Source organism: Ixodes scapularis, unplaced genomic scaffold (assembly GCF_016920785.2).
Source record: "Ixodes scapularis isolate PalLabHiFi unplaced genomic scaffold, ASM1692078v2 PGA_scaffold3__209_contigs__length_174095766, whole genome shotgun sequence".
In the NCBI taxonomy this organism is placed as follows: domain Eukaryota; kingdom Metazoa; phylum Arthropoda; class Arachnida; order Ixodida; family Ixodidae; genus Ixodes; species Ixodes scapularis.
The window spans coordinates 131,602,789-131,674,877 of NW_024609868.1; the positions used below are offsets into that span (position 1 = coordinate 131,602,789).

The window sequence follows — 72,089 nt, forward strand, 5'->3', positions numbered from 1 at the left end:
AACAAGGTCACCCGTGTGGATCCTTATCCATTGCCGAACATACAGGAGACCCTGTCCCAACTTGGATCTGCGCGACGTTTCACGGTAGTTGACATGACCTTGGGCTACTGGCAAATCTAGATGGACCCTCGTGACCGTGAGAAAACGGCCTTCAACACGCCGTCGGGACATTACCATTGGACCAGGATGCCGATGGGGCTGGTGAACAGCGCGGCTGTGTGGCAACGCACAGCCGATGTCGTGCTCGCAGGCCTGCTAGGTAAGATATGCTATGTATATCTAGATGATATTATCATCTACAGCAACAGCCTAGAGGAGCATCTGGAGGACTTAAAGACTGTTTTCCAGAGGGTAAGGGCCGCTGGTCTCAAGCTCAAGCCGTCGATGTGCCAGTTCCTGAAACCCGAGGTCAAATACCTGGGTCACATTGTGTCAGCAGAAGGCGTACGGCCGGACCCAGCTAAAATCGCGTGCGTTCGTGATTTTCCTGCTTCCAAAACAAGACGGAGGTGCGTCGGTTCCTAGGCCTCATGACCTACTACCGCCGACACGTGCCGCACTTCGCCGAGGTGGCACGGCCCTTAACGCAGCTCACCGGCAAGAAGCCGTTCGCATGGGGAACAGATGCCGGAGCGGCCTTCGAGGTCATGAAGCAGAAATTGACGGGGGCGCCTATCCTTCGATTCCCGGACTTCTCGCAACCGTTCACACTGGCCACGGACGCCTCCAAGTTCGCCGTGGGAGTGGTGCTATCCCAAGAATTCGACGGCCAAGAACACCCCGTAGCATACGCGAGTCGGCAGTTGAACAGAGCGGAGCAAGCCTACGGGGCTACGGAATAGGAGTGTCTCGCTGTCGTGTGGGCCGTGAGGCACTTTCGCTGTTGTTTGTATGGACGCCATTTCCATATTTTGACCGACTGCCAGCTACTGAAGTGGCTTATGAGCACGAAAGACCAGAACTCACGGCTTGCGCGTTGGAACCTGCGTCTACAGGAGTACGACTTCGAAATCGTGCACCGTTCGGGGAAGACAAACCAGAACGCTGACGCGTTGAGGCGGGCAGTGGTGAGAGAGGTGAACGTGTTCCTCCCGTCAACCGATGGGTGGAGAGTGAGGGAAGAGCAGCGGAAAGACGCCTGCCTCCGCGCTGCGATTGCCGCCTGCGAGGCCTCGGATGAGAACTGCAACGGGCAGTTATACCTCGACCAGGGTGGGCTGCTCAGACTGCGAACAGACAGACCAGGAGAGACTGGGAGGATGGTGATCCCCAAATCGATGGTTGGCGAACTGCTGAGAGTGCACCACGATGCCCCTTGTGCCGGTCACCCGGGCGCCAGGAAAACGAGACAAAGAGTTGCAAAGCAGTACTTTTGGCGCGGCATGAGGCGAGACATCGTGGAGTACTGCAAAGCATGCAAGTCGTGCAGTCTACGGAAGACACCCAAGGGTCGAAGGCCGGCACCTTTTCAAGAATTCGGGCAGCTCAGCAGCCCGTTCGAGCGCACTGCTATGGACATTGTCGGGCCGTTGCCCGCCACCACTGCCGGGAGCAAATACATCCTGGTCTTTGTGAACCACTTAACTCGATTCGCAGAAGCATTCCCCATGCCTGATCAAAAGGCCGAAACTGTGGCTAGAATGTTCGTCGAGGGCGTAGTGTTACGACACGGAGTGCCGGACCAACTCTTAACCGATCAGGGTGCAAATTTCACCTAGCGCCTAATGAAAGAGGTGTATGAGTCAATTGGAATCTCCAAGCTGCAGACGACCGCCTACCATCCTGAGTGCAACGGCGCCGTCGAAAGACTGAATCAAACCGTTATCAAGATGCTGGGACACTGGGGTGCATGACCAGCGTGATTGGGACCTGTGGCTCCCCTTCGCGCTGTTCGCTTACAACTCTGCCTCCCACGATAAGCAGGGAATCTCCTTTTTTCTTGCTCTACGGTAGAGATGCGGTTGTGCCCAGCCTGGCTCGCACGGCACCCGCAGCGAACTACGGGACCTTGGAGAACTACAGATCCGAGCTCGTACAGCGACTGGCGATATCACACCGGCTGGCATCGGACGCGCTTGTTCAGGCGGCGCAAACAAGAAAAACTCGGCATGACAAAACGAGCAGGGACCCTCAGTACAAATTAGGAGATGCAGTCTACCTACAGGTGGCAGCGCATAGGCGGGGAACCGCGCGGAAGCTCGCCCCCAGTTGGTGTGGGCCTTTCCGCATTGTGGAGGTGCTTTCCGACATCACCTGTAGAATCCGGAGAATCGGGGAACGAGAGGGAAAGATCGTTCATGTAAATAGGCTCAAACCCACGCACCTTTTCTTTCCCAGCGAAAGTGCGAGCACTCGTCCGGTAGACGAACCCCCTTCCGCAGCAGAGAGACAGCGGGCGCCGAACCCTGCAGACGTCACTCTCCGTGAATCGCAGGCTGATGCGACACTGGGGGCCGGCGTCGACCCGTTCTCTGCGGCATTTGGCATGCCGATGCCCATTGCGACGCATGGGTACTCACTCAGGAGCCGTGATTAGGTGGGAGTCTCCGGGCATCGCCGGCAGCGAGCAATCGTAGAGGGTATAGATATAATTTAATTGATGTCATTTTTGCAAAATTTTCGTCCTTTTTTTTTTTGAGTCACCTGTGTCTTAGTGCGCCATTTTAACGCTTTAACGCCTCGCTCTTTTGGTCTTATCGGTGCTGGCGTGGCTTACGTTGCTGTTCGTCACTCATCGTTATTTTGGCTGTGTGTGCTCTTCTTTTCGGCCAATGCACTTGACTGCTGAACTCCAGAAGTTTTCCTAAGCGGAAGAAAATTTTTTTGAAGTTGGAGCGGTTGTGACGTCGTCCAGGGTGGTGGTTGGAGACGCCGGCGCGGCGCGGGCAAGTTCGGACGCGCGCGGTTGGGGGTGACACATGGGAGCGGGGAGGGCACGGACAGGAAATGGAGAGAGGGGGTCAGGGAAAACTGGAAACCGATGAGGGACAAGGAGAGAGGGAGGCCAGCCGGGCCGAACGTGGGAAAACAGGACTCTCTTGGAGGGAAGCGAGTCGAAGGCGGAGGACGGGTTTTTGGGATGTGGGCAGCGAAGAACAAGGGAAAGTGATCGCGACGTGCGCGGTGAAACGTGAGAGCCAGCGCAAGAGCACAAGAGGAAGGCGTGCATCGACGGACATCCGAGCAAGCCCGATTCGCCGCATCCTGAGCCTCCTCGGTACAACCTGCCCGTCGAACCAGAGGCACGTTGATGACCGGTCCTTCCAAGTTCCTTCTCCCAAGAAACCCCTGCGACGGGACACCCAGAACACTCCGGGCGAGAGGTGAGCAACAGGCGGCCCCAGCACCGATATTAACATTCAGATTATTCTGTTGCGACTAAATATCGTCTTCTCGCTTCTCTTCTCCTCAGCGTGGACCCACCACAAAGTATTTGTGCTACCCCTACTGGGGTCGTCACACTGTTGCCGCGATGTGACAGGTTTGTCGGACAACACGGGGAGCGAGCAACAAGTTGCCCGACGGATGAATAACGTGTTTTGTTGAGGTTTGCGTCGTGTTGCCTCAGTGTGTCAGGGCCTTTAGGGGTACATTGCGGTAGGTGCGGCTGCGTGTCTTTCTTTGTTCAATGACTTGACGATCCTGGAGCGTAACAAAAAGAAGACCGCCAGATATATTCGAATGCCCTTTCTTCTTTTTTGTCAAGGGGGAAAGGGAAATGTGTTTGCACAACGTCGATGCACTTGAGGGCTGACGAAGTCCTTTTTACCAAGCACTGTGGCAAGCACGCGGGAAAGACATATGAGTAGTAGAAGTATTGTTATCGGGTTGTATTTCTGTGTTTTGTTTTATTCTTTCCTCTCTGCTTCCGGGGTTTGTTTTTTGGTTTCTCCTGAAAATTAAACTTTCAGTCGGCGCCGTGTCCGTGCACTACTTTCACACGTCCTTTGTTATCCTTTTTGTGCTGTTTCCACTTGTGTACCTTTGAATGTTGGTTTTGACACACCTTTCCTTAACAGATTTCACAAAAAAATAATATTTGAATTGTGCGAAACTAAATAGCACATCGGTCACTCGAAAATATAGGTGGTCGGGGTAGCGAAAAATTCGCCGGTGTACGGTTAAACATTTAAAGTAAGGAGGCAAACAATAAAAAGAAATGCGTCGGCCGGGAATCGAACCCGGGCCACCCGCGTTGCAGGCGAGTATTCTAACACTGAACCACCGACGTTTTTTTTTTTTTTTACGTAGTGTCTAGCGTTACGTCCGACGGAACCCGATATAAAAATTAAAGTTACGTCCGACGTAACTTTACGTCAATGGTTTGAGGTACGTCCGGCGTAACTCAATATGAAGATTAAAGTTACGTCCGACGTAACCCATTATGAAGATTAAAGTTACGTCCGACGGAACTCGAAATAAAAAGCAACCTTACGTCCGACAGGACCCAAAAAGATACGTCCGTCGTAACTTTACCCTAAGGTTTCGAGTTAAGTCCGACGGAAACAAGTTACGGCCTTTGTAACCTACGGAACCTTACTGAATGTTACGCTTTGTGGCAGAAACACGACGTAAACATAAAATATTATTAATTACTTTCGCATTACGTCCGATGCAGCGTTGGTTAATTGGTCAAAATCGCGCCTATTCGTACCTCCGGGTTTGTTGAGGGGGTTGGAGTGTGTTCCTCGTGTGTAGAGGCTGCGTAGGACGGCCGTGTTCCTCGCCTTTTTTCCTCACCTTTCAGCAATCTTTTTCTGCTTTAAGCGGATTTTTTTTAATCTGTTTTTCGATATGAAACCACTTCTTCCTAGACGCGACACACACACACAAAAAAAGAAAACATTAACAAAATGGAAACCGCAGCACGCGTGCTGCGAGCCTGAGACCCTGAGATATCAGTGTTGGGGCGTTGGTTCGTACGACAGATTGAGGGCCCATCGTCTCGCTTAAGTGTCTAAAGCCGTGATCTAGAAAATGAGCCGTGATCTATAAAAACCGTGTTCCTCGTATGACTAGACAGTTTTGATGCTAGTACGCCTCCACGGGTAACTTGTCTAGCTGTAGATGAGAAAGTTAGCCGTACAACCGCTAGCCTGGGGTCTTTACGTGCACAACGCAGTTGTGATCACTCGAACGCGTACCGGTACTACGACCTACGCCGGTACGAAGCTCATTCAGGTCGAAACGGGCAGCGGGTGGGGGTCAATTTATTTTTTATTTCGAGTTCCGTCGGACATAACTTTAATTTTCACATTGGGTTCCGTCGGACGTAACTCGAAACCTTGGGGGTAAAGTTCCGTCAGACGTAACTTTAATTTTTATTTGGAGTTCCGTCGGACGTAACTTTAATTTACATATTGGGTTACGTCGGGACGTAACTCGAATCTTTACGTAAAGTTACGTCGGACATAACATTAATTTTTATTTCGGGTTCCGTCGGACGTAACGCTAGACATTGCGTTTTTTTTATTTATTGCCGGTTTGGCACATAAACGTAGTTAAACAATCGCACAAAATTGGAAGGTTAAAAGCATCCGGCACGACCTAGCCGGCGCACATGGTTTAAAAAACTCTCAGGGCGACAAGACTGTCTAACACTGGCATCCAGTCAGGCTGCTCACTCTGTACTTTATACAATTCTCGTAAGTTAACAATATGCTCAATAAAGTAATCCCGTACGGGGCGAGCATCGACGTCAGCATGTCGCACAGTCATCCTCCATTTCCACATGTTGTGCAGAGCCAAGGCAATCAACATGTCATAGGGAACACACCCTTCACTTTGTGCAGGAAGAAATCGGATGCCATAGGATGACACTGGTAGACTCTTTTTTAAAGTACGCTGCATAATGTCTCAGTGAAATACCGCATCCCAGCAATCCAAGAAAATATGATCGATAGTCTCAGGTTTCCGGCACAAGAGGCAGTTAATCGACCAACGAACAAAAATGCCTTTTTTCTTCAAGCCAGGGCTTAACGGGAAGCGTGCTGGTGTGCAGCTGAAAAAATAACGATTTCACGGCTGGCCTTACTGGCATCCGTTTAACCCTTTTGAGGACATCCTGACCCGGGCCCTCACAGGAAAGAGACCGATACAAGGGCACGGGGAAGACCACCTCAACTAAGTCTTTGTACAGGCGCTTTCGTGTAACTTCGCTTAAGTACTCCAACGAAAATCGGACCTTGAGAAAATGGAAAGCCAAAATCACTTCGCGCAGAAAACCTCGAACTCGCGTACATCTGACATCACTCGAGGACACAACAAACTCAGACAATGCATTACGGAGCCTAACTTGTAATACAGTCCACAGAAAAGGATTCCCCTGATCCCGCAGGAACATAAATCTTGACACCACTTGCCTCAGAAACAGATGAGCCAGTCCTAGCCCGCCACTTTTCACAGAGCGGACCAAATTTGTACGACCGGTGCGCTCCCACACCGACCCCCACACAAAAATCGCGAACACTCGGTGGAACTTTTGAACGCTGACTCTAGACATACACAAAGCCTGGAGCACATATCAGACTTTGGCCGCAGTAAACAAATTACAAACTGTGGAGCGGGAAAACATTGAAAGATTTAGACCCCCCGACTTTGGCGTTTTATCCCGAGCCTTCTCGACTTCTTCCCTCCAGAACTCAGTAGAATCGCGATAGTGCTCAAGCGGCACTCCGAGGTACTTGCCCGGCAAACAAGACCAAGTAACTCTTTCAAAAACAGCTGGTGTACTTTCCCAGCTACCATGCCAGTAGCCCACGCATTTATCCCAATTGATAACACTGCCCGAAAATTTACAAAAATTAAGTGCTTCTTTGACTACCTCGCAAACACTTTCTTTGTCGTCGCAGAAGACAGCAATGTCGTCTGCGTACGAAAGTACGTTGACTTCGCTCGACAACAGCCTAAAACTGCGTATTCTTTCATATAAAAGAAGTTTTAAACAAAAAGCCTCTAAATAGAGAGCAAACAACAATGGCGATAATGGGCACCCTTGCCGTACCGAGTAGAGGACTTGAAAACTTTCAGTCACTTTCTTATTAACAATCACACTCGCAAAACACTCCGCGTAGGACATTTTAACCCATTCCAGCAATAAAGACCCAACGTTCACGTGCTCTAAAATACAAAAAAGGACGTCGTGTGCTACTCTATCGAACGCCTTTTCCAAATCAAGCTGCAACATGGCTACGTGACCTTCGAAAGCATCACAACATTCCAAGATACTTCTTGCTACGTGTATGTTAGTTGCAATCGTTCGCCCCTTGATGCCACATGTTTGGTGGGGCCCGACGATAGATTGTATTACAACTTGCAGCCTTCGCGCTAAGACCTTCATGACGATGTTATAGTCAACGTTTGTTAGGCTAATGGGACGGTAGGACTTAACAGACAACAGTTTCGCGGGATCATCACTTTTGGGGATTAATACTATATGCGTTTTCCGGAAGGATGGAGGCACTGCTTTTCTATCGTACGCCTCCGCTATCGTGCGGTGCAGGACCTCGGCCACATCAGCTTTGAAAACCTTGCAGAAGGCGGCACCTAAGCCGTCGGGACCGGGTGATTTCCCTGGGTTCAGTTCGTCGATAGCCTTCTCTATTTCTCTCACGTTAATCGGTGCCTCAAGGCCGGCTTTAATTTCGTCATCTAATTTTGGCATCAGTGGCAAAAGGACGCTGGCAAATCCTTCTTGCACGTGTCTGCGGCGACCCGAAAGGTCTTGGTAATATTCCACGAAGGCGCGTTCGATGGCCTTTTTATCGCACGTCACCAGGGCCCCATGCTCTATTTCTTTTATTTCATTTTGCGTCGCATATCTTTTCTCATCCCCAAGTGAACGCTTTGTCGGCGTTTCACCCAACCACAGACGTTCGGCGCGGGCTCTTATCACGGCTCCTCTATATTTTTCGACATCGATAAGCTCCAGTTTACTCTTTACTTCTTTTATTTCTCTTGTAAGCTTTCCGGGTTGTGCACATTCAACGCTTAAAAGGAAATCTAACTGCCACTGTAGCTCTTTTTCTTTTTGGTTTTCTTGGCGGCGTAAAATACACGATCTTTCAATCGCGCTAATTTTGACTTCGTCTTTAAAGTGCTCCCACAGTTCAAAACAGGTTCCCGACTCAGCCTCCAGCAATTTCCCAATGCTTTGTTTTACCCCGTCCATAAAAATCTCATCTCTCAGTAGCTTATCATTAAATTTCCACAATTCCCAGTTGAAATGCAATTTTGTTTCCTTCGTTCCGATTGAAAACATTATCAGGCTATGATCACTGAAAGAAACGCGTTTCACTTCGTAATTCTCGCACAGGGGAACCAGGGCTGCGGAGATATACGCTCTGTCTAGCCTCGCGTGACTCTCGCGTTGGAAGTGTGTAAACTGGGGAAAATCTGCCTTCAACAAAACAAACCTGACGTCCTCTAAATTGCACTCCTGCACTAACGAGTTCAAAAATAAGCACTCTGGTCCCGAAGCGGCAACTGTTGCGCCCTGTCTTCTATTGCGCAGACGCAGTTGAAATCACCCAGAGAAATAACAAATCTTTCACAGTGTAGGTAAAGTTCAACGCGTTCAAAAAACAGTCTCCTATCACTCTCCCGGTTTGGCGCATAAACGCAGATAGCTCGCCACTGCAACTCCGAAAAAGAAAAATCACAAACAATCAAGCGACCTGATTCACAAACAATCACTGTTTCTTCCACAATTCCCAAAGAATTACGCAAAAAAAGAGCACAACCCCCTGATGTACCAACGGAGTGGCACACACATACATTGTATCGCGATCTGAAAGGTTGCACCATGCGGTCCGTTTGCTCTTCGCCTTCCACCTTTGTCTCTTGGACAGCGACTACGTCAAGGTCGTTTTCCAGGAAAAGGCGGCTCAGCTGGTACTGCCGCCGCCTTGCTCCCAGGCCTCGCACGTTCAGCGTGGTGACACGAAGCGCAGTCTCAAGGCTTACTGCCATCAAAAACTGGATCAAACGGGCCGCATGGTGCTCACCTCAAGTCGCTGAAAAACGACGACAGACTCACAGTCCCGGTGTGCCGCCCGGTGGGTCCGACGAGAGGGTTCGCCGAAAGTTCGGTCTACAAAGCGGCGGCACGAGGACATCGTCCCCTCGGAGTCCTGTCGGTTTCCAGTCCGAGAAGAGGTGCCCGACAAAAAACGAGCCTTCGCATCTACGGGGGCGGTGTCGCCGGTGGTCGCCTCTCCGGAGGGATGTTCGGCTTAGGCTTGAGGCTTGCCCGACGCACAGGAGCCGCTTTTCGGGGCGGTTCCTTGGGAGGGGCCGCACTTACGGTTAGACCTTCGTCGACGTCTTCGCGAGCCCGTTTGGGGACTGCGCCACTGGAGCCTGCCTCCTCGACGCTGATGGCTTCCGACTCCTCGCTGGGCGTCGCCGCCACAGTCGAACCTGCGGTCTTTGTCACACCTTCCGAAGCCGGGGTATCGCCCACAGACTGCGCCTCAGGCTGAGGGCGTCGCTCACCGTCGCTCCCGCTGTCGGCTCTGCCCCCGGCGGAAAGCTCGGTGAGCGTCGCCTCTGTGGGAGGCTCGCCACCTTCGCCGCCGGCTGCTTCTTGGGACTCGACCACATCCATGAGTAACTCGGACGTGTCCTCATTCCCCACGGGCCCCGTGACGCTTGCGTACGTCCTTACGCACTGGCTGTCTTCGTGGCCGAAGCGCCGACAGAGAGCACAATGCGGCACCCGACACTCTCGACGAATGTGGCCTTTCCCTCGGCATCGGAGGCACAGCGGCGCCCTGCCCGGTACAACCACGAGCGCGAGGTCCCCAGCGACGCGCAGCTGATGAGGGAGGGAGTCCACGGGGACTCCGGCCTTGAGCCTAATGGACACCGAGCGCGTCGTGGACCACATGTGGGCGCACCCCTGGGCCCGCCACATGTCTCTGGCGACTTCCGTCACCTTTCCGTAGGGCGCCAAGGCCACTCGCACTTTGTCGTCCGGGACGTGGTGCAGCAGTCAGTGGAGCTTCAGACGCGTGTCTTGGTTGCTTGGGTCAACAACGACGCACCGTCCCTCCTTGACTGTGAAGTCCCCGGCGGCGAGCAGTTTTTTCTTGCCCTCAACACTCTTGAAAGTGACGGCCCAAACGTGGTCGTACTGGTACGCCCCCAAGTCGACCACCTCGGGGAGCAGCGCCAGGCCAACCAGGGCGTCACGAAAATGTTCCAGACGGTATGGCCTCGTGGTCACATCGGCGTGCAAAAGAGCAGTATTCAAAATTGTTGTACCTGTTGGAAGCGTTGGCAGGATAACTTGGTAGTCCAGTTCGGCAGAAGCCATGAACCCGCTCCGACGGAGCTTATCATCACACGTCCTTTCGCTTCGGCGGCCAGAAGTGGAATCCCACTGAACCACCGACGCTCCGGAGGGCGAAACTATGGAGCCCCGCTAGCGAGCACCTCGGAAAGCGGTCTCAATAACACAATTCCTTGTACGATACACTTGATTGCAATACAGCCTTCACCAAAGGGTTGAATGTTTCGTGTTCTGAGACTCCCTCGGAGTTTATGTTTATCCTTTAATCACTTCAAGTTTCCTCTCCCCTTATACCACGAGAAGTGAAGAATGTGTATAAGGACGGTATCCTTCATACGCAAACAATGTGTTTGTGGTTATAGGGCAACAATGGTGTAGAACAGACGGTGCAAGGAGGCATAGACAAACCGGAAGTCGTGACGGGGCAACGTTGGGCCTCCTTACGGTGTTCAGCCGAGCGGCCATGTGAAACCAGCGAAGCTCACAGAGGGATGTGGGCTGGGCGTACCACCCCCTAAAGTATGTGTCGTAGCGTAAATATCGCGCTAGCTATTTTTTTAACTGTATTTTTGGGCATGCGTTTTTTGAAATAGTAACTTTGAAAAGCTGTAACTCGGAGATCCTCGCAACATTAAGATTGTAAAGTCCGCTAAAAAAAAAAAAGTGCCTTGTTTTTATTTCTTCAATTTTATTTTCCGAGTAATATGGAATGGGCTATGTACGGGTGAATGCGCATTTTTTAGTAGGATGACATTCGATTTAAATGTAACACGGATGATTACAAGATTACATATACGGCATACACCAAATAGTATTTGGTATATATATATATATATATGCCAAATACGGCATAAATATCTTAAATAAATGTCTAAGTTTTCGCAAATGAATGAAGCTCCTACAAATAAAAATGCAATTAAATGCAAAGGTCCCACTCTCCTTCTCCAGGGATTATTTTCGCTCCTAATCATTATCGTAAGATATCTTTATCGACCCAATGAATTATCACGAGAAATCGCAAGAATGTGTTTCTTCCGATTTCTCGCAACACACACAAAAAAAAACAAAAAAACACTGCGTCGGCCGGGAATCGAACCCGGGCCACCCGCGTGGCAGGCGAGTATTCTACCACTGAACCACCGACGCTACGAACGGAAGCGTTAGATTGTTACACCGTCCAACCACTGGAGCGGTTGCTTCAATTGGAGCGCTGCTAGCCAGGCATCAGAGGAAAGTCCCGTCTTCATTGGAGCTTTTGTCTGGTCCTAGTTCTGAGCCGATGCCGCAGGTTTTCTTCTTTGTTCGAAGAAGTGAATGCTATTTCACGAAACGCCAACACCCAGAAAATCGTCCTCAATTCCATCCTTACCCCCACCACCCGGGTGTTTCCCGCTTAATTTAGCGGTTGAATTGAACTGGTCTATATCAACATTAAAATAATCCACCAAATCAAGTGCGTCATAAATTATTGGTGACGCGGGGAGGTCCTTCCGTCATATTTAGCGCGACTGTATTTTATTGAAAGTACAAACATTGACTTCAATCACACAACGACTTGACACCGTGATGTCACGTCACGTGATTACTTTTTATAACGTCCGATCACGTGGTAGTGTCACGACTCGGTGTTTCGCGACTTCGTGAAGTCACATGACTCGACGTCACGTAGCGTCCTGTGTTTAATGTCAGGGGACATTTGGAAGTGACGCATTGATGTGACGTGATATCTTGACCGGACACAGTGATGTCACGTAATGCCATAAGATCCCGGTGCTTCACGACTTCACACCTTTTCGTCGCGCCATGTGGTTAAATCACATGACGACAGCTCACTTTATGGTAATTGATAAAAAATACGTTCTTCCTTACCTGCACGGAATGTCTAATATACTCTAATGAAAATTTAACAATCGCTAATTAAGTACTTCGTCAACAGGTTACTGAACTTTTCAGATAAAGGTCGCTGTGAATTCTTTATGCATCTACTCGAACTTATGTTTCTCCAGATTTAGAGCTATGAAGAGACACAGGTTACGTATGCAAGTTATACACTGTTGTTTTCCTCTTTTGAATATATATTGCAAGCACCCACTTCGATGCTTCATATATTTACCGCGTGCGGAATCCGGCGAAGCGTTAACGTACGATGCACTAAGATGTATATTTTACACGGGATATGTTTTCTTTACTCTAAATGTTGAAAGCAAGACTTCAAATTAAAACATGATTGGAAACCATTCTTCGTTTGAGATAACTTGGAAGCGACCTGGATCTCTTCCATCTTAAGCATCGAGATTTACCGCAATATTGGGCAAATGTCGAAAGCCATCCTTGACACAAACCTGTGCGTAATTGACACCGATTCAGTAACGGAAACCACGGTTCAGATGATATAAGAGGAAGATTTTTATTTTTATGTTTATATCTACTGCCGATAGTGTAGCCATCTCAGGCACATATAATATGGGTGAGCAAAGTTGAATCCCAGACATCGAAACCTTTATTTTCATATCCTTCGCTGCAATGACGGATCTTTTCACCTAAATCTAGGAACATATATATTGTACTGGTCTAGAATGATGCAGAACCGTAATTACATATAAAATGAGCCATAGCCATTTAGCCTTCTCTCAGCCTTGCGCGAGCGCTTAATTCGGTTGCCAAGCTAGGACCGGAGCCTGGAACGCCATTTCTTTAAATTCGTTTTCAGACGCAAATTTTCCAATGAACGTACACATTTTTTTTAATTATTTGACGACTCGTAATTTTGTACTTCACTGCGCACTAAAAAAACAAGAAAACAAACAAACAAAAACAGTGGTTGGAATGCTTGACCATCACCCTATATTCATATAACAAATTTTCCTGAAGCTTAAAAAAAAAAAAAAAAACACGAGGAAAAAAATCACACATGCAGGCGTCCTATCTGTGACAATTCTGTAACGAAGGTTATATTTTATCATGTTATGTATAGGGTTCCGCGTTTCCGGTTTCTATTTTTTTAAAAAATTCGACGGACTTTTTTTGGTGTTTATTTTAAAATTTAATTTTTGATTTTTTTTTTGCGTATATTTATGCCCACAAAAGTTTATCGGCTTTTTGCGGTGAATATAAAATAAACACCAACGGACACCGGATCAGATGATCGTTGTAGCTCTGATATTTGTGATGATTCACAGATACATTAAAAAAGAAATGGGCACTTTGTTTGGAAAATGTAGGCAACTGTACAAGAAACGATAAAAATATACAGAAGTACCAATAAGTCAGATATGAAGCCGATGCCTCAAAAAACATGGAACGTAACCTTCTGTACATCAGGATTACGTGATCTTATAGTACACACACATGTACTTTCCCAGGTTCTCCTCGTTGATCCGCACTCTTTCTTTTCCGTTAATATGAACCTGAGCTTCGAGGATGCCCTCTCAGTGCTAACACTGGACACTGGCCGGCTGAAAAGATGAAGTGCTGCCTGAGCCAAAATCGGCCAATCAACCAAATGCGAGTGCCAAAAGGGACACGGTGCGACTTTTTGAAGCACCAGACTACATGCAGAGCTTCCGTCAAGTGAGTCTTCCTTACAGCGAGTTTGAAAACACGCTCGTACATGGCGAAGCCATGGGGCATTTAGGATTTTAGGTTCCGATTGATAATGCCCACATTAAACCAAAACGTCGTGATGGCATCCGTGTATCCCATACATTCGAACGCGTTTCAATAGACGCTGCCGTTCCACTTTTTCGCCACGGCTCTGCGGAACGACTGGAAGGTCAAAGTGACCTTTTCCGGTTAAAACTAAATTTTAGAAAATGTATTCGACGTACTTTTATCGGTTTCATAGGTTTAAATCGAAGATATGGAACCTAAAAACTGACCTTTTTCGGTTAAAACAGATTTTCCGAAAATGAATTCGGCGCACTTTCATCAGTTTTTGTCGGTTTAAACCGCAAACTCCGAACCCTAGTTAAGTAATAAGTTTTCTTAAATATAAAAGATGTTTCACCAACACGTGACACTATTAAAGTCAAAACAAAAACTCACACACCAACATGATTCCTTGTCGAATCATTCATATATTTGCTGTTGAGTTTCCTTTATCTGACTATTGACCGGGGTGTAAAAATATTAAGAACGTAAATACAGTTTTTGGTACAAAAACTTGACGCACCACGCAGTCCTTCGCGTTATCAATTTAAATATAACCTGATAATAACTTGTGCTCAAACAGAAAAAAGAACTGCGTAGGAGAATGCAGCAGCGTTGCGCCGGGTTAAAATGTCAACATTTAACCAACTTGCTTGCAAATCTTGATTTAACGTGCTATTTCAAAGGAAAACTTTAAAAAAATATAAGGTGAAGAAAATACAACCTATGCCTTGCATGATTCATCTTGCGCCATAAATACAACCTAGATTTGGCGGGAAGTCAATAATTTGAATAATTACATTTTGAGCCTTTTAGATGGTTCATTTTAAAGTGAAAACACTTGATTGACTTTTTAATGGTCTTTCAAGGAGTGACAACGAATAACAAATTCTTTTACGTCGCATATACTCAGAGGTTATATATTACTTTTCTCACCAAAATCTTGAAAATAAAAGGTACGTAACATTGTTTTGTCACTCACAAAAGGCAAATCAGGTAGGATCATTTCCGCCCACCAGCATACAGTTCTTAGGATTTCGTGTAAAATGAAATACATTCCCGGAAAGTAAAGGAGAATCGCCACCAATCTTTCGTGGATTAAGTTGTTATCTCACCATAAGTTGTGAATTCTTGCACATCGCGTCCCTCGAGAGAGTGTAGAACCGCGATTGATGTTCATCAGGACTCCGATTGCCAGCCGCCTCCAGGAATCCCGCTCTCGGGGTCTTTCCGGTGCCCTTGGGGGTAGCCGGCCGCCGCAACACTCCTCGACCAGCCCCCGTATAAAAAGCGGGATACTCGGTGTTGCCTCATTATCAATCAAAAAGCAGCGAAGCAGCCAACACAGACGGTAAGCGGCACATTTATTCTGGGGAACACAGCACTTGTTTGAGTCCTTCGTCCCAACGCAAAGTTAAAAAAAAAGAAAGGGTCAGTGTTAGGAGGTCAAGATTGCGCTTGGGGCTCGATATTTTCTATTTATTTCAAAATGAATGAAAATAGAAAAAATACCGCACCGTTCTCAATTCGTGTTAAAGCCGACTCCTGTGATCTATGACAAAATCCAAATAATAGGCCAATTCCAAATTGCGTGAGGTAGCAATTCAATCTCTGCTGGAGTGATAGATGTTACCCTTTGTCTTCTACCTGCTATGGGCATAAGTTAGGTTTAGTTCAAAATGTTTTATGGGTTTTGTGTGCGCTTTTGCATCGTGTTTTCTGGGGAGAATCGGTGCGGGCATCTACTTGAATCTATCAAATTTTAACATCTCCAGAGAATAAAAAAAAATATAAACTGCGACTTTAATCTATTTTGATTACATAAAGTTAAGTGTTCATTCTCCATCAATTGGAAACACCCATTTGATGGGACAGTTTTAAGGGCTGTTTAGAACTTGCTTAGGCTGATCTAACATTGTATGGGGTAAAAGTAAAGTAACATTTCTTCTATCATATCTCTGAAAACAATGGCTCTAGCTTAGAAATGCTTTCCACCACCCCATAAAATGCTTAAGCGACTGGATGTTTTATATTGCGGAAGGCCGTATGTTCATCCTAAAACTTTAGTGCAGTTCTGTCACTCAAAGCATTTTCAAGACGAATAACAATATCAAGCAATTGTTTGTCCCCAGCCCAGGGGTTTCGCCAGGAATTGAAATTAGGGGGGGGGGGGGGGTATATATTTTTAGGAGGGGGGGGAGGGTTAGGTGTGTCATTGAGAATAGGAGTCGATGCGAATCAAGAGAAAGCCTTCAGAAAAGCAAGGGGGTATGTAGGGAAATCACTGCCCCAGCCATCTCAAAATCTACTTCGGTATTACTATGACTTAACAACTGAATAGAATCGCCTCAATTTGGGTCAGGGTTATCACAGCTCTATCAATTTATTTATGTCCATAATATGAAATGTTTCACAATACCTTATAATATTAAAGGATAAATCAAAGGGACAAGAAAAAAAGATTTTTAACAGCCTGGTTGCAAAAAGAAAATCCTAAAACGGGTGTACAGCGAAGAATAAACTTTTTTAAGTGTTATATTTATGGCACGATGCGAGTTTGTAGTTGGCGCCAGCGGGCAACGTGAAAGAGTGGCCGCTATTTATTACGTGACTGGCCGCCGTCTGTCACGTGGTGCTTGCGCGCATTCGGAAGCTTCCTATGGTCTCAAAAAAAGTTATTTATTTATCTTCGTTTGAAGTGCAACAAAAAACGAAGATTATAAGTAAGTAACTTTTACAGCCCAAAGAAAGCTCCTGAAAAAGCGCAAGCAGACGTGATAGACCTGTGCGCCGGTTAGATGACAGCGGCGGTGCCCCGGAGCAGACGAACTTGTGCGGCGACGGCGGCGTGGAGAAATGCGTTGAACCGGCGACGCACCTCGCTCAGCGTGCGGTGAAGGCGTGACTTTGAGGCGGCTGCGGCACACCGCGACTGCATACACGTCTACCACTTGCCCCGCGGCGGCTCTCGCGGCCGCCAACTACAAATTCGTTTTCCGCCGTAAATATAGCTCTAATTCTGTTTTCTTCGTTGTGAATTCGTTTTATTATTCCTTTTCCAGCTAGGCAGTTTAAAAACAAAATGTTTTTTTCCCGTTGCATGTGTCTTTTAAAGTCTCTGCTCATTCTTTCTCGTGTTTCTGTGCAGAAACTTCCATCAACATGATGTCCAGCAAGACCATCCTCGTGGCCTTAGTGGTCCTCGCAGCTCTGTGCAGCCTGGCAGTTGCTCAGTATGGCCGAGGGTTCGGAGGGGGCCGTGGCTACGGAGGCGGACGTGGCTTCGGTGGAGGCTACGGAGGAGGACGTGGATTCGGAGGTGGCTACGGAGGAGGCCGTGGATTCGGAGGTGGCTATGGAGGAGGTCGTGGCTTCTACGGCTGATGCGAACTCCCAATGTTAGATAGCATGTGAATATGTAAAATCTGCATTGTAAATGACATGACAGAATCGCCAGTACACTCATGTGCTTAGTCGAGTAATAAAATATCTTCCAAAAAATATTGATTGTGGTGCATACATTTCGAAGGTTTGTTTCTCTGTAGTGTTACACTGATTCGCATAAGAATTTTGAAACCTTTTATGGGGTAATGAAGAAAAAGCGTCTGCACACACTATAAAAAAATATATTTTAGCGGAAATTAATTTCCACTAAAAAGTTATTTTACTGGAATATGGAACTCTTTTCACTTTCGGTAAAGCCGGAATTTACTGGAATGTCGGCGGATATTTTACCAGAATTTTATTTCCAGTAAAAAACTATTTTACTAGATTATGGAACTTTTTTCACTTCCAGTAAAGCCGGAATTTACCGGAAGTCACCGTATTTAATGCAATTCACAGAAACGTACCGTTTGTTTTTTTCTTTTTTATTGGACGTCAACGGAAGGGATTTAGGAAGAAGCCTGTGAACTGTGGTTATCTATGTTTACCAGATTCTGGACGATTCGGTAACAATTAAAACGCGGTTAGTTCATATACGCATGAAAGTTCCATGTCTTTATTTCCCCGGGTCGATACCAGTGAAACCATTTGCACAGCTCCAGACAAAAGCAATCAGACGAAATCAGAACAACCGAGTTCTTTGTCGCAAAAAAATCTTTCAAGGTACTCAGAATGCCTCCGGGTAAATTCCTAGATGTACGGTAGTTTAACTAATAAAACAGAGCAGGTGCACCACGCGCACACACAAACACACGTAAACTGTCAGTAGCACGTTTAGTGAAAACTACGAATGTGCTTCAACATCCGCTGCCGTTGAGAATAAGTCATGGGCACAGTCGATCTCTCGTCACTGATGCCGTCGCCATGGGTGCAGCACGCGGACACATACACACTGTCAGTAGCACGCTTAGCGAAAACCACGAACGCCCGGAACGAACATCCGCCGCCGTTGAGAAGTTACGGGCACAGTCACGGCGTCTCCGGCGTCTTTTTCGCTCACTGGATGCTTCTGAAGCCGGACTGACAAACAGGCGTTAGAAACAGGTCATTGAAAGATGTTTTCTTTTTATCCGCAAACCCAGCTGCTCTGGAAGGCACAGGTCGCACGTATGGAACGGGATGCCTACAACGAGCATCCGTTCGAGACCGCTTGTCGTTGACGGACAAAGAAACCGGTTTTCTTTAAAAGATCGAAAATACCTCCTCTCATTTCGCCATGAACCCAATGCGAGGAAGAGAAAGTGCTTGGCGATTCGTCCTTGGTGCACTGTAGGCACCAAAATTACACACCCAGTCCCTGTTCGTCTCCGTTCCCCCTCCCCTTGCGTCAACTTCCAGTGAAGTTCGGTAAACGGGGAAACGAGTCAGTAGATTTTGGTAACATTTCTAGCAAAACCGGGGAACGAGTCCCTTGTTTCCGGTAACATTTACAGCAAAACCGGGTAGTCTGGTAAACGAAAGTGGCTGCCGGTGACACTCCAGCGAAATCGGGAAACCCGCTACCGTTGAAATTCCAGCGAAATCTGTTTGCCGGCAAATATTCCAGCAAAGACTGGTAAACTACACTGGTTCTGGATGAAAATGGGTGATACTTGACCAGTTTTCACCGGATGTCACTGGAAGTTTTTGTGGATTTTTCAATAGGGACCTACACGAATTGTGAGAGGAATATTATTGATATTAAATGTTTGCTAAATCCTCACTTGCGTGAAACCGATCTTTCTTCCTTTAAGCGGGGGGCTGCATTACAATTATGTACAGTATATATACATATCTATCTGTCCATCTTTATATATATATATATATAAATATATATATATATCTATATATATGTATATATACAACGGGCATGGTGGCGGGAGGCCGAAGGCGTGGGTATATAACCGAGAAGAAAAAACCTTTAGTGAAAACAGCAACAACGGACGATTTATTCTTCGACGTTTCGGCCGGAGTCCGGCCTTCGTCAGAAAGAACTTTTATATATATTGTGACGGCTGTAAGAGAGGAAGAAGGCGTCACGGTCGGGGACAAGCAGGGAACAGATTGGGGCAAAGGACACGCTCAAATAAAAGCGTTACACTGGTGTCAGATTGGGATCTTTAGTCAAGACGCCTTCTTCCGGCACGCATGGACCTTCCTCGACAGCCTGAGGATGAGATCCCGCGAACTGGAGAAGCCATCGCGCCCCGGCCGGTTGTCGACTCCATTGACCCCAACATTCGAACTGACACTTCATCGGCCATTGAAGCCCTGCTGGATGCCCACCACCAACGGACTGCCCAGGAGCTCAGGCGCAGAGACGCGGCCCTTTTGGAGGTTCTGTCAAATTTATTCGAACGAATATCGGTCGCACTTCTTGATGGTCTGCAAGCGCTGGTCCAGCCAGGACTTTCACAGGCAAGTCCAAGTTACCTTCCGCCAACATCAGTGACGACAAATGTCGTGTCGACTATACCTCTATCTGCTCCACGTCTTAAGCTGCGGCCATCGCAGTTTGACGGCACAGGCACATGGTCTGCCTACGTAACACAGTTCGAGATTCTTGCTAAAGCCAATCGTTGGACCGAAGAGCAGCAGGCACAAGTACTTGCAGTCAACCTCAGCGGTCCAGCGTTGCAAGTGCTTTACCACATGCCGCCAGAATCCCGTGGTTCGTACACCTTGCTGGTCCAGGCGTTAGAAGAACGTTTCGGCGATGGGCCTCAACGTCCCCTTCACCATGCTGAGCTACGTCATCGACGACAAGCATCGGGTGAGACGTTGTCCCAGCTCGCTGACGACATCGAGCGTCTTGCGCACTTGTCGTTTCTCGGGTCTTCCGAAGACACCGTGGATACTGTCAGCAATGCGGCGTTCATTAATTCTATTGCATCGAAAGATATCCAAGAGACTGTGCGTCTTTTCCACTCCCGCACATTTCAGGCCGCTCACACGTATGCATTAGAAGTGGAGGCCGCTCGCAAGGCCTCACGGTGGACAACCATGCACCAGTCGGCAACCACCCTTCCGACAATGACTTGCTCGAGTTACCACAAAGAAGGCCACAGCAAAACAGACGGTCTTGTTGCAAGTGAAGATGCTCAACCAACAGTTGCTTTTTGCAAGAAAACTACACCTGCTACCTGGCTAGGCTCGTGTTCAGTTGACCTCGGCGCTCATCTTATTCCGCTATACGAGACTAATGCTTCTAGACTTCAACAAGATGACGCTGTCCTTCTAAGAAGCTTTCTATCTCGTTTTTCGACGGCATTCAGCAGTAGCAACACCGATTTGGGAAAAACAAATCTGACAGCACACCGCATCATAACCGGTGATGCTGCGCCCATTCGACAGCCACCTCGCAGGGTGCCGCTGGCTAAGCGCTCGCACGTTAATGACCTCGTTCAAGAAATGCTCACACCAGGTGTCATTGAGCCAGCCTACGGACCCTGGTCCTCGCCGATCACCCTGGTAAAAAAAAGGGTGGATCGACTAGATTTTGCGTGGATTATGGAAAGCTGAATGACGTCACAAAGAAGGATGCCTTTCCACTACGACGGACAGATGACATCTTAGACACACTCGCGGGTTCCACTTGGTTCCCGACTCTCGACCTGAAGAACGGCTACTAGCAGGTTCCAGTACATTCGCCTGACCGCGAAAAAACTGTCTTCAGCACAGGCTGTGCACTCTACCAATTTACAATCATGCCATTCGGGTTGTGTAATGCGCCCGCAACGTTCCAACGTCTGATGGAGAAGGTTCTTCAGGGACTGACCTGGTCTGCGTGCCTTGTATATTTAGACGATATCGTGGTCCTTGGGAAAACTTTCGCCGAACACTTGAAAAATCTTGAGCTGGTTATTCAGCGACTTCAGGACGCAGACCTAAAACTAACCCCTAAAAAATGCACCCTATTTGCTAGGGAAACTCGGTACCTAGGCCACGTTATTTCAGCCAATGGAGTTTCTCCTGACCCAACGAAGTTGTGTGCCATAACTGATTGGCCGACCCCGACGTCAGGTGCGGACGTTCTAAGTTTCCTTGGCTTGGCGACTTACTACCGGCGATTTGTTCCTGGTTTCTCACGAGTCGCTAAACCGCTTTATGCTCTAACTGAGAAGTTAAAGGTGTTCAACTGGTCCACCGAGTGTCAAGACCCCTTTGAGGCACTTAAGCAGGCATTGACATCGCCCCCTGCACTGGCTTACCCAAGAGATTACGCCTTATTTATTCTTGATACAGATGCAAGCAACACTGCAGCCGGTGGCATTCTATCCCAACAACAAGAGGGCCACGAGCGAATCATCGGGTATTACAACAAAGCATTCACAAAACCAGAGCCTAACTATTGCACCTCAAGACGCGAACTTCTTGCTATAGACAAGCGGCTCTCTCACTTCAATCACTACATGTGCTGCAGGAAATTCATTATTCGTACAGACCACGCGGCATTGACATGGGTGCTTGGTTTCAAGGCGCCAGGAGGACAAGTGGCTCGCTGGCTAGAACAACTCCAGAAGTACAACTTTGAGATCAAACATCGGGCCGGATCACATCACAGCAACGCTCACGCCCTCTCCAGACGACCATGCAGTGAGGGCTCCTGTCAACAGTGCTTGAGCATGATCCGCCGTAATTCGAACCGGACAGACATGTTCTGCCAGGTAGCCCTCTCTAACAAAATGTGGTCACCTGAAGAGATCCAAGAGGCCCAGTTGCGCGACCCTGCTGTCGGCCTATGTGTCCAATGGAAGCGAAGCGGTCGCCGACCGCCACGTACCGAGATATCTTTCTCCAGACGTCTTAAGCTATTGGGCCCAGTGGGACACGCTGGAATTGCGCAACGGACTCCTTTATCGTCGTTGGGAATCACCTACTGGTGACCGAGTCATGTGGCAGCTAGTGGCACCACCCGAGTTCCGCGCCCAGATTTTCAGACAGCTTCACAGCAGTCCTGAAGGAGGCCGTTTTGGCGTCAATCGCACTCTTCAGAAGGTACGCGAGCTTTTTTTTCTACTGGTTGCAGTGCCATAATGACGTTAGATTATGGTGCCCGAAATGCGAAATGTGCGCCTCGCGTAAGGGTCCACACAAGAAAACGCACGCGCCTTTGCAAGAATGCATCAGTGGAGCGCCATTTGAACGTATCGCCATCGAAGTTCTAGGTCCATTACCACGATCAAAAACGGGAAACAGGTATCTTCTCGTCATCATGGACTACTTTTCGAAATGGCCAGAAGCCATTGCCATCCTTGATCAGACTGCCCCTGTTATGGCGGATGCTCTGGTGACTCACTGGATATCCCGATACGGCGCACCCTTGTCACTGCATTCCGACCAAGGGCGGAAATTTGAGTCCCAAGTATTTCAAGAGGTTTGTCACCAATTTAACATAACCAAGACAAGAACGACGCCACTGCATCCTCAGTCCAATGGACTCGTGGAGCGCTTTAATCGCACCATACTGCAGCATTTGGCTATGTCTGTTACTAGCCACTAAGACGATTGGGAAGACTGTGCTCCTTTATTTCTGTACTTTTACCGAACAGCGGTCCACGAAGTCACCGGGTAAACACCTGCTATGATTCACTTTGGGCGGAAAATTCGTATGCCCTGCGATCTCACCTTCTCAAGACCGCCAGACCACCCGTCTCAACCAGAGTCGTACATTAATGACCTGATGACACGTCTTGAACAGACCCCCGACTTCGTCAAAAGCCGCTTGTCTATCGGCTTCCAGTGCATGAAGCCGCTATGACGAGCACAGCACGCAAGAGGTTTTTGAACCGGGTGACAAAGTATGGCTGTATAACCCACTACGAAAACACGGACTTTCACCGAAACTCCAAAGAAACTGGCAAGGGCCATTCACTGTTGTCGCGCGTCTTAACGACGTGGTGTACCGTGTGAGACACAAGACCTGTTTTCGCATTTTTGTGGTACACAGGAACCGCCTTGCTCGCTACAAGGGCAGCTCTACCTAAAATGAGAAGGAGAAGTACTTATTTTCTTTTTGGAGGGGGAATAGTGTGACGGTTGTAAGAGAGGAAGACGTCATGTCAGGGATAAGCAGGGAACAGATTGGGGCAAAGGACACGCTTAAATAAAAGCGTTAAATTATATATATATATATATATATATATATACATATATGGGTGATTTCATCTCAAATCGGGCAGGCTAAAAGGGTCTAATTTTTCATTTTCACGAAAAAAATATATGTCATTTGGGTATTTCTCAAATAAAGGAGGGCGCAAACCGCATGTTCTCCTGATTTTTCGTTCTCGAGTTACGAGCCGTAGAAGCCGCAGTGGCAGAAACCAGTGTTTTTGCCTGCCGTCGCAGGTCGCGTGTTTGACACCCTCTGCTGATGTTATTGTATTCTCTGCACCCTTCTAACTTTTCCCCATCATTTAATAGGTATTATAAAAATACCTTGATGTATTCAAATATTTTTAGGAATTCGACTGTTTTCTAAAACACAGGTCAAACTCGTCACTCCGGTCGCTTTTCGGTTAAATTTAACAGGTGATTACTTTGTCTGTACTTAAAGTAAATTTTCTTTCTTTGGCTCTACAGAAACCCCAAAGCAAGCCCATTATAGATATAATAATATCATTATGATCTGTCGACTAGCCGCTCCGCTACCTTCACGTAAACGTTGTAAGAAATAACAAATGTTGAAAGTTTGAGGTCAATTTTCTCAAAAACCACATTTTTGTAAATTTTTATTTTTTAAGTTATTTTAGACATATTCGTCGACTACAAGAAAAAATAGTCTAGAAATGTAATATTTTGGTTGTATGTCCTCTGTTTGAGCCGCAATCGCGTGAATTGTGTGAACATTTGTTATTTTTCACAACGTTTACGTAAAAGTAGCGGAGCGGCTACTTGGCAGATAATAATGATATTATTATATCTATAATGGGCTTGCTTTGGGCTTTCTGTAGAGCCAAATAAAGAAAATTTACCTTAAGTACAGACAAAGTAATGACCTGTCAAATTCGACCGAAAAGCGACCGGAGTGACGAGTTTGACATGTTTTTTAGAAAACAATCAAATTCCTAAAACTATTTGAATACATTAAGGTATCTTTATAATACCTTTTATATGAGGGGGGAAAGTTAAAAAGGTCTAGAGAAAACAATGGCGCCAGCAGAAGGTGTCAAACACGCGACCTCCGACGGCAGGCAATAACTCTAGTTTCTGCCACTGCGGCTTCTACGCTTCGTAACTGAAGAACAAAAACTCTAGAGAACATGCGGTTTGCGCCCTCATTTATTTGATAAATGCCCCCAAAACATATATTTTTTTTGTGAAAATTAAAATTTATACTTTTTTATTCTGCCCGATTTGAGATGAAATTTCCCATATCGGGCAGCCTGAAAAGGTCTAGCTTTTAATTTTCACAAAAAAATATATGTTTTAGGGGCATTTCTCAAATGAATGAGAGCGCAAACCGCAAGTTCCCCAAATATTTTCTTCTCGAGTTACGATGCGTAGAAGCCGCAGTGGCAGAAACTAGTGTTATTGCCTGCCGTCGCAGGTCGCGTGTTTGACACCCTCTGCTGGCGCTATTGTTTTTCTCTACACCCTTTTAACTTTTCCCACTCATTTAATAGGTATTATAAAGATTCCTTGATGTATTCAAATAGTTTTAGGAATTTGATTGTTTTCTAAAAAACATGTCAAACTCGTCACTCCGGTCGCTTTTCGGTCAATTTTGACAGGTCATTACTTTGTCTGTACTTAAGGTAAATTTTCTTTATTTGGCTCTACAGAAAGCCCAAAGCAAGCCCATTATAGATATAATAATATCATTATTATCTGCCAAGTAGCCGCTCCGATACTTTTACGTAAACGTTGTGAAAAATAACAAACGTTCACACATTTCACGCGATTGCGGCTCAAACAGAGGGCATACAACCGAAATATTACATTTCTAGACTGTTTTTTTTCTTGTAGTCGACTAGTATGTCTAAAATAATTTAAAAAACAAAAATTTACAAAAATGGGGTTTTTGAGAAAATCGACCTCAAACTTTCAACATTTGTTATCTCTTACAACGTTTACGTGAAGGTAGCGGAGCGGCTAGACGACAGATCATAATGATATTATTATATCTATAATGGGCTTGCTTTTGGGCTTTCTGTAGAGCCAAAGAAAGAAAATTTAAATTAAGTACAGACAAAGTAAGGACCTGTCAAATTTGACCGAAAAGCGACCGGAGTGACGAGTTTGACATGTGTTTTAGAAAACAATCAAATTTCTAAAAATATTTTAATACATCAAGGTATCTTTATAATACCTATTAAATAAGGGGGAAAATTTAAAAGGGTGTAGAGAAAACAATAGCGTCAGCAGAGGGTGTCAAACACGCGACCTGCGACGGCAGGCAAAAACACTAGTTTCTGCCACTGCGGCTTCTACGGCTCCTAACTCGAGAACGAAAAATCGGGAGAACATGCGGTTTGCGCCCTCCCTCATTTGAGAAATACCCCCAAAACATATATTTTTTTCGTGAAAATTAAAAATTAAACACTTTTAGCCTGCCCGATTTGAGATGAAAACACCCATATATATATATGTGAAAAACACAAACTATTTTTGCCAGCTAAGCACAGGATTTTGGACCTTCTTGGTTGGAGAGATGAATAAAGTGTGAAATGGTTCGTTGTAAAATTGTTTGTCTGTGCGGTAATAGTCTCTTGATCGACAATATTGTTAAGCTTTAGAAGCAAACAATCTTGATAGGGAGTTTATTGTTTTCCAAAATATCAAGAAATTGCATTTTCCGTTTTGATTTCAAACGATAACTAACATGGCTGCAGGCGTTCGCGGAATGATCAACGATCGTAGCTCGTTGAGGTCGTCCACGTCTATGAGTCTGTCTTTTTGTGTTAACCTGGGTGTTTTGAGTAAGATTTGCTCAACTGACCTAGTTTGCAGCGAAAAACTTCTTCAACTACGTGACTTTGGAAGGTGTTTGCTGAAGCTTGTTTTCTCAGCGGGACTGAACTAAGCCTAACGAAATTGGTGTATGGGTCCTTGTGTTAATGTTAAGTTTCAACATGACTTTTAATGCATATCAAGACTTGGGGTCAAATTTTTTATAAGCGGATATCCTTGGTCTGCAAGCAGAACTGCCGCCTCCCCGCTAGGACACCGCGACTTAACAACATTGCCGCCGCGGGAACAACGCCACCAAGCGCCCGCGATAGCCGTGGCGGCGCTGCCAGTCAGGCTCAAGAGATCTGACTGGTAGGTCAAGAGATCCAACGAGTCAAAAGATCCAACGAGTCAAAAGGTTCAATAATGGATCTTTTGACTCGTTGGATCTTTTGACTCTCCAGACACGAGTCAAAAGATCCAATGTGGGTCAGAGGTCCAACGAGCCAAGATATCCAACGAGTCAGAAGATCCACGGCGAGTCAAGAGGTCCAATGAGTCAAAAGGTCCAACGAGTCAGAAGGTCTAATGATGGATCGTTTGACGCGTTGCATCTCTTGATTCGGCATACACAAGTGAAGAGATCCATTTTAGGTCAAGAGCTCCAATCACTCAAGAAGTGCCTCTTCATATTGCAAAGAAGTCACGGAAAGCCCCTCACCTTTCCTCCCCTAGTCGCGGGGAGGCGTTGTACAATAGAAATCAGTAAACGATATTTGATAAGTGCCAATTAGTTTTTGTTTAAGAAAAAAAAAGGTGAAACAGATTTTAGTTTGATGCGCCGCTCAACTACGCACCGCTTTCCGGTTTACGGCCGGAAAACCGGCACGATGGAGCACCCGGAGACAATCAGTTTCGTGTCGCTGGCTATGAGTAAGGGGAAGTGGGGAGGGAGCGCTTTTCTTCGCCTCGGGTAGATGGCGCCATTAAAAGCTTGCGTAGTAAATGTCATGAATATCAGGCTTTTGACGGGTCTGTTCACGTTTTCACGACAACATTCAAAAAACTGTCCTCAAATCGAGCAGACACTTACTGAGCTTGCTAACTCAATACACTTTCATCCAGTTCACGTCACGTGCGTAGTTTTCTGGACCGATACAAGAGGCTGCAGGACGGAAAATAGTCCCTTGCCGCTTCGCGATTTCTCCGGACACTCTCGAAGTTTTAAGAGCTCAAAACAGATTTTTTAAATTTGTGCTAAGGTGAGTTAAGCGAAAGTGACACGCACCTGATTCTTTGAACATTAAAATAATTTCACGGCCCCTTTAAAGGGGTCATTACACGTTATCGGGTTGGAACTTGGAACGTTCATGACCTAGCCGGTTCGTACTGTTCCCAGCCTGGAACAAGTATACTCGCACAGACCGCTACTGATTCAGAAACTTCTTTGGTGGCGTGATTGCGGAATCGAAATCACCCGACTGACGACAGTTGAGCGCGGCTAATGCATGAATTGGATACGAGAAAAATGTAAGGACTCGACTTCAGCTCTTAAAAATCAATGCCTCGGCGGACACTTGGGTAGTGGCTCATGTCCAACCCCTGCGGTGATAAGAATAGCCCAACTCTAACAATGTCTGAGCTCAGCACACGTTCTCTACTTTGTCAACCTTAGCTCGTGGGTAACATTAACGTTAAAGTTATTAGCGCCGAGATGTTTCAGTGGCGCCCTCTTATGGGTTCCGTTCGTCACGTCAGAACCAGGATTTGCCTCGCGGTGATTTGCAGGATTCACCTCACCGTGAACCGGCGATTGGGCCGGCATTATCAATATAGGAGAAACTGTGGTTTGGCCAATCGCGAATGCCGACTCCAACGACGCTTTTGGTCGTGCACGTCGCTAATAGGATAAACACCAGGCCACGTGGCCGCTTGTTCTGGCTGCGAAATGAGGGGATGAACGATGCTCATATTTCTCGAATTTTATTGGCGACTGCTATTGCCTAGAAAGAACAACTAAGGCAAGTTTATTTAGTTATTAACGTAAGGGACTGATTCTAAATAGCATTTAGCAAAAGTATAAAAATCGTTTTAAGGCTCCTTTAGGATGCGCCTTAGATGGCCACTTCCAGGAGAGGAACCCCTGATTATTCACCGTTTTTTTTTTTTTTTCGTGCAGGTAAGGTATCGAACTTGGCCAATCGGAAAGCAATATGACGAAAAACGATTCTAAATAATAACTTAAAACATTTTTTTAAAGGCGGGTTTATATTATGGTAAACTTTTTTTTTAAACTTTGAGGTTCGATATAAGATATATTGAAATTTAAATTAGCATGTGATAAGCGGTTACTGTAATAAAACAGTACAGGTTTCAAATATGTTCCAAATATGTCGCGAAAACGTGGAAGGTACCCAACGTGCTTTTTTTTTTTCTCACGGCTTTGATACGTGCTTATAAATTAATTCTGTTTGCAGGGATAAAATTGACGTGTTGCCATACATTAAAAGAAGTAATATTAAATTTCCGTAATTATGCAAACCAAAAAAAGAAAAAAAAAGAAGAAATATATATACGTACTAAGATATTGAGGTGGGCTAGTTGGATATGCATGATGTAAAAATTAAATAGCGCAAAGGTTAGACAAAGGACAGAACATGTAGACAGGACAAGCGTTCTGTCTACATGTTCTGTCCTGAAACTAAACATTTGAGAGAAATCTCTCTGGTTGGGGAATACAATAATTAAAATATGGCAACCAACCAATTCCTAAACATGTAGGGGCCCTACGTTTCGAACCGACTCGGTTCTTCGTCAGGGGCGACTGTGGCCGTTGAGGAGCGACGTTGAGGAGCGTCGCTCCTCAACGGCCACAGTCGCCCCTGACGAAGAACCGAGTCGGTTCGAAACGTAGGGCCCCTACATGTTTAGGAATTGGTTGGTTGCCATATTTTAATTAATGTTCTGTCCTTTGTCGAACCTTTGCGCTATTTAATTATTACATTTTATATATACGTACTATCGCGATACATATAAAGACGAATAAAAGTGTGCGCGGCTTTTGATGAATGCTGCTCAACACGAGCCAGTGAGGTGTGTGCATGCACAGCAAAACTAGGGGTACTAGGGTCAATCTCCAACTCTAAAATGCCTCGAACACAAGGGTGTTCGAAGCATCACGCGGGTTGAGATGGCCCGTGACGCTCTCGGCTTCTAGCGTAGTCTGCGGTCCATCCTTAGGTGAAACAGATCATAGCCTGGGGTTTTCGGGTAAACCAGGCAGTAGTAATTACGCGAACGCACGCCAATGCTGGTTTTTCGTTCAGCTGGTGCCAGTCATAGGCTGCACTGGCCGGCAACATAGCGCGGCATGTTGACCCTCCGGATGACTGCAAAACATTACGCTGCCCAAATGATCCACACAACGCTTCCTCCCAGTTGAGCTCATGGTGCGCATAAGACCAACGCGCTGTTTCCATACAAGCTCTCACGAGGTGTGGGAAAAGGCGCAGTTTCCGCACGAGGTGTGGCCACCGTATGCGCGCAGAAAGCGCGTCAAGTGGACCGTCTGCGCATGCGCAATGCCGAAAGTAGCACCACCGCAGGGGCAGGACGTCAGCACAAGTGTTGGTCTATACGTGTCGTAATTCAGTCACCGATTGACTGCTCGTTGATTTCTAAATTCGAGAAACAACCTTCTGCCCCGCGACCGTGCAGCGTGCACAACTCTCGGAAAATGCCTGCGTTAGTCAAGCACACCGCACGAAGAGATGGCGTTGGTCACCAGCGGATTGAAATGGAAAACGCACAACGCCGTTACGCAGCCAGCCCTTCAGGATCCGGAAACCTCTCGTCCCCGAGGTCACTGCATCCTTTTCTCTCATCTCCTTTTCTGTTGCTTTGTTATCAGACGCGTAATCCCACCCTGCTGCACTGGAGTGACCGTCACGCCGCTCCTTGCTACGCGAAAGCCGTCATTCATCGTAGTTTTGCTTTTCTTTCTTTTCGTGCTCTTTTTCAAAGCACTCCTCAACCCCCCCCCCCCCCCTTTTTCCCGGTGACCATGGAAGGAGTCAAAAGGTACATCCAGTCAAAAAGCTCAATAATGAATCTTATGACTCGTTCGGTCTCTTGTCTCGCCAAACATGAGTCAAGAGATCCAATGTGGGTCATTAGGTCCAACGAGTCAAGAGATCTACGGCGAGACAAGAGGTCTAACAAGTCAAAATTTCATCGAGTAAGAAGGTCATTTAATGGATCTTTTGACGCGTTAGACTTTTTGACTTGTTGGCCCTTTTGACTCGTTGGACCTCTTGACTCAGGACCCCCCACTCTAAAATAACGCTTCTGGTCAAGAGATGCAACGAATCAAAAGGTCTAATAATGGATCTTTGACTCGTTGGAACTTTTGACTCGCCAGACACGCGCTTATGGCCTGAATGTCCAACGAGACTGAATGTCCAATCGGTCACGTGACAGGTGAGGCGGAATGTACAACGAAACGAAAGATCCAATCGAGACGGAATGTCCATCGAGCCTGAATGTCCAACGAGACGAAAGATCCAATCGAGACGGAATGTTCAACGTGCCTGAATGTCCGAGACGAAAGATCCAACCGAGACGGAATGTCCAACGAGCCTGAATGTCCAACGAGACGAAAGGTCCAATCGAGACGGAATGTCCAACGAGCCTGAATGTCCAACGAGACCAAAGGTCCAATCGAGACCGAATGTCCAACGTGCCTGAATGTCCAACGAGACGAAAGGTCCAATCGAGACGGAATGTCCAACGAGCCTGAATGTCCAACGAGACGAAAGGTCCAATCAAGACGGAATGTCCAACGAGCCTGAATGTCCAACGAGACGAAAGGTCCAATCGAGACGGAATGTCCAACGCGCCTGAATGTCCAACAAGACGAAAGGTCCAATCGAGACGGAATGTCCAACGAGCCTGAATGTCCAACGAGACGAAAGTTCCAATCGAGACGGAATGTCCAACGAGCCTGAATGTCCAACGAGACGAAAGGTCCAATCGAGACGGAATGTCCAACGTGCCTGAATGTCCAACGAGACGAAAGATCCAACCGAGACGGAATGCCCATCGAGTCTGAATGTCCAACGAGATGAAAGGTCCAATCGACCAATCGAGACGTTATGTCCAACGAGCCTGAATGTCCAACAAGACGAAAGGTCCAATCGAGACGTAATGTCCAACGTGCCTGAATGTCCAACGAAACGAAAGATCCAACCGAGACGGAATGCCCAACGAGTCTGAATATCGAAAGGATATAGAATAGTTGGATTACTGATTTACGGTGGTGAAAAACGCGTTCGATGAAATGGGCAACTGGACATTTTGGTGTAGAGATATTCGTACGCGCTCGTTTCGGCGCGTGGCCGTTTCGGTACCTCACTTTTTAGTACCCGGCTTTTCGATGTACGGCTGTTGTAATGCACCGATGAGCTTATCCCGCTGTCGTTGCCTGTGTGAAGTCCCCCGAATACAATTAAAATTATGCTCGTGTATTTCGTAGACTTCATAACACCCAAAAAATACATTTATTGTTCGTTTTATATATCTAAATATAGAACTAATTTCTATATTTAAAGAAATGAAGTGGAAAAGGTCACACATGCTTCAAGATCAAAGACCGAACTCGTTGACCATTGACAATCGGTCACGCGTTTGCCTTTCAGAACGTCGTCACTCTGACGCGAAAACAAATGTGGAGTCCACGAGAGTTCTTAGAATCGTTAATCGTGCTCATCCCCAACCACAGTCTTCTTTCCGTATTGTACGCGTTGCTGTATTTTCCTTAGTGGTGTCCCTGGTCGCGCAAAGACGATGTCCCCCGCATGGGAGAGAAACGCCCGGTCAAATTGTTAGTGTTTTTGTTAGGCCAAGTTGGTGTAGTTTCTGTAATTACACTAAATTGTAGTTCTTTTTTTTTTTTTTAAGCGAGGGTGAAAGTATCAGACAATTGATTAGACTTTTCGGTCCCCAGAAACAAAACAAAGTTCGTTCCCCACACCAAAATCGGTGATAAAATACTATGTTCAAAAAGTTAGAGAGCAAACAAGCTGGTGAAGGTTTACCATTTTGGACAAAACCCCGATACTGGGGGAGGGGGGGGGGGGGGGAAAGGACAGCACAGCACAAAGTCTCACACACAGCTGAGCTGTGTTTGAGCTGTGTTTGAGACTTTGTGTTGTGTTGTGTTGTCCTTCCGCCCCCCCCCCCCCTAGTCTCGGGGTTTTGTCCAAAAAGTTACACTATGTTCCTTCCATTGAGCCTTTGTGCAGGTGAAGTCCGAAAGGGGGTGAGCATTTGTCCAGTGATTGTCCGGAGGAGTCGTCACATTGACGCTTATCGCGACGATTAGTTTCGCATGCTTCGGCCACCAAAGCGATTGCTGTCGCAGTGAACCATGTGTTAAGCAAGAAGAAGGTAATTTTAATAATTAATACAATACGCCTTAGGATTCGCTTCCGTCGTTTCCGCTCTGCCTTTTCCGGTCACGTGGCACGCAAAAATCGCACCGATACTCGCCAAGGCAGCATCCCGATGCTGCGATCGGATTTCAACAGGTTGTAACTCTGTCGCAGAACCGCTGCGACATTAAGACCGCGATTTATTAATATGCGCACATTACAAGTACACATATGACCACAGGATCAGGAGTTCAGCCCTCTCGCTCCGTCTTCCTGAATTCCATTATGCTAGAGCTGCGAGTGAACATATTCACGTAGAACCCGACTTTTATAATTTTGAGCGACCCGGTTACGATTCACTATTCGCAACTTTCAGCGATGGTGGTACCGCGGTGTGAGAATCGCGTTCTCTAGCTCCTGGATGATTGGCCTCATAATAAATGGGGTTGCCTACACCTCCCTGGCGTGAAACAATAACGTGGGGCTCTAATAGAGCTCGTATATAGCAAAGCTACAATTACTTACGCGTCACAGACCCAGACTCGTACCGCTGTTCTACGACGATCATCGAGATGACAGCCATTTTGAAAGGCACCATTGCGCCCCCTATATATCGTGAAAGTTGCGAATTGAATCCTTGTAAATTCTGAGAGCTTCATTAGGCATCCTCTCTTTTTTGGAAAGTGGGTATCATTGTTGACTCCCACTGTCTCCGGCTATCTATAGACACCTTAATCAGCTGTTTTCGACAGTTCGACGAATGGGCACTTTCGCCCTATTCTCCGTTTTGCGAATTGGCGCTAGGACCAAGTACGGCAAACATGGTAGAGGGCTGGCACATCGGGCTGCACAGTCGTCTCGGCAGCCGCCATCCAGATCTTGCGGAGTCTATTCAGTTTCTACAAGCGTCGCAGCACGCAGCGCAAAACCGCTTGCAGACTTTGTTGTTGGATCCCCTGGCTGTAGCCAAACAGACCACCAGCTCCGTTGTCAACAGGAACCTTCTGCTGCACGCCGAGATGGATGCGTTCGCGTCCTGTATCAGCAGTCAAGCTCCCGCGTATCAAGACGTCATCAACTACCTCGACAGAATCGGACGCTTCGAAGTGCTTCCAGAAGCCAGTTCAATTACATGGGCTTCTGAGAACCACTATGCATGTACCATGCAAAACAATTACATACTGCGTGATACCACTTTTCTCGCTCTAGTCTGCGCCATACAAACCTACTGGCAGGGAATGCATGTGTATACGTAAACTACTGGCAACTGCGGTGTACTGTGAGTAGTTGTCTGTTCCAAAGATAAGAGAACAAAACTAAAAATATGTTAAATGCACAACATTGTTCTGCATTTACTCATGGGCTGTTGGGTTCCACCCTCGTGCATGTATAAACACGTTAGAGGTAAATTTTATTTAAAAGAAAATATGCATTTTTTTAGTGGGAAATTACGTTTGTGCAGACTGTTGAAAGTAGAACAATCAGACACCGCATCCCTATTTTACTGTCTATTTGAAATTGGCTGATGTATGTCATTGAAACATTTGAAACATTTCCAATGTCAATATCAAAGGAGCGTTGGCGCCGTACAATCGTCACCTTTAATTGATGGGTGCATTGCTGCGCATCGGCACTCAGCTAACTAACCATCATACCTTCTTATAGATCAAATTAGAACATTTGTGTCTGCTCTGTGTTTCTCTGTCGGCTTGTCAACGTCAGCTTCAGTGGCACGACATTTTAGTATGACGAAAATGCAGCAATGACTGGAGGAACGCGGATCAAATATACATACAAGTCCGTATATTTAACAAGACAAATTATTCTATAACGTGACAGGCAAGACGGAATGTTCAACGTGCCTCAATATCCAACGAGACGAAAGATCCAATCGAGACGGAATATACAACGAGCCCGTATGCCCATCGAGATGTAAGATCCAACCGAGCCTAAATGTTAAACGAGCCTGAATGTCCAACGAGACGGAAGGTCCAACTGAGACGGAATGTCCAACGCGCCTGAATGTCCAATGTGCCTGAATATCCATTATTGGATCTTCCTCCTCGTTGGACATTCAGTCTCGTTGGACATTTTGTCTCGTAATCCCAGACACGTGTCAAAAGATCCAATGTGGGCCAAGAGGTCCAACGAGCCGAGAGATCCAACGAGTCAAAAAATCCACGGCGAATCAAGAGGTCCAACGACTCAAAAGGTCCAACGAGTCAGAAGGTCCAATAAGGGATCTTTCGATGCGTTGGAGCCCCTCACCACTCTCCACTACTGGCGGGGAGGCGTTGTACAATAAATAAACGATTTTTCACAAAGTGCCTTAGTTTTTGTTTAAAAAAAAAAGGTTGATCATACTTAAGTTTGATGCGCCACTCAGCTACGCGTGAAAAGACGTCCCTTTCTTTGTCTGTTCCTTCTACTAAAAAGTTTCCAATTTCTTCCACCAGTCTCGGGTGTTATGTGACATGACCCAATTCCGCACCTATTTTCGGTTTGCGGCCGGAAAACCAACTCTAAGGGGGCACCCGGATACATTCAGTTTCGTGTCACTGGCTATGGGAAGTGGGGAGGGAGCGCTTTTCTTTGCTTCGGGTAGATGGCGCCTCTAAAACTTTGCGTAATAAAAGTCAAGAATATCAGGCTTTTACGTGTCTGTTCACCTTTTCACGACAACATTTTTTTAAAAGATTAACCTCAAATCGAACGTACATTTACTGAGCTTGCTAACTCAATACACTTTCAACAAGTTGACGTCACGCGCGTAGTTTTCTCGACCGATACAAAGAGGCTGCAGGGCAGAAATTAGTCCCCTTGCCTCTTCGCGATTTCTCCGGACACTAGCGACACTTTAAAAGCTCAAGGCGTGTTGTTGTTTTTTGTTGTTTTTTTACTTGCGCTAAGACAAGCCAAACGAAGGTGACACGCACCAGATTCTTTGAACGTTAAAATCATTTCACGGCCCTTTTAAAGGGGTCATGAAACGTTATCGGGTTGGAACGTTCATGACCTTGCACAGACCGTCATTCATTCAGAAAAGTCTTTTCCGTGGTGAAATTATGAAATCGAGAAGATAAAAGGCTTTCAGTCTTGCTTTTACAAAGCTTGATGACGTGATTGCGGAATCGAAATCACCCGACTGACGACAGTCGAGCGCGGCTCATGCATGGATTGAACACGGGAACTACGTGAGCACTCGACCTCAGCTCGTAACAGTCAATGCCTCGGCGGACACTCGGGTAGTGGCTAGTGTCCAACCACTGCGGTGATGGGAATAGCCGAACTCTAAGAATGCCTCGAGCTCAGAACGCTTTCTCTACTTCGTCTACCCCAGCACGTGAGTAGGATTAACGTTAAAGGTATAGGATAGGCACCAGACCACGTGGCCGTTTGCTCTGCTCCAAGTTGAGGGGAGGAACGATGCTCATATTTCTCAAATTTTATTGGCGACTGCCATTTCTAAGAAAGACAACTAAGGCAAGTTTATTCAGTTATTAACGTTAAGGAGTGATTTTAAGTAGTATGTAGCAAAAGCAGAAAAATCGTATCAAGGCTCCTTTAGGATGCACCTTAGATGGCTACTTCGAAGGGAGGAACTCCCGATAATTCACCGCTTTTTTCTTTTTCGTGCAGGTAAGATATCGAATTTGGGCAATCGGAAGGCAATATCACGAAAAAATAATTCAAAATAGCAACTTAAAACATATATATATATATTTGTTTAAAGGCGGGTTGATATTATGGTAAACTTTTCCTTTCTAATAAACTTTCGGGTTCGATATAAGATATATTGAAATTTAAATTAGCTCTTGATAAACGGTTGCTGTAATGGAACATCAGATGCAAGGTTACAAATATGTCGCCAAAATGCAGAAGGTACAATGTGTTAGTTTTTTCTCGGCTTCGTTACGTGCGAACAAAATTGACTAGGTGCCGTACATTAAAAAAGTACTACATAGGTAATTTCCGTGTTTATGAAAAAAAAATATATATGGTGTTTTTCTTTATTCTTCCACATTTGTTTAAGAAAAAACCTTCAAAGCTACATTGCAGCGGTTTGTGCAGTTGGGTTATACGGCCAGGCGGAGATTATGTGGGTGGCTAACCTTTGCGATAAGTTGGCTAATTAAATAAAATTCGTTAATAAACGTTTTAATTCCTGGAAATAGACATATGGTTTCAATTAGAAACTTTTAGAGCATAATCGAAAACCACTAAATCAACCAATTTTTGGAGGATATAACGCCGGGGGAGCATTTTACAGCATTCTGTAAAAGCGCTCTATTTGGACGCGTTTCTAGATTTCGGTTTCTTATCGGAGCGCATCACCGCGCCCACGGTCCTGCTCCCCAGTGGCTGTGACGCGCAACACACGTGCGCCGTACTTCCCTCCATTCTACGAGGGAGGCGAGGAGGTGGCTTCGCGCCGCGACCACCGTGGACCAGGATTGCGGGCGCGTAGATGCGCTCCGATCAGAAACCGAAATCTAGAAACGCGTCCAAATAGAGCGTTTTTAGAGAACGCCGTAATATGCTGCCCCGGCGTTATATCCTGCTAAAAATAGTTGATTTAAGGGTTTTAGTTGATGCTCAGCAAATTTCCAATTCAAACCATATGTTTATTTTCAGTAATTAAAAAAGTTAATTAACGAATTTGAATTAATTAGCCGACTTATCGCAAAGATCAGCCACCCTTATAATGTCTGCCTGGCCGTATAACCCACCTGCAGAAACCGCATTAGTGTAGCTTTCACGGTTATTTTTTTAAACAAATGTGGAAGAATAATAAAAAAAAAACACCCGGTATATATATATACACAGGGTGTCACAAAATAAAATTTACGCGGCCTTTTTTACCGAAAAAATAAACTAGGCATCGCCGAATGCTCATTCTCTACCCAAAGGTAGAGCTAGAGGTCACAAACAGAAGCCAAAGTTTCAGCCCGATCCGATAACTTAATCAAAAGTTATAAGTGATTTTCTGAAAATTTCAATGAGCAAATGAAGCCCATTTTTGCCCGTTTTCGGTTTCTGGTGCCATAGAGCCTTATGTGTTTGAAAACTCCGTCGGCCGCCACTTTCCCATTGAAATTTTCGGATACTCACTTATAACTTCTGATTAAGTCATCGGATCGGGCTGAAACTTTGGCATCTGGTTGTGACCTCTAGCGCTACCTTTGGGCGGAGAAAGAGCGTTCGGCGATGCCTACTTTATTTTTGCGGTAAAAAAGACCGTGTAAATTTTCTTTTGTGACAAACTGTACATATATATATATATATACAGGGTGTGTTTTTTTAAGATTAACAGAATTTTTTTTTTCAAAAACCATGAAAGCTAGATTAATGCGGTCTGCGCAGGTGAGTTAGACGGCCAGGGGGACACAACATAGGAGGCTAATCGTAACGATCAGTCGGCTAATTAGTTAAAATTCGTTAACGAACTTTTTAATTAATGAAAATAGACATATCATTTCAATTAGAAACTTGCTGGGCGTCATCGAAAACCCCTAAATCAGTAATTTTCAGAAAGACTTAGAGCGCGTGAGAAGCGTAGTAGTTCACTAAATTTAGCACTTCTGGAGCACGTACAAAGCTAGGGGTTGCGATAAGGCGGCCGCGCAATTTTTCCGTCTCTTATCTAGCCCCAGCCTTGTACCTGCTGCACGAGCGGTAGCTTTAGTGCACAACTACGCTTCTCAGGCACTCAGTCTTTTTTGAAAATTACTGATTTAGTGGTTTTCGATGGCGCTGAGCAAGTTTCTAATTAGAACTATATGTCTATTTTCATTAATTAAAAAGTTAATTAACGAGTTTTATCTAATTAGCCGACTGATCGTTACAATTAGCCCCTCATACTATGTCCCCCTGGCCGTATAACTCACGTGCGCAGACCGCATTAACCTAGCTTTCATGGTTTCTTTTTAAAAATTCTGTTAAGCTTAAAAAAAAAACACCCTGTATATATATATACGTACTATTCCGATACATCGAAAGACGAAGAAAGTGTGCATGGCTTTGATCAATGCTGCTCAACCTGAACACGAGCCATTGAAGCGTGTGCATGCGCAACAAGACTATGGTCCTTCTCCAACTCTAAAATGCCTCGAACACAAAGGTATTCAAAGCGTCGGGCAGGTCGAGATGACACTTGACGTTTTCGGCTGCCAGCATAGGCTGAGGTTCGTCCTTAGGTGAAACGGATTATAGTCTGGGGTCTTTGGGTGCACCACGCAGTAGTAATTACACGAACGCGCGCCGATGCTGGTTCTCCGTACAACGTGGTGCCAGCCAGCAGTCATGCTGCACTGGCCGGCAAGATACTGCGAATGTTGACCCTCTGGATGACTGCCAAACATTACGCTGTCCAAATGATCCACACAACCCTTCCTCCCAATTGAGTTCATGCTGCGCTGTTTCCACACAAGCCCTCATGAGGTGTGGGAAAAGGCGCCGTTTCCGCACGAGGAGTGGGCACTGCAGGTGCGGTGGGAGCGCGTCAAGCGGACCGTCTGCGCGTGCGCAATGCCAATAGCAGCACCACCCCAGGGGCAGGACGTCAGCACCGCGTATTAGTCTGTACGTGCCTCGTCATTCAGTCACTGACTGACTGTTCATTGATTTCTAAATTCGAGAAACAACCTACGTCCCCGCAACCGTGCAGCGTGCACAACTCACGGGAAATTCCTGCGTTACCGCTCATTCACACTGGAAGCGGATCCGCGTTCGCAAAGCGGTTGCGGACGTGGTTGTATAAAGATCCAGTACAATTGCACGCGCACTCGATGACATCAAGTGCGGGTGCAATTGTACTGGATCTTTATACAACCGCGTTCGCAACCGCTTTGCGAACGCGGATACGCTTCCAGTATGAATGAGCGGCTAGTTAAGCGTACCGCACGAAGAGATGGCGTTGGTCACCAGCCGATTGAAATGGAAAACGCACAACGCCGTGACACAGCCAGTCATTCAGGATCCTACAACCTCTCGTCCCCGCGAGGCCACTGTATCCTCTTCTCTCATCTTCCTCTTTTTTGTTGCTTTGTTATAACACGCGGGATCTCACTTCGCTGCAGTGCAGTGACCGTCACGCCCCTCCTTGCCCGCTGATGGTCAAGATATCCAACGAATCAAAAGATCCAACGAGTCAAAAGGTTCAATAATGAATCCTTTGACTCGTTGGATCTTTTGACTAGCCAGACACGAGTCAAAAGGTCCAATGTGGGTCAAGAGGTCCAACGGGTCAAGAGATCCGTCGAGTCAAAAGATCCACGCCGAGTCAAAAAGAGGTCCAACGAGTCAAAAGGTTCAACGAGTCAAAAGATCCACGGCGAGTCGAGATCCAACGAGTCAAAAGGTCCATCGAGTCAGAAGGTCCAATAATGAATCTTTCGACGCATTGTATCTCTTGACTCGGCAGACGCGAGTCAAAATATCCAATGCGGGTCAAGAGGGCCAATTACTCGAGAACTGCCGCGTCATATTGCAAGGGGGTCGCGAAAAGCTCCTCGCCAGTCCTCCCCTAGTTCAAGGGGAGACGTTGAACATTAAAGATCAGAAAACCTTTTTTTACTAAGTGCCGTAGTTTTTATCGAAAAAGGAAAAAAAAAAGTGAGACAGATTTAAGTTTGACGCGCCGCTCAACTCCGCACTTGTTTTCCGGTTTGCCGCCGGAAAACGGGCCTGAAGGGGTTACCCGGAAACCGGTTTTGTGTCGCTGGCTTTTGTAAGTGGGGAGGGAGCGCTTTTCTTTGCTTCGGGTAGATGCGCCACTAAAACTTTGCATGACAAAAGTCAAGAAAATAAGTCTTTTGACGTGTCTGTTCACGTTTTCACGACAACATTAAAAAAAATGTATCCTCAAATAGGTGACCGGCGTTTGAGCCGGAAGTTTCGTCATCCGAAGCGAGGCACCACGTGACTTCACGCTTCCGGTTCGTCCGGTGCCGGTCGCGGTTCGTCCAGCTGCATCAAGAGCCCTTCTAGGCGTGGTGGCCGTGCTGTATTCGCGGTGAAAATGGCTTACATTTCCGCGGTACGTTGTTCTAACGCAAGCCATAGAGGGCATAAGATGTTCCAGTTCCCGTGTAACAAAGCATGGAAGCAACGATGGGCCGTCGCTGTTAAGCGAGTGAAAGAGCGAGAAGACCTGTGACAGACAAACGTCGGTGACCGTTTATGCGCGGCCAATATTGTTACAGGCCAGTACAACGTGTTCTCTCTTTCTTCGGGTAGGGCCAGCGGAAAATAACGATCTCTAACACCCTTTTGGCACCCACCAAAAGCGTCTCGATTATTCCACGAAGAGGTGAGCACCGCTTGTCGTACAAGGCATCTGCGAGAACGCGGGATGCGATCTCGCAGGCAATCAGTTCATGGCACGACGTTTCGTCAACATACAGTGCCATTGCCAGGCCGTTTAATCGTTACATCGACAGCTCGGATTAACATTTTCTGTGATGAGCCGCCGCAGACTGTTCCCGGGAAGCGGCGTGGATGGGTGGCTTGCTATAACATAAATAAACAAAAGGACAGGTCAGCTTTTTGTAATATAAAGAAACAAAAGCAAATGGGCAGCACCTTCATATTGATGGATAATAAAGCAGTAGCACGACCCTGCGTAGCTCATATCAAAATCGGTGCTCGTTTGTGTATGCTTTCTTACTCGACATCATTAAAAAAAAAAACGTGCGGGAAGGGGGAAGGGGGGGGGGGGGCGGAGGGTTATTGTAGTTCACGGGGGACAACTTGGTTGAAGTACCAAAAACGCGTGAGTGTTAAAAAGCAAGGATTGTCACGTAGTCAGATGTCGACGAAACTAACTTTCGCACGGAAGTGGCGTTTTAATCGCGCGAGAAAAGATACTAACTGAGTTTGAAACGCCGACTGACCGACTTCTTTCCCCGTCTTAAACTTTTGATTGCCTGAAGATTTTCTTACCCAGGCTTAGGTGTTCTAACAAAGTGAGAAAAGTATGCCAGACCTCCGACTGGGCATTTCAGCTGGCCGTGTCTTAGGGCTTACATTCGCGCCTATTTCAGTCGGTGATGTGATCTAACGTAACCATCAAAAATAAACAGAACCCAGATGAAAAACGGTGGCTCAAAAGGAAAACGAAACAACCAACCTTAGTTTTCATGCGAAGATCCGGAAAGCGCGGTGCGAGTGCAGCTTGCCGCCGGCCGCACTCGCTCTGCGCTTTCGTGGCCGTTCTCGATGCTTCTGCGTACCGATTAGTACTTAACATATCCGTAGAAGTAACTTGAGACTTTCAGAAGTGTGTAAGTCACCCAGCAGCAGAGGAAGGTGGCCCGGATTGATCTGGTTTCAACACCCGCACACGCTTCCGTATAGCCGTCATGGGGCTGCGTCGGCTGCTAGCTACGAACCGGAAGTGAATATTACCCAGAGTTCTTTGAGGCTGCTGCCAAACGCCGGTCACCCATTGAGCAGGTACTTATTGAAATTGCTAACCCTCACTCAGTTCACGTCACGCGCGTATTTTCTTGGCCGGCACAAGCGGCTGCAGGAAGAAAGGGAAATAGTTCCCTTTCTTCTTCGCGATTTCTCCGCGACTAGGGGAGGGCTTGAGGGGATTCTTCTCATTTTGTTGCGGTGTCGCTGAACCTGAATTTTTTTCCGTAAAGCAATATTGTCCGCGAAGACGAAGCAGAACGAGCATACAACCGCAGCGAGAGGACCTGCTTCCAAAACACGTCACCTTTGTCTTTAGGTGACTTCGATTTTCCTGGAGTCACGAATAATTAGCGGGCCAGCAAGCAGACAATATACAAATTGCCGACATCCAAACGAAAAAGGCAGGCGAAAAAGCGATCTGAGTGGCGATATGTGTAAGCAAAGTTATCCAGGATCTAAAAATCGCTGAGCTTATGTCCGGTACGGCGAGCTTTTTACAGCAAAGCTTTTTATGGCTAGGGTACTGTGGATTTTTCGTGTGCTTAACCAAAAACTTTACGCTCGCACCGCCGCACGCGCACGCCTTCCCCGTATAAAAGAGTAAATAACCAAAATAAAGCGTTGACGAACGCGCGTGCAAGATGCCATTTGTTTTATGTTTTTGCTTTAGAACAGGTTCTGCTGCAGACGACGGCACGTGCGGCGCCTGGAACACCATTTCGCGCATTCTCCTTGATGCTTGGGTAATTTAGCAATGGGCCTCCTGCGTTGCCCAGGGGGTTTAGCGTCTCAAACTGTCACGCATGCAGAAGCGTGCCTGCTCTGGTGCGGAGCGCGAGATCACGACGAAAATACAAAGAAACAACAAAAGTTCTAACGCCGTCAAAGCTAAGACGCTAAGAGCGTGAGCCAAGAGAGCCATTTCACGCGTTTCAAAGTACACATGACAAAGAAAAAGAAAAATGAGTGTCGCGACACAGGTGTTTTGACGTCACCACCCATAGATAAAAGACGCGTACCCTAGCAGTGGTCTCATGAATTTCGCACTTTTGATTGTCATGCGCCGTTGAGTCTGGCCAATTTCTGGCGTCCAAAGGTGTTTTTTTTTGTTCTTCAGCACCAGACAGAATTTAAAAAAAGCTCTACTAACGTGCCATAAGCAGTGCGAGGTTCAATCAGGTGAGCTTGTACTACCCAAAATCAGGGCGCTACAGTATGTTTAAAGCTTAAGCGCATGAGGCCTATACACCAACTCAACTCTCCTACGTCACGCCGCGGTGGTGGCGCGCCGGACGCACTTCCGGTCTGGGGCGGTGGGCAGAAGTCGCCGTGCCAGACATGCATTCCCGTGTTCCTTTGGAAGAAACGAGACAAAATACCTGCCATCTCGTCAAAATGCTGCGATGGGGGCTTTACCAATAGAGTCTGTAAATGTTTGAATATCAGTTTTCATGTGTTTTTGCACCCTCCGTTCGTCCGAGAACGTGGATAGTAGCCGTGAAAAGGGCAAACCAGACGCTGTCGAACTACGATTGCGTGTGCGGGCCACAATTTGTGGTCGCCAGATGTATTTGCTTTGTTCCAACATGAACGAGAGAAAACACCCGAGTGTTCCGGACCACCCACGGGTTCAGTGCGTCTTCAAATTCACACGGCCGCCTGATCGTTCGAACTTTCGTCTGCTCTTTCAAAGTTGTCTGCTTTTTGTCGTCTGCTCGTTCAAACAAAAGCGGCCCGTAGACCAAACTTTGACCCGGTGATTGCAATAAGAAGTAATTGCAGGCCTCAAAAGGCTTAAGTAGGCTCGGTGTAAACAGTAGATACAAGATGTTAATTATTGGTACCGGTGGCCATCACCTACTTGTTGCGCTTGGTCTGTTCCCGCTTTCGAGTTTCAGTATCGACGTCGATCATCGCCGCTACCTTTTACATTTTTGCAGCACGAGCGACGTCGCGACCGAAAATAGATACAAGAATCTCATCATGGTTTTGGCGTCCATTCTGCGGTGTTCATGCGAATGAATCTCCGCACGTCAAATTATTTACGGAAAGTTTAACGGCGTAACGAGCCTTGATGATTTCGCTCAGGCGATTAAAGTGGTAAGACGCTGCGATGAGGACGTAGAATCGACAACGCCAACGCGACAAGAGTATGCAGACTCACACAGGACGCCGACGACGTGACATTCGAATGGTTTGTTGACGCGGGACGCGGTGCTTCTTGCCCGTACTCCATTGCGCGTGGGTTCGAACTGTCGTCTGCTCTTTCAAACTTGGCTGCTTTTTGTCGTCAGCTCGTTCAAACGACAGCGGCCCGTAAACCAAACGTTGACCCGGTAATTGCGATAAGAACTAAGTGCAGGCCTCAAAACACTTTTGAAGGTTGGTTGGGGTAAGTCGGCTAAGGTGTAAACAGATACAAGAAGTTGTTGATCATTGTTACCAGTGGCCATCACCGACTTGTAATGCCCGATTCTACTTGCGGTTTTCAGTATCGATGTCCACCATCTCGGCTACGGTCCACGCTTTTGCAGTCCGAGCGACGTCGCGACTGAAAATAGCGAGCAGAATCTCATCGTGGGAGTCAGGCTTTAGCGCCCATTCTGCGGCGTCCACGTGAAATGAATCGCCCCACGTCACATTATTCACGCAAAGTTTTGCCTCGATAGTTTTGCTGAAGCCGCTCAAGTAGTCAGACATTGTTAGGAGGACGTAGAATCAACAATTACAACGTGAAAAAGAGCACGGGGACTCCCACCGACGCCGACAACAACGCAATTCAATGGTTTGTTTATGGGCGACGGCGGGCTTTTTGCCCACCATCCACCGCGCATGCGCGGCGCCGGTGGCGTCCGCTAGGGGCGCTCCGGTTTGTTTGTAAACATGAGTTGGTATATAGGTCCATTCAGTGGATGTTATCAATAGGCACCATTTTCAAGTTCAGTAGAGAGCGATTTTGGGGGTTAATGGCGCAAAAGCTACGAGGCCATCTGCGCCAAACTAATTGTAAGGATCATTGTACCAAAGGAAAAGTTTTACAAAAGATTGACCAAAAGGCTAGAGTCGGTGTAAAAGGCCAATACTGCTAAGAAATTCTATTACCCGTTCAAAATAGACTAGAGGATTCTCTCCCAGAAGGAGAGCAGGATGAAATGGGATATGATATTGGAAAAATTCAGGGAAATGAATGCGGCGCTTGGGCTGAAGGCCGGGACACAGCCACAAGATATGCAAAACAGTGAGCCTGTCACCACACTGATCACACACAGGTGGATCTTCTCCCGAAAGCAGATACCTATGAGTTATAAATGAGTGTCCAATTCTCAGGCGGCACAGCAACGTTTCATGAAGTCGGCTCTTGCATGAAGAGCTTTCCCAGAGCCCCAATGCAGGTTTGGTAACATGAAGCTTGTTATCGCACTCCATGTCCCATTCCAATTGCCAAGAATGAAGAATTGAGGACTTCACCAAGGGTTTAATATCTTGATAGGGTAGACAGGAGAGCGATTGTGGAAGGTTCCCGGCAGACCCTGCAAGTTTGTCGGCTTCTTCATTGCCATGAATGCCAATGTGACTGGGCACCCAACAAAATTTTATATTTTGACCCCCATGCAAAGCAGAGTTATGTTTATATCGAATTTGTTGTACAAGCACAATTTTAGTATCTTTAAGAGAGCAAACGGCAAGAATCACACTTTGAGAGTCAACAAACAGGACTGCCCTCAGTATTTTACTATTGATTATATATTCAATCGCCATTGATACCGCATAGAGCTCCGCAGTAAAAATGCTGGCGATACGATCAAGTCGTTGAACCTTGGTGAAGCTTTCAGAGTATACGGCGCAACCGACGAAAGATGAAGTCTTGGCACCATCTGTATAAACATGAAGATAACCATCATACTTATTTTGCAGTTCTCCAAACTCTTGCTTAATTACAGTATGGGAAATGCCGTGCTTGTTGAACTTTGCGAGAGACCAGTCGGATTCAACTCGCTGTGTTTTCCAAGGTGGAATACCCTTCACTTTCCGAACGACGCTGACCTGGTCCAGAGAAAGATGCAGCGAGGAGCGAAGATGTTCAATGCGGAAGCTCAACGGTGTTACAATGCTTGATTTATTTTCAAAAAAGGCGAAAGAACCTTGACCTTGTGAGTGCAGAGTAAGTCGGATGCTGAGGATCGGCCAGAATCTTGTAAGCATATGTTAGACTAAGATATGTACGTCGTTTGTTCAGGGACAGCTCATTGGATTCTGCATACAAACTAAGGACGGGGGATATCCGGAAAGCTCCTGTTGCCAGTCGCAAGCCGAGATGATGAACCGAGTCCAACATCTTAAGGGCAGAGGGCCGAGCCGATCCATACACTACTGCACCATAGTCAAGACGGGATCGTGCAAGGGCATTGTATAGCTGCAGGATACATTTTCTATCAGACCCCCAAGAATTGTGAGATAAAACTTTCAGAAGGTTTATCGACTGAAGGCATTTTTGCTTCAGCGCTTTAAGGTGGGAAGTAAAATTAAGCTTTCTATCAAATATTACACCAAAAAATTTGTGCTCCTTCCTAACAGGTCTAGGAGTTCAATTCCAGGGATGGATCCAAAGACAGCCCGCGTCGCAGAGAAAAAGTAACACAGACTGTTTTTGAAGCAGAGAACTTGAACCCATTTTCGTCGGCCCACTTGGACAGTTTATTTATGGCTAACTGCAATTGGCGCTCACAACTAGAAAGGTTACAAGACGATGATGACATCTGTATATCATCAGCATAAAGAGAATATGAAATAGAGGGTGGCAGCAGTTGTGCGAGTGAATTCATTGTTAGCAAAAACAAAGTCACACTTAAAACACCCCCTTGGGGGACTCCATTTTCTTGAACAAAGGAATCAGATAGGGCTGAGCCGAGACGAACTTGGAAAGTCCTGTCTGTCAGATATTCCTTTATGTTTTGCAGCGTACGGCCACGAATATTACAGGCATACAGGATTCGGAGAATCCCATACCTCCATACTGTGTCATATGCCCTTTCTAAGTCGAAAAAAACTGCAACACAGTGCTGCCTGTTTACAAATGCTTCACGTATCACAGTTTCTAGGCGAACTAAGTGGTCAAGGGTAGACCGACCTTGGCGGAATCCACATTGATTTTTATCAAAGACCCTCTGGCTTTCTAACATGTAGACGAGTCGCCTGTTTATAAACCTTTCATATGTTTTCCCAAGGCAGCTTTTCAGTGTAATTGGGCGGTAGCTTGATGGTTGTGAGGGGTCTTTGTTAGGCTTTAGGAGGGGGATGATGTGTGCATGTTTCCAAGCCTGAGGGAAACATGCCTTTTCCCACAAAAAATTAAAAGACAGGAGAAAATTTTAAAGGGATTCCGGAGAAAGGCGGCACAGCATTTCATGATGAATTCCATCGGGACCAGGGGCCGAGAGCTTTGTCACATTAAGAGCCATCTCAAGCTCGCGTCGCGTGAATGGTTGGTTATAGGATGCTGAATTTTCTCCTGACATGAGAAGCTTTTGTCGTTCCGCACGAGCTTTTAACTGTCCGAAGGTAAAACTGTAGTTGGCCGAACTAGACGAATTATAAAAATGTTCCCCGAGTATGTTACCAATATCTTTTAGTGATGAAGAAGGAGCATTAAATGTTGGAATGGCAAAGCACCTGTAATCCCCATTTACTTTCCGGTATCGGTCCCAGGCCTCTTTAGCTGGGACAAAGCTGTTTAAAGAAGAGAGATACTTCATCCATGACTTCCGCTTTGCCTGCTTCCTAGTCCAACGAGCCTTGGCTTTTCGTCGCTTGAACTCAACAAGGTTGCTTGGAGTGGGGTATCTGCGAAATCGGCCCCACGCCCTATTTTGGTCCGCCCGGGTTGTCGCACACTCCTTATTCCACCAAGGTTTACATTTCTTGGGTATATTACCAGATGTTTGTGGATTGGACTGCTGAGCAGCCTTTAGTATCTGCTCAGTAACATAAAGTGTAGCGTTCTCAGGGGACATAGACGAAAGAAGCGAAGGATCTAAAGTGGAGTGAAGATTAAAAAGCGTCCAGTCTGCCTTGTCTAAATTCCACCTAGGGACCCTCTTTAAAAGATTAGGCAATGGAACGGTACTCTTTAAAACAACTGGATAGTGATCACTTCCAAAAGGGTTATGAAGAACCTTCCAGGAAAAGCAAGGAAGCAATGAAGGTGAAGCAATAGAAAGATCGATGGATGTAAATGAGTTGTGTGCTGCACTAAAAAACGTTGGCTCTCTCCCGTTAAGAAGGCATAGCCCCCAAGACAATAAAAGACGTTCAGTCACACCACCACGGGAGTCTTGACGGGTACTACCCCACATAGGATGATGAGCGTTAAAATCACCCAAAATTAAAAACGGTTGTGGGAGCTGTCCTATAAGTCCCTGAAGCTCTTGAAGGTTTAAAGAAGCATTAGGTGGCAAGTATAAGGAAACAATTGTTACAAGGTGGTCTAGAAGGAGACGTACTGCAACAGCTTCCAGTGGCGTGCAGAGGGGAACTTGAGAGCAAGCAACTCCCCTCTGCACGACCACTGCAACACCACCAGAAGGGATGGAAGAGGGGCGATATTTTCTAAAGACCTGATGACGTCCTAAAATGTTAAAAGAATTAGTGTTAAGATGGGTTTCTTGCAAGGCGAGAGCGATGGGTCGAAGCTGATCCATAAAATAGTTGACATCATCAATATTTCTTAAAATACCGCGACAGTTCCATTGCATAAAATGTAACTTAGTCATCTATAAAAGGTATTTAAATATGCAACTGAAAAACAAAACTAGTAAAATAAGTAAGACTGTAGAGTCGACACGAACTAGGTGGAAGTCATTGGGATCATCACTTGGGTGGGACTACAGGCTTCTTATTCTTTTTATGTTTACTGGACGGCGTTTCCCACTCCATATTGTCCTGGTCGGACCCAGGAGTGGACAGATTGTCATCATCTGTCGACATCTCCACCTCCTGAGAGGTATCCGTTGTTTTTAGAGCAGCCCTTGTCCGGCCAGGTGTGCGGGGGGGCAAACCCCGACCACGACCGGCTGGAGGGGTTGCAGATGAACTGGGCGACGGGTCGTCCGAGTTCGTCCGGTCCCCTCCCTTCACAGGACCTGCATGGGCACCATGCTGCTCCTTTGGAAGGGGGGTCCTCTCTAGCGAGCAAGAGCGAGAAGTTCGCTCCGTCTCCCCAGAGGGGGACCTTGGAGAGGGGGCAGGCGCGGCTGTTGCCGACCTGTCCTTGGAAAGAGGGGCAGCACGCGTGCTACCACCAGGAACTGGAAGAAGCAGCTGCTGCCCCTGTCGGGCAGCTGGGGCCCTGAAGTCGGCCGCCAAGATCTCGGGAGAGACCTGGGTGGCCCTCGACTCCGAGCGTGGTGCAGGGCCCCTGCGCACCACCTCGGCAAAACTCCCCTTTGATAAAAACGAGAACCACTTCTTAGCTTCTGGGTACGATATATTTTCTTTTACTTTGATGGAAAGGATGTCCTTTTCTAGCTTCCAAGAGGGACATGCACGATAATAAGCAGGATGTGGTCCACCACAATTAGCGCAGTGGGCCAGAGCCGCCTCGCAGGTATCGGAAACGTGACCTTGACTACCGCACTTCGCACACGTCTCCTTCCCTCGACAGCTGCGTGTTCCATGACCAAAACGCTGGCAACGGAAGCACCGCTGGGGGTTGGGGACGTACGGGCGAATGCGGCAGTTCAAATAGCCTGCCTTGATTGTCTCAGGAAGAGTATGCCTTTCAAAAGTCAGAATAACATGTCTCGAAGGGATTTGTTCGCCGTCTTTCCTAAACATAATGCGTTTTACGGCAACGACACCGGCACCTTGGAGTCCCTCGAGGAGTTCTTCCTCACTAGTGTGCAGGAAGTCGTCCTCGGAGAGGACTCCACGGAGAGTATTTAGTGTGCGATGAGGGCTGACCGACACCTTCACGTCAACGATGGTAGTCAGTTTAAGGAGTGCGTCACTTTGTTTTTTTGTGTTCACCTCCACAAGAAGGTCTCCAGTGTGCTGTTTTTTAGCCTTGTAGGAAAACCCTACAAGGTTTTCTAGCACCTTTGCTACAATAAAAGGTGAGAGCTTTGAAACAGGTTTCTGTTCATCCAGCGAATGAACGATGAAAAACTTAGTAAATGTTTCTACTTCACATTCTTTGTCGATGGTTTTTTGTTCGGGGCAGTGCCTTTTAAGGGCGTGCCCTGAACGGGGTTTGGAGGGGTGGGGCGCCATAAAAGGGCAAAAAGTGTTTGGAATCCGCGGTGCACCGCCCACCACCGAGCCCAACAAGGGTTAGGTAACGCACCATAACAAGAAGGGCTTGGCTGGAGACGTTACACTAACAGTGCTGCCGGGAAACTATACCCAAGTGTGGGTCAAGACAGAGGTCTATTGCCACGCATGGTTAGCCCTTGCCGCCAAAGAGGGGTGAAAACGGAGCAAAAGAAATGAGAAGGAAGTGAAAGAAACAGGAAAGGTAAAAGCGAAAGATCGGAGGGGATAGTAGAAGAAAAGGCGACTAGACTGAATCATCCTGACCGGGCCTTACCAGGACTCCCGTCTATGAGAAGCGGGGGCCGAAGTGGTGTATTGCCTCGCCCGGGGGGCCCCGAAGGGTCCAACCCTGCCCCGGGCTTGGCTCAACCACCAGGATGCCCTTTTCCCCAGACACGGGAAAGCCACGCACAGTCAGACGTGGGCGGGCGAACCCGCATGTCTCGGGGTCCGTGGAGTCGCCACTCTCCAAACACCTGCTTTCACAGGTGCCCCCTGCGGGGCAAGATCAGTAGACTCTCAGGAAGAAAATAACGGCTTATCAAAGATGTGTCGCTGTGCGACCTGCGGGGCGGCGAAGCAAACCTCACCGGAGATAAGCTCACTGGAGAAAAGCTCATCTGAGAAAAACTCACCGCCAAACTGTCCGATGCTGAGAAAAGCTCACCTACGAATCTAAGAATCGAGCGTCGACTCAAGTGAAATACGCTCACTCAAATGAAGTATGCAGTGATGGCTTATGCGCATGCGGTCATTCAGTCCTTCGCAAGCAGAATATATTTTATTAAATATTATAACATTGTGTAACACGTTAGACGATTCCCGACGAAAATAAAATAAACAATTCTGATAGAAGGCTAATTAAAAAAAAAACAGAACACATGTCGATAGAACGCTAATTGAAAAAGAAAAATGTCGTATTTCCTCTGTCCTGGCTACGTCAGAATTAAATATGGTGACACACAAAGACGCTGTTGCATAACACGCAATCAGGAAATAATATATTTGAGGTTTGTGTTTATTCAGTGTCAGATCGGTTTGCCCTTGAGGAGCGGCGACACTGGTTTACGCTGTAGACGAGAAATTTTGACAGTGCAGTAACACTACAAGCCTGTGGTCTTTAACGTGCATCACGCAGTAGCCATACATGACTGCACGCACGCCACTACCAATATGTAGTATGTTTATGATAATGTCTGATTCATCATGTGGATATGTTTTCTTTCACCGCCATTGCGCTAATTCAAAATTATAAAAAAAAATATTATCAGATTTTTTTTGCTTCCCGCGTTTAAACTACGTTCTACTAAATCTACACTGCACCCGACGCTACGAGCTGACAGGACCCATTAAGCAATGGTGAAAACAAAACGTACTCATGGCGTGCGTCGACTTTTTTGTGCATGTTATTACCGGCTAGTCCAATCAATCGCAGAGTGCCTCACGGCTTTGCACTTTTAGTATGCGCGTGTGCGTTTGTGTAGTGACTTTCAAGCTAGTACAGCGCGCAAATCTTTTGGGAAATTCCTGCGGTAGTCAAGCATACAGCACGAAGAGATTACGTCGGTCACCAGCCGATTGAAATGGAAAACGCACAACGCCGTGACATAGCCCCCCATTTAGGATCCCAAAATTTGTCATTCCCGAGGCCACTGCATCATCTTCTTCCATCATCTTTTTTTCTTCTTTTGCTTTGTTATTATTCGCGGGAGCCCAACTCGTTGTAGTGCAGTGACCGTCACCCCCTCCTAGCCACCCAAAAGCCGTCATTCATTGTTGCTTGGCTTTTCTTTCTTTTCCTGCTGTTTTTGTTCCAACTTTCTTCGAAGGCCTTCACCCCCCCCCCTTTTCCCCGTTATCGGAGAGGAATTCAAGAGGTCCAACAAGTCAAAAGGTCTAATAATGGATCTTTTGACTCGCCCGACACGACTCGAAAGATCCAATGTGGGTCAAGAGGTCCAACAAATCAAGCGGTCCAACGAGTCAAAAGATCCACGGCGAGTCAAGAGGTCCAACGAGTGAGAAGATCCAATAATGGATCTTTTGACGCGTTGGGTCTTTTGACTCGTTGGACCTCTTGACTCGGAATCCTCCTTGTCACCCGAAAGCCGTCATTCATCGTAGTTTTGCTTTTCTTTCTTTTCCTGCTCTTCTTAAAAACTACCCCCCCCCCTTCCCCCTATCCCGGTGATCGGGCAGGGAGTCAAGAGGTCCATCGAGTCAAAAGGTCCAATAATGGATCTTTTGACTCGTTGGATCTTTTGACTCGCCAAACACGAGTCAAGAGGTCCAACCAGTCTAGAGATCCAACGAGACAAAAGATCCACGGCGAGTCAAGAGGTCCAGCGAGTCAAAAGGTCCAACGAGTCAGCAGGTCCAGTAATGGATATTCTGACGCGTTGGATCTTTTGACTCGTTGGACCTCTTGACTAGGAATTCTAAAATAACTGTCGTAACTTAAATATCGCGCTAATTATTTTTTTCAACTTTATTTTTGGACATACATTTTTATACAGAAACTTTGAAAAGGTGTGTATCGGAGTTCCTCGCTACATTAAACTTGTAAAGTCCGCAAAAAAAAAGTGTCTCTTTTCTATTTATTCAATATTATTTTTTGAACAGTTAGGAATGTGGTGAATGCGTTTTTTAGTAGGATGGCATTTGATAAAAATATTGGCACATTGTAATACAACGGCATATATATATAACGCATGAAAACCTGAGACTGGTTTGAAAAACGGAAACTGGTGATGTATGAAGAAAAAGGGACAGACAACGTCGTGAAGTACGAAGAAAAAGGGACGCACGTTGTCTGTCCCTTTTTCTTCCTACTTCACGAGTTCCCGTTTTTCAAACCACAGTCTCAGGTTTTCAATCATGTATAAGATACACCAGCTCGCCTGCACTTTAACCGTTTCTTCATTGGGCATATATATCTTAAATAAATGTAAAAGTTTTCGAAAATTAATGAAGCTCCTAACCATTATGGTGATATATCTTTATCGACCCGTTAACTATCCCCACGAAATCATAAGAAACACAACACAAAAAGAACACTGCGCCGGCCGGGAATCGAACCCGCGTGGCAGGCAAGTATTCTACCACAGAACCACCAACGCTTTCAACGCGCGAGTTCAAGACGGCGTATGAAGTCCCGCCCTCATTGGAGCTTTTGTTTGGTCCTAGTTTTGAGCCGATGCCGCAGGTTTTCATTTATGTTCAAAGAAGTGAATGCTATATCCCAGATCCCCAACCGCCAGAAAATCGTCCTCACTTTCATCCGTACACCAGCCCAGCCCGCCTTCGCGTTTCCCGCTTAAATTAGTCGTTGAATTGAAGTGGTCCATAATAACTATACAATAATACACCAAATAAAGTGCATCATACATTATTGGTGACGCGGGAACGTCCTTCCGATAAATTTAGCGGGACTGCGTATTTTATTGCATGAACAAATATTGACTTTAATCAGACAACGATTTGACACCGTGACGTGACGTCACGTGATTACTTTTTATAATGCCCGATCACATAATAGAGTGTCACAACACGGTGTTCCGTGACTCCGTGAAATCACATGACCCCACGTCACGTAACGTCACATGTTTAACGTCAGGCGACATTTGAAACTGACGCAGTGTTGTGACGTGATTTCTTGACCGGACACAGTGGTGTCAAGTAATGCCGTAAGCCACACCTTTTCGTCGTGCCATGTGGCTAAATAACATTACAACAACTCACTTAATGTTAATTAATAAAAAATACGTTCTTCCTTACCTGCAAAAAATGTCTAAAATATTCAAATGAAATTTTAGCAATCACTAATTAAGTACTTCGTTACACTGGTTATTGAACTTTTCAAATAAAGGACCCTGCGAATTCTTTATTCATCTATATGAAGTTTTATGTATCAACAGATTTAGAGCAATGAAGAGACATGTGAGACGCATGCAAGTTAGACACTTTGGTTTTCCTCTTTTGAATATATATTGCAAGCCCCCACTTTGAAGCTTCATATATTTACAGCGTGGGAAATCCGGCGTAGCTTTAACGGAAAATGTACTAAGATATATGTTTTACACGGAATATGTTTTCTTTATTCTAAATGTTGAAAGCAAGACTTCCAATTAAAAAATGATTCGGAAACCATTGTTCATTTGAGATAAACTTGGAAGCGACCTGGATCCCTTCCATCTTAAGGATTGAGATTTACCGCAATATTGGGCAAATGTCGAAAGCCATCCTTGACACAAACCTGTGCATAATTGATACCGCTTTAGTAACGGAAACCACTTTTCAGATGATATAAGAGCAACACGTTTATTTTTTATGTTTATATATACTGCGATAGTGTAGCCATCTCGGGCACAAATAATATGAATGAGCAGAGTTCAATCCCAGACATCGAAACCTTTATTTTCATATCTTTCGCTGCAATGACGAATCCCTTCAGTGAAAACTAGCAACGTTTACATTGTTGTGGTCTAGCTAGAATCGGAGCCTGCAAAGCCATTTATTTACATTCGTTTTGAGACGCAAATTTTTCAATAAACTTACTGCTTTCTTTTAGTTCTTCGACGACTCGTAATTGTTGTACCTGCCTGCACACAAAAAAAGCAAAAAAACAACCGTGGTTGCAGTGTTTGACCATCAGTATATCCTCATATACCAAAATTTTCTGAAGCTACAAAAACACAGGGAAACAATCACACATGCATACGTCATATTTGAAAGTTATGCAACCAAGGTTATATTTTATTTTGCTATGTAATAAATTTCCTTACATATATGCAAGGTGTTTCACCAATAAGTTACACTCTCAAAAAAAAAAAAAAAAAACTCTCAAACCAGCATGATCTACTTTTCGAATCATTTTTATAATTTCTTTATCTATGGAAAGGGGTGTAAAAAAATTAAGAACGTAAATACAGTCTTTCGTAAAAAAGTTAGACGTACCATGCAGTCCTTAGCGTTATCAATTTAAATATAACCTAATAGTAATTTGTGCCTGCGACAGAAAAAAGAACTGCGTAGGAAAATGCAGCAGCGCTGTCAGCCTAATATATCAACATTTAACCAAGTTGCTCGCAATTCTTGATTGATCCAATTATTTCACAGCAAAACTGAAAAAAACTATAAGTTAAAGAATCTACAGGGTATACGCTGCATGATTCATCTTGCCTCATGAATAAAATCTAGATTTGGCGGGAAGTCTCTAAATTTTAATAATTACACTTTTGAGCCTTTTAGTGGGTCCATTTTAAAAGGAAAACACTTTATTCGCGTTCTTATATGGTTTTTCAAAGAGCGACGACGAACAACACATTTTTTTACAGAGTAGATAATCAGAGGTTAGACATTACTTCTCTCACCAGAATCTTGAATATAAAAGGCACGTAACATTGTTTTGTCACTCACAAAAGGCCAAATAGGTGGGATCAATTCCGCCCCCCAGCATACAGTTCTTAGGATTTCGTGTAAAATGAAATGCATTCCCGGAAAGTAAAGAAGAATCGCCGCCAATCGTTCGTGAATTAAGCTGTTATCTCACCATAAGTTGCGAATCCTCGCACATCGCGTCCTTAGAGAGAGTGTAGAACCGCGATTGATGTTCATCAGGACTCCGATTGCCAGCCGCCTCCAGGAATCCCGCTCTCGGGGTCTTTCCGGTGCCCTTGGGGGTAGCCGGCCGCCGCAACACTCCTCGACCAGCCCCCGTATAAAAAGCGCGATACTCGGCGTTGCCTCATTATCAATCCGAAACCAGCGAAGCAGCCAACACAGACGGTAAGCGGTACGTTTATTCTAGTGGCCAGAGCATTTGTGTGCGTCTTTCGTTCCACGTAAAGCAAAAACAAAGAAGTTTCAGTATTATGGGGTCAATATATTGTGCTTGGGCTCGACGTTTCCTATTTGATGTTAAAATGAATAGAATTAAGATAACAGACCCTCCTCAATCGACTTTAAAGCCGAATCCTGTGATTTATGTGGAAATCAAAACAATAGGCGAATCCCAGACTTCGTGAGGCTCCACTTCAACATCTGCTGGTGTGATGCATGTTACACTTTTTCTTCTAACTGCGATGCGCATAAGTTACTTTTGGTTTAAAATGTTTCCCTGTTATTTAATGCGTTTTTGCCTCGTGTTTTCTGGGGAGAAAATGTGCGGGCATTTACTTAAATTTGTCAACATGTCCAGAGGCAAGAAAGAAACATATGATTTGCCATTTTAATCAATATAGAAAACAGAAAGTTTAGCGTTTATTCACCATCAATTAAAAAAAAAAAATTTGAAGAGTGTTTTGAGCGGCTGTGCGGGGATCGCTTATGCTGACCTGACATTGAGTGGGGTGAAAAAGTAAAGAGACTGTTCTTCCAATATCTCTCTTAAAACATTCTGACTCTGGCCTAGGAATGCTTACCACTACGCCAAAAAATGCTTAGGCGACTGAATATTTCATATTGCGGGAGGCTGTATCTTTATCCTAAAGTTTAGTGCAGTTCTGTCACTCAAAACATGTTCAAGAGGAGTAGCAATAGCAAGCAATTGTTTTTCCCCAGCCATATCAAAGTCTACTCCTACACTACTATGGGTTACCAACTGAATAGGATCGCCTCACTTAGGCTGAATTTTATCACAGCTGTATCAATTCATTTCTGTCCATAATATGAAATAACTTCACAATAGAAACAACTTCAGCCAGTCGGCAGTCAGAACTGCAATGAATAATATTAAGGTCTCATGCTCATTCTTTCTCGTGTTTTCATGCAGAAACTACCATCAACATGATGTCCAGCAAGACCATCCTCGTGGCCTTAGTCGTCCTCGCAGCTCTGTGCAGCCTGGCGGTTGCTCAGTATGGCCGAGGATTCGGAGGGGGCCGTGGCTACGGAGGTGGACGTGGCTTCGGTGGAGGCTACGGAGGCAACCGTGGCTTCGGAGGAGGCTACGGAGGAGGACGTGGATTCGGAGGTGGCTACGGAGGAGGCCGTGGCTTCTACGGCTGATGCGAACTCCCAATGTTAAATAGAATGTGAATATGTAAAATCTGCATTGTACATGACATGACAGAATCGCCAATACACTCAACTGCTTTGTCAAGTAATAAAATATCTTCCAAAATCTTTATAGTCGTCCGTACATTTCCAAGGTTGGTTTCTCTGCAGTGCTACACTAATTTGCATAAGAATTTAGAAACCCTTTATGGGGTAACGATGAAAACGCGTTTGCAATCCTACACGAATTGTGATAGGAATATTGTATATAGCAAGTGTTTGCTAAATCCTCATTTGCGTGAAGCCTATTTTTCTTGCTTTAAATTGGGCCCTGCATCATAACTATATATATATATAGGGTGTTTTTTTTTAGCTGCACCAAATTTTCAAAAAAAGAAGAGCTGCGTTAGGGCACTTAATTTATGCCATTAGCATACCCGACCTGGCGCCCACATGGAACCAAGTATTTTATGCAACTAGGCGACACTAATTAACGGAGATCTCTTAATTCTCTTTTTAATGATTGTTTTTAGAGGGCCTATTGCATTTACGAAATTGAAGCCCAACCTTAATATGCTCCAACCCCACAGCGAAGTAAAGGCACAAACAATTTCTGCGCGCGTTTCTGGCTAAATTATTTCATTGCCGCTGGCTCTTTCAAACCGAAACTGACCAGAACAGGAGAGTCGATGACTTCGGTATCTCCTTTGCAATACGCTGCTCACTCCTTAGTGTTTTGCTTACCGCGGCAGGTGTCATGTAGGCGTCTGCGGTCGGCGTCAACTGCGCTGTGTCATATCCCTTGACCTGTGGGCGAGGCGACGCTTTCGTTGGTACGATAAATGCTGTTGCATGCATTACCAGCGGCCGGCAACGTTAGACGAGCTTCCTGCATTTTATTTGGGAAAAAATATTTTTTCCATGCTGGAGACTTCTGCTAGCTATTATTTGCAACCGCTGCTTTATTTCTAAATTCTTGCTTTTCGATGCATTCAACTAGCCAGGTTTCGTTTTAAAGAACAGTGTAATCATGCTTCTGTAATATCACTGGTTGGCCCCTCTGGCAGTTAAATTACTGTAGCGTGAAACAAAATCATCTTTCTTTGTTCTATGTTCTATGGGCTCTTAATAAATGAGGAAGAAGCCTTGCACCGGCGTTCTGGCTCACGTTACGGTAGTCCTGTGCTGTGTGCGGCACAGTGTGAATACGGTATCGGCGCTTTTTCAAGTGTAGCTCGAACAGGGCACTGTTGAGAACTAAGCTTTGCTGCCTCACTTAGAGCCCCAAATAATACTGAAAGAATAAACAGAGGGACGGACAGAACAACGCATCTTTCGTGCTTTCGTGCCTCTGTCCGTCCAGCTCTCTGTTTATTCCACTGTCCGTCCCTCTGCTTATTATTTCAGTATTATTTAGTTTACCAACACGCTGCCGTCTAACTTAGAGCCCCAAATTAGCACTTTTCACAGCACCAGTATTTTCTTCGGAAAGCTTTTAGTTAGTCAAGAAAATCAGGAAAAAATATGGCTCAGCGCGTTTTTGGTACTTAAAAAAAAAAAAAGCTTGGCAGCCAAAGTTATTTGGGCATGTGATCAGCCACCTAGCGTTTTCCACCGCCTGGCCACTTTATGAAGTTGGAAACAGTTGCGTTCAAAGTAAGTGCTCGAATTGGAGTCCATCTACAGAAACGCACATCATCAGTCGGCTTCGCATGGAAAACAACACGCGCTCGAGCATTTCAGGCTGAACTGCGGCACAGGCGCCGAAGATTCTTTGTTTCAGGTTGTCCACGCTGGTCGGTTCCGTGGCGTAGACTTCATTCTTCACATAACCCCAAAGAAAAACAATCTAACGGGCTCAGATCTGGTGATCGTGCCGGCCACGGAACTGGACGACTGCGTCCAATCTACTGCTCTAGAAAATTTCGGTGTAGAAATCGAACAGCACGCGAAGAAGAATGCCCTTGAGCGCCGTCCTGTTGAAACCACGTCTCCTTCAGCACTCTGAGAGGCAGGCCGGCAATAAACTCTTCCACGACTCCTAAAAAATTCTCTCCGTGTATAGTTTTTCGTTCAGTGTGCCGTCAAAGAAATATGGGCCAATGATTTTATCATTAAATACTCCACACCATACGTTAATAGACCATCCCACTTGATGTTTGTGCTGACGGAACCAACGAGGATTTACGCTTGCCCAGTAATGGGCATAGTGGAGGTTCACCATTGAATTTCTGCAGAATTGAGCCTCATCACTCGGAATAGCTTTTTCCAAGAATCCAGGATCCCGGTCCATTTCAATCAGGGCCAAATTGCAAAAGTCCAGTCGTCGTTGAAAGTCACTGCCACGTAGCTTTCGGTGCAGGCTAACGTGAAACGGATGCATGCGATGCTTCACAAGCCCTTTCCGCACTGTAGAGATCGTTGTCCCTGAAGACCTCGCAATTTCGCGCACGCTTGCTTCAGGCTTAGCTGTTAAGTACGCGAGAACGTGAGTATCGAATTCGCGGACATATTTTTTCTGTCTTCGCCCACTTACCACCGTGCCACATGATGCAAACTTGTTGAAGACGCGTATGAAGGAAGTGTGGGCAGGAACGAAGCGACCTGGGTGCTGAGTGGCATAAAGTTGCGTAGCATGACGAGCATTCTTTTACATAGTTAAATATGCGATCACCATATCTGTTTTTTCTTCAACCGAAAGCCTTGTCGCAATGAGCGACGCCATTCAGATGTGTTTCCTGCCATAGTGAGAGAAAGAAAGGCACAGCACTATTAATCGCTTAGCGCCTGTGTTATTTGTAGCCTTCGTCCTTCCAAAGAGATGGGTGCCAATCTGTGTTTTTTGCAACAGAGGAGCAAGTGACGCAGCGTTCGTCGCTTTGTAGCAACATTGGCACAAGTCTTCAGAGCAGCTTTTATCATATGAACGAAAGGAAAGGGTAGCGTCACGATGCCCGCTGGGACAGCGTGATTTACACCTGCCGCGGTGAGCAAAACACTAAGGAGAGAGCAACGTATTGCAATAGCGCTGACCGTAGTGCCTGCATCACAGGTGACGTCACTGCTGTGATGTCAAGCGAGGGCGCAGATATCGACGCCATTGAAGCTCGTGTTCTGGTCAGTTTCGGTTTGAAAGAGCGTACGGGAATGAAATAATTTAGCCAGAAACGCGCGCAGAAATTGTTTGTGCCTTGACTTCGCTGTGGGGTTGGAGCATATTAAGTCTGGCTTCAATTTCGTAAATGCAATAGGCCCTCTAGAAACAATAATTAAAAAGTGAATTAAGAGATCTCCGTTAATTAGCCGCCTAGTTGCCAAAAATACTTTGTTCCTAGTGGGTGCCAGGTCGGGTATGCTAATGGCATAACTAAAAGTGCCCTAACGCAGCTCTTTTTTTTTTGAAAATTTGGTGGAGCTAAAAAAAACACCGTGATTACAGGGTGTTTTTTTTTAATCTTAACCAAATTTTTAAGAACAAACCCTGAAAGCTAGGTTAATGCAGTCTGCGCAGGTGAGTTATACGGCCAGGGGGACATAGTATAGGGGGTTAATCGTAACGATCAGTTGGCTAATTAGTTAAAATTCGTTAATTAATTTTTAATTAATATAAATAGACAGATCGTTCCAATTGGAAACTTGCTTAGCGTCATCGAAAACCACTAAATCAGTAATTTCAGAAAGACTTTGAACGCGTGAGAAGCGCAGTAGAGCACTAAAGTTACCGCTCGTGGAGCAGGTACAAGGCTGGGGCTAGATAAGAGACGGAAAAATTGCGCGCTTACCGCAACCGCTAGCTTTGTACCTGCTCCACGAGTGGTAACTTTAGTGCACTACTACGCTTCTCTCGCGCTAAAAATCTTTCTGAAAATTACTGATTTAGTTGTTTTCGATGACGCTGAGCAAGTTTTTAATTTGAACTATATGGCCATTTTCATTAATTAAAAAGTTCATTACCGAGTTTTATCTAAGTTAATTACCGAACTTTATCTAATTAGCCGACCGATCGTTACGATTAGCCTTGTATATTATGTCCCCTTGGCCGTATAACTCACCTGCGCAGATCGAATTAATCTAGCTTTCATGGTTAAAAAAAATTATGTTAAGCTTAAAATAAAACATCATATATATATATATATGTATATATATATATATATATATATATATATATATATATATATATATATATATATATATATATATTTATTAAATCGCAAATTCAAGTTTTACATTTGAAGAGAAGGACCTTAGCGAGACACTGAAATTAGAAAAAAAAACATTAGTTGAACGGGTATACTTGCTGGCAGTTTTTTTTAATATTTTCGCACAAAACGGTTTGTTTTAGCAATATTTGCGTTGTTATAGGCTATTTAGGTGAGGTAGCCGTGCTCTAAGCCCCGCCCATAACGAAAGCTTCTTACTACAGTCGGTTACAAGTTAAGAAGGTAGGAGAAGCTCCTCCCATAAGCGTGATGCGCCCGTTTCAAATCCATCCGCAGTCGAAAGAATAGTTCCCTAAAAACGCCTCTTTTTCCGCTTCAATGAATCGATAATCAATCAATCAGAGTTACGTTGTGTTTCCCAAACAGCTTTAGGGGCATTTTTAGGGTTACACTTCACATTATAAAACAGCACTGAACTAAACAAACTACATGGCAATCCTAACCACAATACTATACTTGAACTTTTTAAAAAGGTAGAAAAAAGTCCACGTTAGGGTTGAAATACTTGTTGTACGTGAGCAGGGATGGGCAAAATACATGCAAATATGTATCGAAATACTAATACAAAATACTTCGTCAAAAATGTATTCAATTACAAATCTAATTACATTTCCAGAAAAGTATTTAAATACAAGATACAAATACAACCAAATGTATTTGGTCTCCTCCAAATACTTTTCCAAATACATTCCTCAAAATTTGCGTCAGCGACTTCAGGGCACCTGTAACGGGTTTCTGGGTATCTCATTTTAGTTGGCATCGCACACTCGGGAGTTACTGTGCGAGGCTCTAGCAACGTAAGAGAAATATAATCACAAAAAATATAATCAGCTTGGACGTAATAGGTGAAAAAAGTACAGAGCTTCAAGCCGCTTTTTTTGTCGATTACATTTTGGTATAGACCAACAAAGAACCGAGACGACCAAGACGCGCAGCACTAGCTAGAGAATTTTTTATTGTTGCAACTCGCACCAGTTACAAAAATCTGGACGACCCGCGCATTTAGAATCTTCCAGGCAAAAATATGGAGGGAAATCAGGCTGGAAAGCATCACAAGTTGTCACAGGCACTTATTTAGCCAGTCTGCCTGTGAACGTCGATTTCGTCACTATTCTTGCCCTGGACTAGCACCGTAATCACAGTCACTAGACGCATGTGCTTGATTGAGAGACACTGCATTCGGTGCAGAACGTAGTTTTCTTCCTGTTCTGGAGAGTGACAATAAATTTGAGGGATGTATTTTCGCCCACAAAATTGTATTTTATTACAATTGTATTTGAAATAACCACGTTTTAGTATTTAAATACACTCGTCAAATACATTACCCAATTTGTAATTAAATACAAATACAAAATACACAAAGTATTTGAAATACTGCCCATCCCTGTACGTGAGCATCATCCGTGCCAGCGGGGGACAGGCCTCTAATGGCTACAGAGTGATGCCAACTTGTCTCCGACCCCACTTTTTAAGGAAGCGACCTTTGTATTCGTCGGAAAGGAAATCGAGCCCCTGAAAGTGGCCATTGTATACATCGGAGGGAAAACCTAACCCTCAAAGTGTGTTTGTTTGTTTTTTACGTCAGAGGGGGAAAATTCTAATATCTCTCTCGTGGGTTGCACAACGCTTGGAGGTAATTTTTTTGTTGTTTTCAACTTATTCGACCTTGTTTTACAAGCTACTTACTTTTTTGTAGTCCAACGTCTAGGGTTGGCCCACTTTATTTGTGAATTCCAGCCAGGTTATCTGCATCTCAGACACCCTTTTATTTGAGTCAGCTTTCTGCGAGCACTTTGAAAATGGTAATATTCTTCCTTTCTTTTTCATCCTGTTTTTCCCCCATCAGGGCGCATCTTATCTCAAGCAGATATTTTTACAAATAAACATAATTGTGGCTGACCTAGACTTGATATTCTGGGCTTGAGGAGAGAGTGAAACTTGTGAGTGGGGCCATAGCGCGGCTAACTTAGTACTCTGCCCTTCGCTGCCCGTGGCATGAGCGGACGTCTGTCTGGAGAAAACCGGAGTAAACTGCAGTTGGTTCGTGCTCCGGGCGTTCTTGAACGGCACCAAGAAAGGTACACACGGCCAACGTGCGTTTACATTTCCTATTTTTAACGGACGTTCTTATTATTTGTTGTTATGAGTGTCCTTTTTTTTCAATTACTTATATTTATACATTGGAAACATTTTATTTTTATTCACCAACGTATCAACCAGGCTCGGGCTGTTCAGAACCAAAGGAAGATGAATATCGAGCCAAATCTTATTTACTATTTAGTTATCACTTCACTGTGGCAACTATGTTTTGCTATCGTCTGGCAGTATATGCCGGCACAGTAAGATGGACATAAATCAATCCTTATTCTAGTTTTGGCTCGATGTATGATGACTTCTCCAGCTTTGCGATTTCGACACTGGAGAATTTTAGTCGATCGGTCCGATGACTTCAAAAACGATACCCGATACTCCGCCGCCGCCTTTGCGCATTCATCATATCGTTATCGGGGGCATCGGAGGCGTCGGAACGATCCACAAAAACTCGAATATCAGGCAACGGCTGTAACGAGGAAGCTTTGCTCTATCTCCGAGGTAAATAGTACTTCCAATGCTTCCCTGAAAAAAAAAAAAAAGTCAATGCAGAGCACAAAACATTCGTGCGACACAATATGCCACTCCCTTCTAGTGCCTCAGTTCAAGGGTGTTCAGCGTAGCAGTCGACATATAGAGTAACAAATACCGCAAAATGTCTGACGAGACTTTCGAGAGCCAGCTGTTGCTCAAAATACTTGAGGTCATTAAATGGAACAGGTTGCAACAAAAAGTGCTTCAATAACCCTCTTCCCTTTGTTTCTTAATTGAAGACAATATTGTTGAAAGTAACGCCACGAAAGTAACGGATTACTTTTTGGGGTAACGGTCACTTAATTTTATGGTAGCGTACTTGTAACTGTAATAAATAACAACTCAGCCTTGAGTAATTGTAAAAATAATTCCTTACTATTTTTCAGTAACCTGTACAAGTCTGCTAATGCCCCTCGCGGGTCTCTTTAATACTGATGTGTCATACACAATTATATCGTCACTTCAAGATTACTTTTGGATATGTCTCCGGCAAATACATGAAGCACCGGTTGGCTCCGCTGTAATTGTTTTGAGAAGGCTCGCCGTGGAGCTCTGAGGTGTCGTGCATAGGCTTTATGGTTAGGTAAAACGAAACAATGTCGCCTCCACGACATTACTAGTGACAAGTGCAGTGTGGCGCCACGAGCGGCAGAGGGGAGTTGAGGCGAGTTGTCAAGGCCTCAGCTATGGTGTGATATATATTCAACATTCTACTCGTAACGTTTTGAATTGCTCAACTGCTGATATTTTCGGCGATATTGAGGCCAACCTTGGACTCAACGATGCCAAGCTTGATCAAATACTTCAAAAACTGAACACTATTTTTTGAAAATGCAAGGCATCAGAAAGAGACCACGGGCAAACCAAACCTACTCACGTAGAAGATCTTAGACTTAACAAACAGTGTCTCTAAACTAGGAAGTGCGGTAGGCGAGATCGCGGCAGTACAAACGGAAATAAGGCGCTCAAAAGAGGTGAATACAGAAATTTAAAAAAAAAATCCAGCAAATGTCTTCAAAATATGAATAAATTGATGGATTGCATGGTGCCGCAGACGTGCTAGAAAACCAAATGAGAAGTAACCTGCTTATCAAAGGAATTCCTGAAGAAGGGAATGAGTCATGGTCGCAGACAGAGCGTATCGCACGCAGTTTCTTTTCAGACTGTTTGCAGATAAACGCCGGTGACATTGAACGAGCACACCGCTTTGGTCAAAGGAGAGAACTTTCACATTCCCATTATTGTTAAATTTCTAAACTTCAAAAACAAGAAATACTTTATGGGGCTTCGAGGCTGAAGTGAACTGACAGTCCTCGAGTTTGGATCGAGGAGAACAACTCACCAAGAGTAAGGCTAATTCGGAAGAAGGTATGGGCTTTGGGGAAATCGGTTCGAACTACAAACGACAGGATAAACCTGGTTTATGATAAACTTTCTGTGAACAACCTGATGTACATGTATGATGCCGAAACTGATAGAGTACTACTTATCCCGAGAGAGCCTAGAGCCAGTGATGCGTTACATGTGCGTCCGCAGTGACGCAACAGCAATCGCAAGCCCCCAAAACCCGTTGCCCCGGGAGGCAATGACGCCCTCTTTCTTTTTTTGGGGGGCCAATTTGAGAAGCCTTCTATCAAAGCAGGATGAGCAAGTGGGCAACATCGTTTCTTGTTCACCCGAAGTAACCATTAAGGCCAAAACATGGCTATCCGATACGAATCCAAGCTCTGGATTACTACAAACACAAATTTCAACACATTTATAAAGACCGCGCGGTGCTATCATTGTGGTCCTCAGGGACATAACCTGCACTGTGCTGCCCGCTGACTCGCCTCTTGAGACCCTTTGGGTGTCTACGTCTGGTGTTTCTTTTCGAAATGTTACAGTCGGTGTTTGCTATCGCCCGCCTGATTCAACCAGCGAACTTGGGAATGAATTAACCAATATCTTCGAACATACTCAATCAAAGTATCCACGTTCAGTAATTGTTTTGGCTGCTGATTTAAATTATTCAGGAATTGATTGGGCCTCGATGTGTGTACCACCTGTTCACGAAAAAAAGGGTCTGCAAGCTTAATTAGTCTATTAAATTATGTTTCCAATTAAACAACTCGTCAGTCAGCCTATGCCAGGTGAGGCCGTACTGGACCTTGTTTGTTCCTCACACACCGAAAACATGACTGTGCGTAGTATTGATGAAATTAGCGACCATAGTCTTGATTACTGTGAGAGCTACGAGAGTCGATTTTAGAAATGTCATATGATTATTCTAAGGCAAATAGCGGTGCTATCAAGGACTCTTTGTCGAATTTTCTGGCGCAATATGTAAGCAAGTGCCACGCATGCCTAGTCGAAGACAATTGGCAATTTATAAAAAAAATGAACTAATACTGATACGTGAAAACTTTATCCCGAAATTTACCCCAAGTGAGAACTGTCTCTGGTTTTCGCTAAGTGTAAAACGAGTGATCTCAAAAATGAAAAGACTGTTCAGAAAAGCCAAATTTTCGAGTACGGAGCATGACTGGCAATTGTATGAAGAGGGCGCACGTCTATGCAAGAACAAGATACGAAATGCAACGTATCTTTTTTTAACCATGACTTGCCTAGCATATAAAGAACAGACTTCATGAAGTTATGGCGCGTAGTAAACCCCAAAGAAAATAATCAATTTCCTCCGCTCCAGGTAGGAGACGCAAGATTCTTAAAGCACCTTTGAATCAGCCTCAAAACTCAACACCTTTTTTGGTGAAGTGTTTACCGATGAACTTCCTTTAATTGAGTTATCTGGCACAAAGTTAAGTGTTGAAATGGGTCCCCCCTCCCCTCGCGTCGGCTTCCAGTGAAGTTCGGTAAACGGGGAAACGACTCACTCGTTTCCGGTAACATTTCCAGCAAAACCAAATAGTCTGGAAAACGAAAGTGGCTGCCGGTGACATTCCAGCGAAATCCGAAATCCTGCTACCGGTGAAGTTCCAGCGAAATTCGTTTGCCGGAAAATATTCCAGCAAACACTGGTAAACTACGCTGGTTTCAAATGAAAGTGGATGAAACTTGATCAGTTTTTACCGGATGTTACTGGAAGTGCACCAGGTGTCACTGGAGGTTCACCGATGTCACTGGAAGTTTATGCCGGATTTTCCAATAGGGTAGCACTTGTACATTTCTTCTGCATTACTTTTTAATCACTCAGAACTTATTACAGGCTGGTGTGCATGACCATGCATCATGTTACGCGTTATTGAGCTGTGTTAACGTGATTATATTTCATTTCACATTTTCATACAATTACAATTATTGCGACTATGATGACATTCTGTGTACACCCTCTATGTAATGTCCCTGTGCACTCTAAGAAAAAGTGAGCACCCCCCCTCGTCATCGTGCGTTTTGACGGCTGTAACTACCCCACAGGCTTACTTAAATACCCCCTGGGCTCGAGCCATTGAGAGTTAGCACCCTGTTGGCAGGTGACAAGCATGGGGTAGTCACGTTTTATAAACTCTTGAATTGAACATTCAAGTGCATGCAGTCGTTCAATAGTAAAAGTCACTTCAAAAATTTTAAAAAAGTACTTGAAACTTGTTTTCTTTGTGCGTTGGTTATCATTTATTCAAATTTGAACCGGTCGAAACAAGCGTGTGGCTCAGTTCGCCTAAACTGGCAGAAAACAAACAAGTACAGGCAACCTTGGTAGGCACCTGCTAAAACCCGAGGCAGATAAAAAGTATCGCGGTTGTCCTTTTTGGTTCCGTCGCGGGTTTTACCATGCACAGCAGTAAACAGCTGGCAGCTGGCGTCGTGCTCGAGGAATTTAACCAAATCTCTAGAAAAGCACAGGAAGCTACGCACAGGCGCGAGTTGACTTGAATGTTCGCCGGACGAGATACTCTCGTCGTCTTTTATTGTGCGGTTCAGTAAAGAGCGTGCTCTCAATAAAGGTGTGATCGGTCAGTTCTGCGTGCAGATCAGTTGCAAATGGCCTCCTCGGTTCCGCCGAACTTGCGCGCCTGTCGTACCCAATTTTTTTTGCTTTCAAGTGCAGTGAAGTATGAAGCATTGAACACCACGACTGAGGCCGGACAGGACGAACGTACACAGATATCTGGGATCATGTCCGTGTATTTCACTATTTCTCTGTCTCGAGGTGCATGATTCGCCTTCTCTGGTTCATTTGGCACATTTCATCGAGCATACTCGATAAAAAAATGCTTCAAACAAGGCCGGTTCAGACACTAGCGTTTGACAGCGTTGCGTCGAGAACCGAAAGCCACTCACCGGCACGTCTGCGCTTCGTATCAAGCGTGGAATCCAATTCAAGGAATCATCTTGGCACGCGATATAAGCAGCAAGGATGTCCTGATTTCTTGCTGCCGCAACGCAGTCAGACGCACGGAGTCAAACGCTACTGTCTCAACCAGGATTTAGATAATTTAGCATAGGTATTTCGCGTTCGTTGCAGATGAAGGCACGGGCCCGAAAGCAGCAATTCTGCACTGTCCTCTTGGCGCGAGCGCGAGCGCATAGAACGCATATTTAGCGAAAAGAAGAAAACTGAAATAACGCTCCGGGGAGGACCGGCGGACGGGCTTCGCTGGAATCACCTGCGCGTGCCCAGTGTACTGAACGTGTACCCAACCGCCGCTAAAGTGAGTCTAAATATGTAAAAAGAAAAAAGAAAATGCATCAGTGTGTTCAGAAAGTTGTTATTGCAGAAATATGTTTCGATAATTAATACAATTAATTAAGCAGGCTTCTGTGTACTTAAAGAGTAGGCTAGTGAGAAAACGAAACTGATCAAAATGTGACGTATAGCAACTATTCAAATTTATTTATAACCTGCAGTTCACTTTTGCAATGGCCCTACATTAGAGATACGAGCGCTTTCCTAAGGTGAGTAGAGGAAAAGAATATATACGCTAAATCTTGCACAGTCTGTTCGTATTTATGCAAAATATGACAGTGGTCACCATCCTAATCGGTCACAGAAAATACAGCAGTATATAAGCTGGTGGTGTCGACGAGAGGTGTATATAGGAATGTAGAGTGTCAATATTTGATGTGTATCTTGTGCTGTTTCTGAATGCGTTGATGTATAAAATGCTGTGATGCCTGTATGTCGCGTATGGGTGAAGTGTGGAGTGGGATACGGCTCTTCTGGCGAGGCGCTCAGAGCAAGAATTGCTGGTTTCTTTCTTTTCTTTAGTTTGAGCGCTGTCCGTTAAGTGGCGCGTGTCGTCGCCCAATTCAAGGAGTCGCGCGTTTATGTGTTTACTTATTTGAGTAAAAAACATGGAGGCGATCCATGGCTCCACGTAGCTGCCACAAAGGGTTCGGTCTGGTTCGGTTCTCGGCCTCTCGTCCAAATGGGATCCGTCCCATAGCCAGTTGAATGCGTGTTCCGTGCGGTGAATAGCGTCAAGTGCGTGCAGAGACGCGGTGAGGATTACCAGGGACTTGAAAGTGGATAACGAATGCTAACAGGTGAGCAGGAGCGTTGAACGATCGGAACCGACGCCACTTAATTCGGTGATGCTTCGCCTCGCCGCTGTCAACCGAAAACGCCGGATCACTTGCGTCAAGCACAGCAAGCAGATGCTCTGTTCAATAAAGACATCATTCCATTTGTCGGTATTTTGTTTCTTTCTTTGAATGTTTTCTGGCCGCGAAGTAAATGCAGCCGGCCTCGCGAAAGCAATTGCGGACAAACCCCCTCGAATGCCCCCCCCCCCCCCCCCCCTCCACACATCGTCGCCCCTACTCATATTAGGTGCGGTGCCGGTGCTTCGAGGCGCATTTTGGAGAGCTTTGTGCGCACGGAAGTACGCACTTGAGAATCGTATTTTAGCAAAAAGCAGTCCAGCTCGCTAGGCCTTACTGGTATTGCTCCACTGTCGCTTGCCAGCCGCCATGTTGTTTTTAGGGGTGCTCACTGTGATTACCTGCTGATTGCGTGCCGTGTGACTGCCCATGGGGTTGTTAGTATAACGAAGGGGGGGTAGCGATATCTGTGACGGCTTCTGACTACCCCAAGTGTAGTACCCTACGACTACCCTTTTCTTGAGAGTGTGGGCCATTAAAGTTAATTAAATTTAAAAAAAAAATACTGTATATATATTATATACAGTATTTTTTAAATATATATATATATATATATTTATATATATATATATATATTTATATTCACTTTGGCCTCAACGTACCTCGGAATTCCAAGAAAACTGTGAGAGGAGGCTGTGATAGTACCGCGATCAACGCGGTGCGGCGATTCGGCTCATATTGGCCGCGAAAGTACGATCCGGAGACATCACGGAGTATTCCAAACAACGTTACTTAAACAAAAAAGTTAGTGTACGTGACTAGAATAACTAGTTGCGTCGGCCGGAAATCGAGCCCGGACCACCCTCGTGGCAGTCGGATATCCTAACACTGAACCATGACGCCTGCGAAGACGCAGCGCGGCGGCGGATGGTTGAAAAGTGACCCGTTAACCTGGAGAATAACTGTGTGAGTGGTCTGTGCGTACGCAAATTACCGACATCCGTGTTCCAAAAAACTTGTACGCTTCCGTTCTGCCTTTCGTACAGAGACAGTGTATCTGCAGTTATAGATAATTAAGCAACGGTGTAGAGCAGACGGTGTAAGGCGGCGAACTAGACGGACCGGAAGCCACGACATAGAAACATTAGGCCTCCGTTCGGTGTTCGGCTAGCGGCCAAGCGAAACCAGAGAGGCTTACAGTGGGGCGTGAATATTGCGCTAGGATAGGATTTTTTTTTTACATTATTCTTTATATGTTTTTCATATACGTACTTTGAGAAAGTGTATCTGGGAGTTTTTCCCTCCATGAACTGCGAAGTCCGCTGTAAAAATTACCTATTTTTTATTTCTTAAATTTTGTTTTTAGAGTAGTATGGTATACTGCTCTAAAAACGTAGGGGTGCATCCGTAGGGGTGTACGTAGGGGTGCATCTGTTTTTTTTTTGTTTTTTTTTGTGTTTGTGTTTTTTTGTACGATATCCTTTGTAGGATATCCGGGGACCACGAAACTTTCGAATTCCAACATACCACGGCACATCTCCTAAAAAAAAAATGTAAGTAGTTTTGCACACGAATGGAGTTCCGAACCGAACCCATGAGATATCTTTATCGACCCGTTTAATTATCTAAACAAAAAACTGCGTCGGCCGGGAATCGAGCCCGGGCCACCCGCGTGGCAGGCGAGTATTCTACCACTGAACCACCGACGCTACGGATACGTGAGTAAGACGATTACGTCGTCCAGCTGCTCGAGCGGCTGCTTAAATTAAGCCGCTGCCGTCCACGGATCCGCTGAAGGTCCCGCCTTCATTGGAGATTTTTTCTTTGGTCCTAATGCTGAGCCAATGCCGCAGATTTTTTTTGTCCAAAGACTTAAATGTTATTTTACAGAAACACAACAACCAGAAAGTGTCCGCAATTCCATCCGTCCGCCCGCCCGCCAACGCGTTTCCCCTCTTAATTTGTCGGTGGAATTGAACTGGTCTATAATAACTATAAAATAATACAAAAATAAAGTGCTTCATTAGTTATTGTGACCCGGGAAGCGTTTTTCGGATTAATTTAGATGGAATTTTGAATTCTATTGTATATACAAAAATGAAGGTCATTCACACAACGATTTGACAGCCTTACATCACGTCAAGTAACAACATTTCATAACGTCCGGTCACGTGGTAGAGTGTAAGGACAAAGTGTCACGGGACTCCGTGAAGTAACATGACCAGACGTCGCGTGACGTCAGATGAATAACGTCACGTGACATTTCGAAGTTACGAACTGATGTCTCGT

The 72,089-nt window shown here is 45.6% G+C and overlaps 1 protein-coding gene and 3 non-coding genes across 4 annotated transcripts; 1 reads left to right on the top strand and 3 right to left on the bottom strand.

Moving 5' to 3' along the window:
• The first annotated feature begins 3,100 nt into the window (after window positions 1-3,100).
• On the top strand, window positions 3,101-57,545 carry LOC121837418 (neuropeptide-like protein 31). Its single transcript, XM_042293045.1, has 2 exons — window positions 3,101-3,323; window positions 57,191-57,545. Exons 1-2 carry the CDS (start codon window positions 3,251-3,253, stop codon window positions 57,424-57,426), a joined length of 309 nt encoding a protein of 102 aa, XP_042148979.1. The 5' UTR covers window positions 3,101-3,250; the 3' UTR covers window positions 57,427-57,545.
• On the bottom strand, window positions 4,161-4,231 carry Trnac-gca. Its single transcript has one exon. It is a non-coding gene; the product is annotated as a tRNA-Cys (tRNA).
• On the bottom strand, window positions 11,370-11,440 carry Trnag-gcc. Its single transcript has one exon. It is a non-coding gene; the product is annotated as a tRNA-Gly (tRNA).
• A 13,893-nt stretch (window positions 57,546-71,438) lies between the features above and the next one.
• Window positions 71,439-71,509, bottom strand: Trnag-gcc. The gene has a single exon. It is a non-coding gene; the product is annotated as a tRNA-Gly (tRNA).
• Window positions 71,510-72,089: the final 580 nt, after the last annotated feature.

Bases quoted from the DNA above. Each gene is read 5' to 3' on its own strand.
- LOC121837418 (XM_042293045.1), top strand. From the start codon at position 3,251: ATGACCGGTCCTTCCAAGTTCCTTCTCCCAAGAAACCCCTGCGACGGG. The intron at 3,324-57,190 runs GTGAGCAACAGG...GTTTTCATGCAG, and splicing joins CAGAACACTCCGGGCGAGAG to AAACTACCATCAACATGATG.